Source organism: Dasypus novemcinctus, chromosome X (assembly GCF_030445035.2).
Source record: "Dasypus novemcinctus isolate mDasNov1 chromosome X, mDasNov1.1.hap2, whole genome shotgun sequence".
Lineage (NCBI taxonomy): Eukaryota > Metazoa > Chordata > Mammalia > Cingulata > Dasypodidae > Dasypus > Dasypus novemcinctus.
In genome coordinates this window covers 53,404,888-53,476,976 of record NC_080704.1, presented here as the reverse complement: position 1 = coordinate 53,476,976, position 72,089 = coordinate 53,404,888, and positions in this window count along the sequence as shown.

Here is a 72,089-nt window from a genome sequence, read left to right as displayed (position 1 = left end):
TTCCCAATAAGTAATGGCTATGCAGAGAGAATAACATTAATGACAAAGGACGCCTCAGGTGCTCTCTCGTTTGAAAGGATCGCCTGGGTTATTACATTTGTTTCAGTTGATTCTTCGAATTACCTAATTACTTCATACTTGGTGTATTAACAAAAATAAATCAGATACTGTCCCCTGCTCCCACCCTGCCTTTCGCTTCCTTACACTTTGCCCGCCTGTTCCTCGTAACCTCCCTGTATTATGGCCCTTCTCAGCAGCAGTTTGTGCTGCTGCCTCCCTCCGCCCCTCCTCCCAGCCACTGTTATCTTCCCCCTCCCAGCCGATCGCTGTTCTCCCCGCCTCATTTCAACCGCCCTCATCCCGTATCCGCCCCGGCACAACCTCGGAAACAACCCCCTCTGCCATCAATGGCTTACGTCATAAACTGCAGGTCCGCCCTTGCCTCTGCAGCCAATCCTCAGCTGCCCCGCGGACATGCCCCTCCCACAACCTCCCCGCCTCCATGACACTATAAAACCCCATGTACTTCCCGAATAAAATCAGACCTGCGCATAGACCTCGTCTCCGTGGTTTTTCCTCCATCGAACCGCGCGTCCCCACCAAGCCTTGAGCCGCCCGCTGCCGCCCCGGTCCGGCCGTGGCATAGGCCCGATCCCCGGCAGTGACTCGCCTGCAGTGACCCGCCTGCAGTGCAGCAGCGGAGGCCAACAGGTGGTGCCCGAACAGGGACCCCAGCTACGGCCCCTTGTCTGGCCAGCCCGCTGCTGACCCCTCGCACGGGACCCATCGCCGTCCTCCCGTGCCGACGCTCAAGGTAGGGACTCTCCGGCGTTGCTCCCTTCACCCCCCTCCTGAGCCCTCTGCCGCGATGGGGGCCTCCCTCTCATCCCGTCAGGTTCCTCAAGTCCACCTGCTCGCTGCCCTCTTAGAGACTCACCACGTGAAGGTCTCTCTCCGTCAGCTACAGCGGTATTGGGACCTTCTCCTACCCTTTAACCCTTGGCTCGTCACCTGTGCTCTCTGGAGCCCAGAGACCTACGAACGTTTAATTCAGCGGGTGACGTCCGCTATGGAGCACGATCGCAAGCAGTTTCCCCCCGGCCTTATCCCGACCCTCGTCGCTATCCGCGCCTGTCTCCAAGGTGTGCCCTCCCCTGCCTCTGCTCTCGCCTGTGAGCCTAGCCACCCTCTCACCTGCGATCCTGATGGAGACGACGATGCTCGTTCTATGTCCGCCCAGCTAGAGGCCGCGCTCGAACTGGATCCCCCCACAGCCTCCGATCCGGACCCCAACCAACATGGCGACCCCCCGCCTTCTCCCCCCCCCACCGCGTCCTGCAAACAATGCCAACATGGCGCACCTCCTCCTTCTTCTTCCTCGGCGCCCTCTTCCCGCCTTTACCCACCTCTTCCTGTCTCGTCGCCATCCGGTCCCGTCCCGGATGCCTGCCGATCGCCATTTTCGGCTAAACCGGCAGAGCCTCCGGTGCCATCTTGGCCTGTACCTGGAAATGACGTGGCCACTCCTCCATCTTGGCCCGAGGCCAGAAGTGATGTCAGGCGTGACGTCACCGTGCCGCCATCTTGGCCAATCAGGAACACCGTTGCCGCCACGCCCTCCTGGCCGGCACCCGGTGGCACCGCCAATGCCTCACCTCCATGGCCCGCTTCGCATCCCGCCTGCCCCAGCAATAGCGGGAGCATCGGGAATCCTCCTCCACCAGCGTACGACACCGCCTTTCTCACCTCCCCCACTCCGCCTCTGGCTCAGATGTTCCCCCTCAATCCCGCTCGCACTCCGCAGAGCCCACAAGCGTGGGTGCCCTTTTCTCCCAAAGACATCCAAATGCTCCGCAACGCGATAAAAGAGGATGGCCTTGCCAGCCCTCATGCCCAAGACCTTCTCGAGCGTATGACCATCCCTCGCTGCATCCCTTACGATTGGATCTCTCTAGCCCGAGCGGTTCTCTCCCCCGGGCAATTCATTGACTGGCGAGCCCATCTCGGTGTCCTGATCGACAATCAGATTGCCGACAATGCTGGTCAGGGTGTGCATTACCCTGCAAACGCATTTCTCGGGTTCGGCCCTTACGGCGATCCCAGCGCCTACACTGCCACCCCGCCTGGGTTTTTCATCCAGCTCTGTGACTGTGTTTTTCGAGCCTTCCGTTCGTGCGCCGCGGCCGCCCCAGAGCCCCTCGTGAAGCTTTTCCAAAAACCCGAGGAGCCGTTTAATGAGTTCGTAGCTCGTGTGCAGGCCGCTGCAGAGAGGCGAGTCGTCGGCAATGCAGCCCGCGAGTCCTTCGTTAAGGACATCCTGCAGGAGGGGGCTAACCCAGCTTGCAAAGCCATCATTCGTCCCCTTCGTGACAAGCCGCTCCAAGACTGGGTCCTCGCATGCTCCGGAGTTTCTGGGCAAGCATCTGCGCTTGCAGCGGCTATTGTCGCGGCAGTCCAAACAACCAACACCTGCTTCCGCTGCGGCGAATTGGGCCACTTCGCTCGGGAGTGCCCCAAACTTCCGGCTCTGCCGCAACCCGTAGTCCAGCCTATGGTGCCACCACCGCGCCCTGTTCCTGCCGCCCGGCCGCCCTCCACCCCCTGCCCGCGCTGTGGAAAAGGGTATCATTGGGCTCGCGATTGCCGTGTTCCGAGACAGCCTTTAAACGGGCAGCGGGGCAAGCCTCAGCCCCGCCACCAAGAGGCTCCAATCGCCCCGCGCCAGCCCCGCCCGTAGGCATCCACTGGTCCGTTCCCATGTCGCCCGCTTCGCAGCCGCGCCTCACCATCAAGGTCAATGGAAAGTGGATGGACGGCCTTCTTGACACCGGCGCCGAAATCTCCTGCATCCCACTCTCCCAAGCTCGTGACTTCCCACTCACAGCCGGACCCGTCATCGTAGGCGCCACAGGCCAGTCCTCCTCGCAACAGGCGGCTGAAGATCTTGCCTGGCATGACACCGATGGACGGTCAGGGTTCTTCCGTCCCCTGGTTCTCAGGGATATCAAGCAAGTCCTTTGGGGGCGCGACATTCTTCACCAGTCAGGCGCAGTTCTTTTTACTTCGCAGCCATCGCTGCCCCCCCAATAGTTTTGGCCGTTGCTCGCGTTCGACCTCCAGCACCCGTTCCTCTGCAATGGGACACAGAGGAACCCATTTGGGTGGAGCAATGGCCTATGACTGCCCCGAAACTAGCTATTCTTCAGGACCTCGTGGAAGAGCAGCTCCGTGCTGGCCATGTTGAGCCCTCCACCAGTCCATACAATACTCCCATTTTTTTCATCATCAAAAAATCTGGCAAGCCACGCCTCCTCCACGACCTGCGAGAGGTTAACAAGCACATCAAACCCATGGGCTCTCCTCAGCCCGGCATGCCTCACCCGTCAGCCTTCCCGCGAGATTGGTATGTGGCAGTCCTCGACATCAAGGACTGCTTCTTCTCTATCCCCCTGCATCCGGATGACCGCCCACGGTTCGCCTTTACTGTTCCCCAGCCCAACCACCACCGGCCTGCCAAACGGTATCAGTGGAAAATCCTCCCCCAGGGCATGAAGAACAGCCCTGCCATCTGCCAGCTGTTTGTGGCTACTGCTATTGAGCCCTTAACCTCCGAGGCCACTATCGTGCATTACATGGATGACATCCTTGTAGCCCATCTGAGCGAGCCAAAACTACAAGCTATAGTTGCCAGTCTTCTCTCCAATCTGAAAGATATCGGTCTTCAGATCAACATAGAGAAAGCCGTTTTCCACCCACCGTTTCAATTCTTGGGCTTTGAAATCTCGGAAACGGTCACGCCCATGGCGCCGCTTATAAACGTCCCCAAAACCATGACGCTCCATGATCTCCAACAGCTTTGTGGCCAGCTCAACTGGCTGCGCCCGTCGCTGCCAGTCACCACACATCAGCTGCAGCCTCTGTTCCAGCTCCTTCAGACCACTGGCCCACCATCACAGGCACCCACAAAGAGGGTCACCCTGTCGTATGAAGCAGAGTGCGCCCTGAGCTGTGTCAACTCTGCCCTAATGGACTGCTTGCTCCAGCGAATAGACCCAGACAAGCCATTTGCAGGACTTGTCCTTCCCACCCGTGGGACCCCCACTGGCCTCATCTGGCAGGACGGTCCACTCCTGTGGGTCCATTTAGCCAAAAGCAAGCTTCGCAAAATCACCCCCCAATCCGTCCTGTTCGCGCAGCTCGCCATCGCCCTTGTTGAGCGCTCCACCCACCATTACGGGCGTCATCCAGATGTCATCATTTGGCCCCTTACAACTCAGCAGGTCACTCACTTGCTAAAGGACTCCATAGATATGCAGGCACTGTTCCTCCTATTCTCCGGCCCATTCGATAATCACTTCCCCCAGCACCGCCTCATACAAGGCCTCAGCACGCTCCCCGTCGCAGCTCCTGACCATTTCCCGTTCCCGTCCTCCAAGCCACTCCCCAACGCCGCCATCGCCTTCACTGACGCCTCCAAGCACTGCCTTGCTATAGTCCTCTACAAGCCAAACTCCACACAACCCCTCTGCCACACCCGCCGACATAGCAGCTCTGTCCAAGTGGCCGAATTGAAAGCCGTCACTCTAGCTCTCCAATACCTCCAGGACCAGCCAGTAAATATCTTCACGGACAGTCTCTACTGCCTGCAGGTCTCTCGTATCCTTGCCTTTGCGGCCTTCCTGCCGCCTGCTAGCATCGGCAACCGGGACATCAACCTGGCCTTAGCTGACCTTCAACTCCTCTTAGAGAGGCGGCGACAACCCTGGTTCATTGCCCATGTTAGGAGCCACTCAGGCCTCCCAGGCCCCTTGGCTCACGGCAACCATCTCGCTGACCAGGCCGCCCAAGGTGCTTCCATCAATGCCCTCAGCCCCGCAGCTGCCGTAGGAGACATTATCAACCAGGCAAAGACCTTGCATGCGCGCTTCCATCTTGGTGCGCCCGCCCTCCATCGACTCCTCCCAGAACTTCCCATCGAGACATGCAAACATCTGGTGCGTGCGTGCCGCTCCTGCGCACCTTTGCTGCCCCTGGGGCCACTCCAGCCCCAGGGTGTCAACCCGCGCGGATTGTGGCCCAACTCTAGATGGCAATTAGATGTCACACATGTCGCTTCCTTTGGCCGATGGAAGTTCCTTCATGTTGCCATCGATACGTTTTCGCACCTCTGCTATGCCGTCGCCCTCCCGGGAGAGTCTGCCAAGTATGCCACTCAAGCGCTCCGGGAAGCCATCCTCTTCATGGGAGTCCCTTGGGACATAAAGACAGATAATGGCCCCGCCTACCGCAGCGCCGCCTTTGCCGAGTTTGTGAAGCTCTACAACATCACCCACCACTTCGGCATCGCATACAACCCGCAAGGCCAAGGACTTGTTGAAAGAATTCACCAAACCCTCAAGATCCTCGTCCAGAAGACTAGAGAGACTCAACCCCGCCTCACCCCATGTGAAACAGTCATGCAAGTGCTCATCCAGCACAACCTGATGACCTTTGACTCTGAGGGGCTTTCGCCCGTCCACAAGCACTGGGGGCCCTCTTACCGGCCCACTCTGGCCCCTCTCGTCCTCTGGCGCGACCCGCTCACTAGCAAGTGGACCGGACCAGCGCCCCTTCTCACCCAAGGGCGAGGATTTGCCTGCGTCTTCCCGGAATCTGCACCCCAGCCTGTCTGGATCCCTGCTCGTCTTGTTAAGCCCTTCACTCCACACGGCCCTGCCGACCTTCCACCTCCCGACCCCCTTCCCCCTGATGATTCCCCCCTGCCATAATGATGGCCCCTCTCCGCACCTCACCCCCCCCGTGAGGTTTTTCTCCTCTTGTCATTGCAGATGACGCCTCCAGTCGCCCAGTCGAGCCCGCCTGAGTCTGCCCCTCCTGCGCCATCACCCGCAGGGACCATGCCAGCTCTCTCCCGCCACGAGCGACGTCGACGTCGTCTTCTTGTCCGCCGCTTGAGCCGTCTCTCCCTCGAAGATGCCTCCATCGAGCAGCAAATTCTCCAGCTTCTCCGTCGTGCTCGCGCCTCCCCTGCCCCGCGCCCTCCTACCACCCCCCCCTCCTACACCTTCTCATCATTATGCTCTCCTTAGCCTCCTCAGCCCAGGCCACGCCCCTTTGGGCCGCCCTTCTTCAACCGCCTGGTTTCCTCTTTCTCTCCCCTCACTCCCCCACCTTCCCCACCATGTACTCCCCCAACTGCGACTTCCTCCCAGAAAGCTGCGACCCCCTCGCCCTTCCTGTCTCCTCGTCGTTGCCAAATGTCTCCATCCCTATTTCCCTCGACGCCTTGCAGTTCGTCACCAACCTTTCCCTGTGCGTAAACCCCCGCAATAACTCGTGCCTTTTTCTCACCAACGCCACTCTTCTTGACCTCTCCCCCACCTCCCCCCTCAACGTCAACTCCTCCTTCAACGCCTCCGCTCTCAATGTCACAGGTCCCTGGCTTTTCCCCACCAACTCCGCCCCCATGCCCAATTCCCACCCCTTCATGCGGCCCCTCGTCCAGCCCTGCCACACCGACACCCTGCCGGCCCGCCTTCCCACTTTCCCTTGGACCCCCTGCCTCTACCCCATGCCGCGCATTGGTGGCCTCTTCCACGGAGCCCCCTGCAACATCTCCGACCCCCACAACCTTACCCCCTGCTATGCAAACCCCTTCCAAGTTTCCCCCCTGGTCCCCCGCACGTTTAGCGTCATGTCCCTGTGCAACCCCCACACCTGCTTCGATCTCCGCGCCCTTACCTGCCACCCCAATTGCCTTGTCTCCCACGCCAACGTCTCGGTTATCACCCATACTGTCTCCTCGCCTACAACCCCTCCCCCCAACGTCACCTTCACCTCCACCCCGTTCGTTCGACACCCTTACTATTTCCTTTTATGCCCCCCTCCTTCCGAATCCACCCTCACCAACTGCAGCCTCGCAAACCACTGGAACTCTTCCTTCCCTTCCGCCTTTCTGGTGATGCAGCCCCGCGTTGTGTGGCTCCCCGTTGACTCCCCCGACTGGGTTGCCCCCCAGCTGGTAGATCTCCCCCTTTCTCGCCACCCCCGAGATTTTGGCATCACAGCCGCCATTACTGCTGCCGTCCTCGCATCCCTCGCAGCCGCCACCACCGCGGCGGCGGCCCTTGCCGTCTCTTCTGGCGCCGCCTCCGCCGTCATCAACGCATCCACAGCAGCAGCCCTTGCCCTCGGCGACCAAAGCAACATCAACTACCTTCACCACCAAGCCTTATTCAACCTACAGCAGCAAATCGACCTGCTCGCCGCTGACGTTGCCGCCCTCTGCGACATAGCCACCACCACCTGTGATGCCCGTTGGCCCCTCTCTAGCTTCTGCTTAACCCCCCACCCCGTCAACTCGTCGGTGACCGCCCGCCTTGCACTACGCCAATGGATGTTTTCCTCTTACAACACCTCCTTCCTCAACTACACCCACTCCCTCCAGCAACACATCCTCACCCTCGAATCCATCAAGCCCCCAACCCTCTCAGCTTCCCTCCTTAGAGACGTGCTCCAAAAATTCCTCTCCCTTTTCCAACCCTCCAGCCTCCTCCTCTACGCCTTCCTTTTCCTCCTTCTCCTCCTCCTCCTAGGCCTCGCCTGCTGTATCCGCAAGTCCGTTCGCCAGCACCGAGAGCAGCAAAGGCTCTTGGCCACAGCTGTCCTAGTCCTCTCCCAAAGCCATCCCCTTCCCGAGGAGGCCCGGCACGCCCAGGTGTGGCTCACGGAGGTGGCAGGAGGCGGCCATCAATAGGGCCCATCGTGGTCGCCTCGAGCTGCGGGTACGGGTTCTCTGCCCTCCGCATGGGGAATCGGGCGTTTCAGCCGCCCTCCCCTCTGCTCACGCCCCCCTCGTGCCCCCACGCCCCCTGCCGGTAGCCCCTCCTCGTTCCTTTCTCTCCTATTTCCCCTCCTCTCACCCCCCTCATCTTTCCTCCCCACAAAATGTCAATCCCACAAAACCTGTGCGTTCTTATTTTCGAAAGGGAGCAATTGTCCCCTGCTCCCACCCTGCCTTTCGCTTCCTTACACTTTGCCCGCCTGTTCCTCGTAACCTCCCTGTATTATGGCCCTTCTCAGCAGCAGTTTGTGCTGCTGCCTCCCTCCGCCCCTCCTCCCAGCCACTGTTATCTTCCCCCTCCCAGCCGATCGCTGTTCTCCCCGCCTCATTTCAACCGCCCTCATCCCGTATCCACCCCGGCACAACCTCGGAAACAACCCCCTCTGCCATCAATGGCTTACGTCATAAACCGCAGGTCCGCCCTTGCCTCTGCAGCCAATCCTCAGCTGCCCCGCGGACATGCCCCTCCCACAACCTCCCCGCCTCCATGACACTATAAAACCCCATGTACTTCCCGAATAAAATCAGACCTGCGCATAGACCTCGTCTCCGTGGTTTTTCCTCCATCGAACCGCGCGTCCCCACCAAGCCTTGAGCCGCCCGCTGCCGCCCCGGTCCGGCCGTGGCGTAGGCCCGATCCCCGGCAGCGACTCGCCTGCAGTGACCCGCCTGCAGTGCAGCAGCGGAGGCCAACAAGATACGATAGTTGGCAATACTCACTTTTGATTGATCTAAATTCAGCAAATGTTTTAGTGCATGTAAAAGTTTTATTTTAAGGGTCCTTTTTTCAAACTTGAATTCACTTAGAGCAATATCAGACTTATCACATAAGTAAAAATATTTCCCAGGTACTGGTATATGCCAAAAGGTCTTTATAAAACCTATTGAGTGAGAATGACAATATTCATGTGTTATATCATTAATGGACTTATTTTTAATGTTATTCTGGAAGAGAATACAATAGAAAAAAGTGAGATTTTTTAACTTGTGAAGCTACACTTAAATTTTTAACATCTACTTAAAATGGTTTATATTTTATTGTGTGTTTTTTGTTATTGGTAGTGGATATAAGAGAGCAGAAAAAGAACTGGATTAAATTATTATATACAAAATAGAGCAGAATTTGTTTGTCTCATCAGTTTTCCTTCATAAAGATCACTCTTGAGTGAGGCATAGATTAAATTAGATGTGCTCTAAGTGATTTTTAGCAATAATAATGTAGTTCTTTATCTGCATTGATGATGTTATTGAGTATAGTTGAAAAAATAATCTGTACCTTGTTGCCCATGTCTCCTTGTCTCCAATGGCTTCTGATTATACCAGAATGCTGAAATGGGTTTTAGTAAGGATTCAGTCCCTGTGCAAGCACATTGAAATCTGACATGTGGTCAGACTATTAATTACAAAACTAGATCATAATAAAAGAAATGCAAGGTAAAACTAAAACCATGTTCCAATTTGTCAAAGCTCAACATTGTTGGAAATAAGAGCAAGCAAACTTTCCCTCATACACTGTTAGTGGAAGGATAACTAGTATAGCCTCCATGAGTGGAAATTTGAGGATATCTATCAAAACAACCCAACGCATAAGCAACAATTACATTCTAAGAATTTATCCCACACACATACACATGGGCATAAGGACATACGTTCAAAGATCTTCATCCACAGTTTTATTTGTATTAGTAAAAGTTTAGAAAAAAAACCTTTATGTCTATCTATAAGGAACTGGTCAAAGTGCGATAAATTCAAACAATAGAATGTTATACTGCCATTAAAAAGAATGAGGCAGATCTAAATATGGATATGGAAGGATCTCTAAGATATACTTTTATGTGAAAAAACAAGGGTTACATTCAGTAAATTATCCTGCCATTTCTTTAAAAATATATGCATATATCTATATACCTGTGTATGCATGAGAGCACTGGAAGAGTACATAAGAAACTCTGGATTGCGTGGCTGGTAGAAAATAGCTTTTTTCATGCCAAAGTTTTTTAATGTTTGTATCACTTTCTTGTATTGCCTAGAAAAATACAAAATGTATTTTTAAAAAGAACTGGCAATTGTTAGGTTTTTATTTTATAGACTATGAATCAGCAAAAAGATCGTACCACATAACAAATATACAGCTGTCAAAAACAATGTATATAATATGCATACAATAGATAGTAGATTGTATACCTGTATGTTTCTGTTGGCTACACTATTTTGTGTTTAATAATAAAGTGTAATGCTTTATTCTCTATCATTAAACTAAGAAATAGAAAAAAAAAGAACCAGCATTATTTGGTGAGTCTTATTTTATTCTTCCTAGAAGTACCAGGGTCTGTGTCCATATTCTTTCTACCAATTGGTTGGACAGGCCATCAAGCCCTTCATTAAGATGGAGTATTTTTACATCAAGGGGATATTATGAAGAATAATGAAGAAATGAAAACCCTGAGAAGAAACATTATGGTGATTCAAACAAGTTTTAGGCTATGAATCTTTTGTGAATCTGTTGAAATCTATGGACCTCATTCCAGAAAAATGCACAAAATCCTGTACACAGCTACAGATTTGTTTAGGGACCTTCTGGATGCTCATTTGTTAGCACTGGTTAAGAACCTCTATTCTAAAACTAAAGTCACAGCTTTTTCAGGAGCTCACTCCATTTTATTTCTTGTTAAAGAAATATTAGGCATAAAGAAATTTATCTTTTAAAGAAAAATTTTGGACTATTATTAGCACACAGTGATTATATCTATTTAGTCACTATATCGTATATTTAACAGGTAGATATAGTGACTGCCTTCCAGTTGTAAGAAACCTAATCTTTGTATAAGTCCTTTACTCTTAAAGTTGCTTAAAAGCAGTGATATCCAATATATTTTAATATCTCGATGTCTTTGACTCTACTGAGAAGGTAAAGAAACAAAAAAGGTCAATGCATCCTAGTGGGATATTTTGGCCAAGACAATCCTCTCCTCCACCAACCTCCAACTAAGTTAACTTCTTCCCCATAGAGTTTGGTGTTTCTTCTGACACCAAACCATTCTGAAGGTAAAATTTTGGAGATTCCATACCCAGTTACAAAGAAGGTGGTGAAGAATTTCACATCTTTAGTGTACACAGAAACTATGAAAGCCAAACAAACCATTTCATATCCAGAATCTTCTTTTCTCTTCCATGTTCATCTAAGGTTTCTGATTCTTCTTTCTATTTACTTTCAAGAATAAAAAATAAACAGAATTAGGAACAATCATTGTAGCAAGTTGAGATTGATTTCACCAGTTGAATTAAATATCTGTAACACAGACTTATCTTTAAAGAAAGGTCTCGGGTGGCAGACTTGCCCAGTGGTTGGGGCATCAGTCTACCACACGGGAGGTCCGCGTTTCAAGCCCTGGGCCTCCTTGACCCGTGTGCAGCTGGCCCATGCACGGTGCTGATGCGCGCAGGGCAGGGGGTGTCTTACTGCGTGGGGGTGTCCCCCGCGTGGGGGAGCCCCACGTGTGGGAGTACGCCCCGTGGGGAGAGCCGCCCAGCGCGAAGGAGTGTTCAGCCTGCCCAGGAGTGGCGCCACACACACACAGAGCTGACACAACAAGATGACGCAACAAAAAAAGAAACACAGATTCTGGTGCCGCTGACAACAGAGGCGGACAAAGAACATTCAGCAAATAGACACAGAACAGACAACCGGGGTGGGGTGGTGGGGGGAGAGAAATAAATAAATAAATAAATAAACCTGAAAAAAAAAAAGGACTCAAAGCTCAAAAGAAGATTATCATTGATATTGACTACAAAATATGTACTTTTCAAAGTATTTTAATACTTTTTACTTTGATAAAATTTTACTTTAGAAAATGTAGGTGAGTTCCCATAAAATAACAGCTGAGAATCCAACTATAGATACAAAAACCTAGCTGCTTCAATGAAAGAACATGTTTTCCCTAGATTCTCCATAGATATCTAAATTTAATGTGATATTTTCCAGATCCACATTACTTTTGCATCTCCAGATCATGAGGAGAGAAATTCCAAAAGCCACAGTTATCACTTGCTTCATAAGTGTTTCCATTAATTTCTATGAAGGTGCTGATCTAGGTCTACGATTTCCCTGGGCCCTATCCTTTCACACGAGATTGCATTTACAGATGGGGAAACTCTGCACTGTGAAGGACAGTCGCTTGCCCAAAGTGATCCTGCTTTAGGGGTTGGGTCAGAATTTGAATCCAGGCTCCTACAATTCCACTACTTCTCAGATGCTGTGTAAATTTTTCTGGTGAATCTACAAACTACTGATGTAGAAAGCCATGTAACTGAAACACCAGCATTTAAATTTAAAGGTTCCCCGAAACCAGTGGTTCTCAGATTTTAGTGTGCATCAGGATCACCTGGAAAGCTTATTAAAACAGATTCCTGAGTGTATGTCTGGTGAGGAATTCAGTGATTTGCATTTCTAACAAGTTCCCAGATGCTGCTGCTGCTGCTGCTCTAGATGCCACACTCTGAGAACTACTGGACTGGGTGATGGGGAAAGGAAGCCTCCAGAATGGAGGAAACTATTCTCTAACTCTAACCAAATGGTGCAGCAGGTCCTCAGAAAAGCTATTTTCCAAATGAACTATTAGATTTTTTTTAAAGAATGTTAACTTATTCCTCATGAGGTAAATGGCATATATTTTCCTCTCTCATCTTCTCTTTAGTGCTTGGAAGAAATGCTTCTTTTATAAGTCACACATCTTATTACCATAGAATGTACTAGGCACAATCCTACTAAGTCTATATGTTTGTAATAAATGTAAGTTAAATAGTTCTCTTATCCTTTATTCTGCTTTGAATGTGAAAGTAACTTCAAATTCATTATGGATTTTCAAATATTCATCAATTTGGCTCTAACATATATGTATATATGTATTCAATTTACTAAGTGTGCATGTAACACAAAACAAATTATACTACCAATTTTTTGCTCATAACTTAAACTTTGGGAGCAAAGAGGTACAGTTAAACTTTGAAACTTGAGCAATTTGGCAGCTGGTGTGCAGAAGGGGATGTAGGTGGGACTAACATGTTTTTGCCAAGACTGAATTTTTTTCCTAGTGTTTTTGGAATTTCAAGAATCTAATTAAGGCATTTGGTAAATTTGCTGTAAATTACCATAGAACTAATAAACTAAAGGCATTACAGTGACTGTCGGCATTGATTTAATTCAGATGCTCAGTCCCTTCGAACTAGATCAAGGCGACATAGAAGCATCAAATAAGTGGCAATTTCCAAATAGCTTGCAGGTATCTGCTGACATCCATGTCCCCACTACACTTGGCTGGCCCAAGCAGTGATGGCAGGGTCACTGCGGCCCTCACCAACATTGCTGACGGGCCCATGGAACTCCCTCTCACTACTAGCAGCAAATCTGAGGACATTTCAAGCCCAAGTTATCTTTCTTCCCATCTCCCAGCTATAGGAGTCTTTAACCCATTGCTGCCCTGTAGCTGCATTTCCCACCTTCTCTCCTTTCAGAGTTTACCAGTCTCTGGGTTCAGAACTATATGAAGTACAAACGCCGATGCTGAGCTTAGATAAATTTAAGCTCAAGGTCTGGGATATGGACACCTTGAGGAACCTGGAAATGAAGGCAAGACATGGTACTTGGTAAAGTAAACTTTGGTGTGTTACTCCTGGGCACTGTACTACTTTGTCTAACTTTTTTTTAACCTCTGGGAAAAATGACACTCCAATTTCACATACCTGATTTTAAAATGAGTTTTTTTTTTTAAACATGATTGATGTTCTCATTCCCATTTTTTTCTTAAATTTTTTAGTTTGAAATAATTTCAAACTTATAGGACAGTTGCAATAATAATACAAATTTTTGTATTTTTAATAATACAGAGAATTCCAACATACCCCCACTCAGATATCCAGATCCATCAATTTCAAAATTTTACCACATTTGCTGTATCATTCTATCTATCATTCAATCCATTTATCTACCTATCTGTCTGTCTATTTTATCTTTCTCTTTTGTATGAATTTCTTCTTTTATTCTCACCTTGTTCAAAACATTTAGTTCTTTGCAAAGGATCATTGGAAAGTTAGGAACTCCCAACATTTAATCATAATTACTGAAATATTATCAGTATAATACATTTCCATCTTATTTCCTTAATTAGACTGATACATAAAATGCCATTTCTAGAATTGCCATATCTAAAGTGTTCTTTTAAGATACTTGCTGGTGCTATTATTTAAATAATACAAAGATAATCTGAAAAACAGCAAAACAGAAATATGTGTACAGGGATGTCTTGGCTGGCCTGGAGCTGATGCTCAAATATGTTAGCTTGTGTAAATAGGCAGCACAGCCAAAATTCTCATTGATCTGGAGTGGATAAAATTTTCTAACTTCAAAGTCATGCTCAAGGACACTGAAACACATGTGCCATTTCATCCTGTATTTGGGTTACAGCCCAGGACCTCAATGGGAAAGAATTCTGGAGCTCTATGCAGAAATGGACATATAGACACTTATGATATGTTTAATTCAATAGCATTTAAAAAGCAAAGCAGCAATGTCCTCAGAAGGAAAATCAGCATGTGTTAGGGTGAAGTTGAGCAAGGTAGACTTGATTTAGCACAAACCTCCTAGTAGTAGTTGTGACTTTGGGAATAATGCAAGACTGAGTTTCAATACCACCTAACCCTCACTCCACTCTTTCTTGAACAATCATTTCTCTAGAAAGGAGAAGTAAATGTAACAAAATGGTATCTAAAACTTCTTAAGCAGGACACAAAAAGCACAATCCAATGATAATTGAAATGGTATGAAAAAAATAACTTTTGTACATCAAAAGCTACCATATAGAGGGTAAAAGGTGAGCCACAGCCTGAGAAATGATATTTACAATACTTACATCCAAAGAAAGACTCTTATTCAGATTTTATAAAGAATTCCTATACATTTCTAAGAAAAAGACAGATAACCCAATGGGAAAAATGGAAAAAAGTCTTGATCAGACACTTTGAAAAGAAGACAACAAAAGGCCAGTAATCACTGAAAGGAGCTCTACTTCCTCAGTTTTCAAGGAAATGCAAATTAATACTAGAATGCAGTATCTCTACACGGGCATCAGAATGACTAAAATGCTAAACAAAACAAAAAATGCCAAATATTGGTGAGGATGTGGAGCAACTAGAACCCTTATACATCACTGATGAGAGTGTAATTTCCACAGCTACTTTGGAACACTCTTTGACCACATCTACTAAAGGTAAGAATATGCCTATACCTTTACATAGTGATTTCATGCCTAGATATACCAAACAGAAATTCATGTATATATTCACATGAATACATGTTCAAGAAAGTTCTTAGCAGCATACTCAGCCCGAAATTAGAAAATACCCAAATGCTCATCATGAGTAGGATGCATAAATTATAGTTTATACATAATAAATTACTATAGAGCAATGAAAATGAATAAATAAAAGTTACCCATAACAGAATAGATGTAGCTCATGAACATACTATTGAACAATATAATCCAGACACATAAGAGGGTAGGTCAAACTAATCACTGGAAGCAGGTAAGATTAGAGGACTTTGAAGGTGCTGGTCAGATTCTATTTCTTGATCTGGGTGCTAATTACACTGATGTATTCAGTTTGTGAAAATTCACTGAGTTGTACACTTACTTATGATTTGTGTACTTTTTTTGTATGTGTGTTATACTTCAATAAAAGTATTTAAATCTCTTTGGTGGGAAACACCCTCTAAAAGAGCTTTAAAAGGCAAGTAAGCTAAAAGGCAATCTATTAATATGACATTTTCAGGACACATAAATTGGTACTGACCAGGAAACTTTTGAGATCCAAATTCCAGTATATTGACAACCAAATACCCTAGACTTAACACAACAGGCAATCATAGAGAACTTCCAGTCAACCAAAATGACAGTATAAGATGCTCCTCCAAAGACTGTTTGAACAACTAGAAAAAAACTGGCAGATCCGTCTTCCTAAGAACTCTGTAAAACAGTTAAAATGTTGCAGTAACTGGGTGAGGGTCAAATTAAGAAAGCATAGCTTTAAAAATGGCAGGAGAAGCTCATGGCACCCCTGCCAGCTTCTCTCCAAACCCCTCTCCAACACAATGTGAAACTAGCCTGCATTGCTTTTATGGGTCCCTGACCCTGTTGTGGAGGAAGAAAATTAACCTCTATGTGAACACTGTGAAGCCTGTATGTCAGAGTCAATCTGTTGGGTGGTACTTTGAAATACTGAATCAGGAAATCCAACTCTCCCTTGCCCTACCAGAACCTCCCCTAGAAGCAGAAGCAGCTAAAGCAGTGTGTACAGGTAAAGCACTCTAAGAAACAATTTAGTCAAAATAACCTGGGGCAAAGTATTATCTGCTTTAAGTCATACAATAAAACACTCAGGAGGGAGAGAAAGTCTATATCACAGGGAGTAGAGGGGGCATTTAAATTGTGTAAACAGGAAAATTTCAAACACCAGGAGCAAGCATAAATCCAGAAAATGACTCAGGAACAGAAAAGACTGAAAGAATTTAACATTTAACATTTGTCTTAGGTTGATATTGATATGAAGTCTAAATTCTGAGGGAGAGCACCAGCCACCATAGAACCAATTTGCAAAGACTATGGAAGGCATTTTTTTAAAAAATTTGTTTGTTAGCTTCTCACACTGAAGGAAATCTGTCGTATCACTAACTGAATACAAACTTAAGCTATACTTTAAAATATTAAAATATATTGCATGCAACAAAATATAAGACAAAGAAAAAGGAAATTATGGCCCATCCAATGGAATAAGATAAAAATTCAGAAAACATCAATGAAGAAGACAAGACTTTGGAATACCAGGTAAAGACTGAAAAATAATCCTCAATATGCTCAAGAACATAAAGGAAAACACAGAGAAAGAACTAAAGTTTATCAGGAAAACAATGAATGAACAATATGAGAACCTCAGTGAAGAGAAAGATATTTTGAAAAATTAGCCAAACAGAAATACTGGAGTTGAGGAGTACAATAACTGAAATGAAAAATTACGTATAGGGTTTCAACAACAAATTGAAGCTAATGGAAGAAAGAATCAGTGAACTCAAACATAAGACAATTGAAATGATTCAGACTGAGGAGACAAAAAAAGAATGAAAAAATTGAATGGAGCCTAAGAGACTTGTAGGATACCAACAAATGTACCAATATATGCATTATGGGAGCCCCAGAAGGAGAAGAAAAATAGAGAGTGGCAGAAGGAATATTCAAAGAAAAAATGGCAGAAAATTTCCAAAATTTAATGAAAGCCATAAATGTGCACATGCAAAAATTGCAATGAACCCCAAACAGGATAAACTTGAAGAGAACTATACCCAGACAGTAGTCACACTGTCAAATATCAAGGACAAGGAGTGAGTTCTGAAAACTCCATGCGGAAAGCCATGTGTTATGTTTAAGTCCCAATAAGATAGTGTCAATTTCTCATCAGAAACCTTGGAGGCAAGAAGTAAATGGGATGAAATATTTAAAGTGCTGAGAGAAAACAATTTCCAATGAAGAATTTCTTTTTAAAAGTTTTATTTCATTTATTTCTCTCCCCTTCTCTCCCCCCCCCCCCATTGTCTGCTCTCTGTGTCCATTTGCTGTGTGTTCTTCTGCGTCTGCTTGCATTATCCAATGGCACTGGAAAACTGCATCTCTTTTTTGTTGCATCATCTTGCTGCATCAGCTCTCTGTGTGTGCGGTGCCACTCCTAGGCAGGCTGCACTCTTTTCATGCAGGGCATCTCCCCTTGTGAGGCACACTCCTTGTGCTTGGGGCACCCCTACATGGGAGTGCCCCTGTGTGGCTCGGCACTTCTTTTGCATGGCTGCACTGCACATGGGCCAGCTTACCATATGAGTCAGGAGGCCCTGGGGATCAAACCCTGGACCCTCCATATGGTAAACATTCTATCAATTGAGTCACATCCACTTCCCATCATGAAGAATTTTATATCTCATTAGATCTTAGGTCTAATGAGGGAAAGGTTAAGACAATCCCAGATACACAAAAGCTGAGGGAATTCACTACTACTAGATCTGCCCTATAAGCAATGTTAAAAGAAGGTCTTCAGGCTAAAAGATAAGGGCACAAGAGAGTGGATCAAAGGGGCATAAAGAAATAAAGACCTCCTGTAAATATAATCATATGAGCAATTTAAAATGCTAATACTATTGTGTTGTATGATAAATAACTGTACTTTTTACTTCTTACAGGTTTTAAAAGGCAAATGCATAAAAAGTAATGATATATCTATGGTTTGGGACATACAGTGTATAAAGATATAATTTGTAGCAAGTACAATAAAAAGGTGGTGGGGATAGAAGTTTATAGGAAGTTTATAGGAAGAAAGTCTTTCATTATCAGTAGGTACTTTAAATGTAAGTGGATTAACTCTCCAGTCAAAAGGCAGAGATTTCACAGACTGGATCAAAAGCAGCACCCAACTATATGCTGGTTATAAGAGACTCACTATAAATTCAAAGCCACAAGAAGGTTGAGAGTAAAATGATAGAAAGTAACTATCCAACATTATCTAAAAGTGATCTGGGGTAGCTATTTTCATATCAGATAAAATAGTCTTTAAGTAAAAAATTGTTAAGAGGGGAATGAAGGATGCTATATAATATTAAAGGGGTCAATTCAAGAAAACATAAAATCATAAATATATGTGCACTAACAGCAGATCCCCAAAATATGTGAAGGAAATATCAGCACATTTGAAGAGAGAAATAGATGATTTCACATTAGTAGTAGGAGACTTCAATACGACACTTTGAATAATGGATAGAACATCTAGACAGAAGGTCAATAAGGAAATAGAAAACTTGAATATAGTACTAAGCCAACTAGAACTAACAGACATGTATAGAACACTTCACTCAACAGTAGTAGAATACATGTTCTTCTCTAGTGCATGGATCACTTTTCATGATAGACCATATGTTAGGTCACAAAACTATTCTTGATAAATATAAAAATATTGAAATTATGCAATGTACCTCTGACCAAAACAGAATGAAACTAGAAATCAATAACAGAGAGAGAATTGGAGAATTCATAAATATTTGGAAATTAAACAACCAATGTATCAAAGAAGAAATCACAGAGGAAATTAGGAAATATTTTGAGACAAATGAAAATGAAAACACAACATACCAAAGCTAATGGGATGCACAAAAAGCAGAGGGAAACTTATAGCTCTAAATGTTTATTTTTTTAAAAAAAGAAGAATCATCTCAAATCAGAGATGTAGCCTCACAATTAGATGATCTAGAAATAGAAGGGCAAACTAAAACCAAAGGGAGCAGAAGGAAGGAAATAATTAAGATTAGAGTGAAGATAAATGAAATAGAGAATTTAAAAATAGAAATCAACAATGTAAACCAATATTTGGTTCTTTGAAAAGATCAATAAAATTGACAAACTTTAACTAGATTGACAAAGAAAGAAAGAGGAGACAAATAACTAAACCAGAAATGAAAGAACATGACTACTGACCTCACAGAAGCAAAAACAGATCATAAGAGAATACTATGAATAACTGTATGCCAACAAATTAGATAACCAAATGAAATGGACAAATCCTAGAAATAAACAAGCTACCTACACAGTCTCAAGAAGAAATATGAGATCTCTACATTCCAACAACAAATAAAGAGATTGAATTAGTAATCAGAAACCTTCCAAGAAAGAAAAGCCCATGACCAGAGGGCATTACTGGTGAATTTTACCAAACTTTACAAGAACAAAATTGAAGGGGAGGGAATACTACTTAACTCATTCTATAAAGCCAACATCACTCTAATACTAAGTCAGATAAAGATATCACAAGAAAAGAAAATTACACACTAATATACTTAATGAATATAGATGCAAAACTCCTCAGCATAATACTAGCAAAATGAATCCAAAAGCAGCTTAAAATATTGATACAGAGTTGGGACAGGAAAGTAGTAAGGCCAAGAGCATGACTTACTTATTGCATGCTGCTCTTGCCTCCCCATAGCTGTCCACCCCACCCCCAGCTGTGTCCAAGGAGAAGCCCAAAGAGGCAGTAAAGACAGAGAACAGCCACATCAATCTGAAAGTGGCCAGGCAGGAAAGGTTAGTTATCCATTTCAAAATCTAGAGACACACTCTACTGTGCAAGCTGATGAAGACATACTGGGAGAGAAAGGGCTTAACACTGATACATATTAGATTCAGGTTTGATGGGCAGTCAATTAATGAAACAGATACTCCAGCACAGCTGGAAATGGAGGAGAGGACACCATCAACATGTTCCAGCAGATGTGAACAATGTGTGAGGTCACTGGCCTCTGGGGGGGCATGGCACCAAGAGGAACCATCACTACACCATGTCATCTGTCCTTGCATTTGCTCTTAAATAGTAAACACATGAATGAGACAATCACAAAGGAATTTGTGGAAACTCAAGGACACTCAACAAAATTATGTTCCTCACTCTCTGATGCCCTGTAAGTGCAACTCAAAACTGTATCAGCAGGGGACCTGATATGGCTCAGTGGTTGAGTGCCAGCTTCCCACATTTGAGGCCTAGGGCTCAATCCTTGGTCCCAGTAACTAGAAACAACAACAACAACAAAAACTATATCTGCAGGGATTATTAATCTACAACTTAAATTGCCCAAAAAGAATGATCTTTTTTTTGGTAAAATTAGTTGCTAGGTTTTTTGGGTTTGTTTTTGTTTTTATTTATTTATTTTATCCTCTTATATTTTCCCCTCAAATTTGTGACCTGAATGTCCACTTTTAGTTTGCACATGGAGATCTCACTCCCAGGTGCTGTGATTCCTCCCCTCCCCCCCAATTCCCCACTGTTGTTCCTAATCGTATGGCTAACTCATATTCATTGTCATGGGACTGCTTCTACTGGACAAATTTTAGGGGGATGATGGGGATGGGAGGCAAAATTTGATGTACTATTTGTTGTTATTAAAATGCTAAATATTGTAAGTTTAAGTTTCACCAGAATATGGTAAAGTCGAAGGGAAAATACTGAATTACTTCTAAAAGGTAAAAGAAGGAAAATAACTCAGTCCTTAAGTAATATGGCCCTGAGCATCCCCTTCTCCTTGAAGTCCAGGATCCCCACCACCACTGCTTGGTAAATTGAGCAAAACCTGGCAAGAGTAAATTGGCTTGCCCCCCTTTTAAATATGGATGAAAAGAATTACAACAGTTCTCATTTGGTAATAGTATTGTGGCTTCAGATCTACTCTAGTATTTACTTCTGAGGAATAATTATGGTCTGTAACAGTTTGATATTATTTATGAATTCCCAAAAAAATGATATTAATTATGTTTGTAAACTGGTCTGTTCCTCTAGGCATACCTTTTGATTGTATTAGATTCACCTGAGATATCTTTTTTTTTCAATTATTTTAAGATTAGGGCTTTTATTTGACCATGTCAGTAAGAGGTGACTCAGGTTAGGTTCCCACCTCCTTAGTGGACTATATAAATGGACACTCACTCAAGTAGACAGAAGAAGATACAGAAGAAAAAAAGAGAACTTTGTCAGTTTTGATCCTAGAACCCTGGGGAGAGATGAGCCATTTGCCTGATGGTTTACAGCTGACCTTGTGAAGAGACCAGAGCAGCTGAGAAGCCCTGAGACATGAGCCCTATTCCAACCTACTGCTGAGATTAGAAGAAGCTGGGCCCATGAAGCCTTAAGAGGAAAAATGTAGGAGAGACTAGGCAAAGACTGCTTGCCATCTTGCCTCAACATGTGACAACTGATCTGGGTGAGAAAATATCTCTTATGGTACCTTGAGTTGGACTCTTTAGGGCCTTGTAACTGTAAGCTTTTACCAAAAATAAAAACCCTTTATAAAAAACAATAGGGAAGTGGACTTGGCCCAGTGGTTAGGGCATCCATCTACCACGTGGGAGGTCCATGGTTCAAACCCCTGTCCTCCTTGACCCATGTGCAGCTGGCCCATGCACAGTGCTTATGCACGCAAGGAGTGCCCTGCCACGCAGGGGTGTCCCCCACATAGGGGAGCCCCATGCACAAGTAGTGCACCCCGTAAGGAGAGCCGCCCAGCGCGAAAGAAATGCAGCCTGCCCAGGAATGGTGCTGCACACACGGAGAGATGACACAACAAGATGATGCAACAAAAAGAGACACAGATTCCCGTGCTGCTGACAACAACAGAAGCAGACAGAGAACACGCAGCAAGTGGACACAGAGAACAGACAACTGGGGCGGGGGGAATGGGAAGAGAAATAAATAAATAAATAAATCTTAAAAAAAAAAGACCAACAGATTTCTGGTACTTTCCATGAGCGCCTCTTTGGCTGACTAATACATGATCTATATAAAGTAAGATTATTGCTGAATTCACAGTTAAGTCATCATGTAAAAGAGCTACTTCAAATTGTGGTTAAAAATGAGAATGTGGGAAGATGAGTTGGTGTTACTCTACTGAATCTCATGGGCCTTTGCTCTACTGCTTTCCACATATGTATCAAATTTATTCTTTAGGGGGAAGCGGATGTGGCTCAACTGATAGAGTTTCCACCTACCATATAGGAGTTCCAGGGTTAAGTACCCAGGGCCTCCTGGCCCATGTGGTGAGCACCCATGTGCAGTGCTGCCGTGTGCAAGGAGTGCTGTGCCTTGCATGGGGACCCCCACGTAGGTGTGCCCCATGCACAAGGAGTGTAGCCTGTAAGAAGAGCTACCCCATGTGAAAAAAGTGCAGCCACCCAGGAGTGGCACTGTGCACATGGAGCGCTGATGCAGCAAGATGATGCAACAAAAAGAGACACAGATTCCTAGTGCCACCTGACAAGAGTGCAAGTGGACACAGAAGAAAACACAGCAAATGGACACAGAGAGCAGACAATGGGGGTGGGGAGGGGAAAGAAATAAATAAAAATTAAATATTTTTTAAAAAAACAAAACCAAAAAACCAATCCCAGTGTGGTACAGGCCCAAGAACAGGCATAGGGACCTATAGAATCAAATTGAGAGTTCACATCTATGGCCAAATATTTTTTGACAAGGATGCTGTATCCATTCCATGAGGAATTAATAATCTCTGCAAGAAATGGTGCTTGGAAAACTGGATAAGTACATGCAAAATCATGAAAGTAGACTTCCTCCTCATAACGTACATGATAATTGATTCAAAATGGATCAAAGACCTACATATAAGAGCCAAAGCTATAAAACTCCTAGAAGCAAGAAGGCAGTGGTATGATATAGTCAAGGTACTAAAGGAAAAAAATTTCCAACCAAGAATACTCTATCCAGCTAAACTAGCATTCAAAAATGATGGAGAGTTCAAAATATTCACAGATAAACAGAAACTGAAAGAGTATATCAACAAGAAACCTCCCCTTCAAGAAATTCTTAAGGGAGTTCTGCAGGAAGAAAGGAAAAAACAGGACAGTCAGACATGGAGGAGAGTGTAAGAGCAACAAAAAAGACAAAAATAGAAGGGGAAAATATAATAATACAAACAAAATATAACAAACACAAATCAAACCAAAATATGGCTACCACAAATAATTCTCTGAACGTAATAACACTGAATGTCAATGGATTAAACTCACCTATCAAAAGATTCAGACTGGGACACTGGATAAGGAAATATGACCCATCTATATGCTGTCTACAAGAGACACATCTTAGACCCAGAGACGCATGGAGATTGAAAGTGAATGGCTGGAAAACAATCATACAAGCAAACAACAACCAAAAAAAGGCAGGAGTAGCTATATTAATATCAGACAAAATAGACTTTAAATGTGAAACAATTGTGAGAGACAAAGAAGGATACTACATTTTAGTGAAAGGGACAATCTGTCAAGAAGATCGAACGATCATAAATATTTATGCTCCTAACAAGGGTGCCTCTAAATACGTGAGACAAACGCTGGAAAAACTAAGTGAAAAAATAGATGCATCTACAATTATAGTGGGGGACTTTAATACACCACTATCAACTCTGTACAGAACATCTCAAAAGAGAATCACTAAGGAAACAAAACATTTGAACAGTATATTAGAAGAGCTGGATCTAATAGACATATATAGATCATTACACCCAAACACAGCAGGATATACATTTTTCTCAAGCGCACATGGAACATTCTCCAAGATAGACCATATGCTAGGCCACAAAGAAAGGCTTAATGAATTCAGAAAGATCGAAATCATACAAAACAATATCTCTGACCACAGTGGAGTGAAGCTGGAAATTCGCAAGGGACGGAGGCCCAGACTTCACACCACAATTTGGAAATTAAACAGCACACTCTTAGAAAAACAGTGGGTCAAAGAGGAAATCTCAAAAGAAATCAATGACTACCTTGAAACAAACGATAATGATAACACAACATACCAAAATTTATGGGACGCAGCAAAAGCAGTACTGAGAGGGAAATTTATAGCCATAAATTCACATATCAAAAAAGAAGAAAGAGCAAAAATTGAAGAACTAACTGCTCTTTTGACGGAATTAGAAAAACAACAACAAAGTAACCCAACAGGAAGAAGAAGGAAGGAAATAACAAAGATAAGAGCAGAACTAAATGAAATAGAAAATAAGAAAGCACTTGAAAAAATAAACAAGACCAAGAGCTGGTTTTTTGAGAAGATCAACAAAATTGACAAACCTTTAGAGAGACTAACAAAGAAAAAAGAGAAAAGATGCAAATACACAAAATAAGAAATGAGAAAGGCGATATCACCACTGACCCCACAGAAATAAAGACTATCATAAGAGGATACTTTGAAAAACTATATTCCAACAAAAATGACAATTTAGAGGAAATGGACAAATTCCTAGAAACACATAAGCAGCCCATATTGACGAAAGAAGAAATTGATGATCTTAACAAACCAATCACAAGCAAAGAGATAGAATCAGTCATTAAAAATCTCCCAACTAAGAAGAGCCCAGGGCCAGACGGCTTCACAGGTGAATTCTACAAAACATTCCGGAAAGAACTAACACCAACCCTGTTGAAACTATTCCAAAAAATCGAAACAGAAGGAACATTGCTGAACTCCTTCTATGAGGCCAACATTATCCTAGTACCAAAGCCAAACAAAGACACCACAAGAAAGGAAAATTACAGACCAATTTCTCTAATGAACCTAGATGCAAAAATACTTAACAAAATACTTGCTAATCGAATTCAACAACACATTAAACGAATTATACACCTTGACCAAGTGGGATTTTTTCCAGGTATGCAAGGATGGTTCAACATAAGAAAATCAATCAATGTGATACACCATATAAACAGATTGAAGGAAAAAAATCACATGATTATATCTATTGATGCAGAAAAGGCATTTGACAAAATACAGCACCCCTTCTTGATAAAAACACTCCAAAAGATCGGAATACAAGGAAACTTTTTGAACATGATAAAGAGTATATATGAAAAACCTACAGCCAACATTGTTTACAATGGAGAAATCTTGAAATCCTTCCCTCTAAACTCAGGAACAAGACAAGGATGCCCATTGTCTCCGCTCCTATTTAACATTGTCTTGGAAGTACTTGCTCGAGCACTGAGGCAAGAACCAGATATAAAAGGCATTCAAATTGGAAGGGAAGAAGTCAAAATTTCATTATTTGCAGATGACATGATCCTATACATAGAAAACCCTGAGAGATCTACAACAAAGCTTCTAGAACTCATAAATGAGTTCAGCAAAGTCACAGGTTATAAGATCAATGCGCAAAAATCAGTAGCATTTCTCTACACCAATAATGAGCAAGATCAGGAGGAAATCAAGAAACAAATACCATTCACAATAGTAAATAAAAAAATCAAATACTTAGGAATAAATTTAACTAAAGAGGTAAAAAACCTATACACCGAGAACTATACAAGACTGTTCAAGGAAATCAAAGAAGACCTAAATAAATGGAAGAATATTCCTTGTTCATGGATAGGAAGACTGAATATTATTAAGATGTCTATCCTACCAAAACTGATCTACACATTCAATGCAATCCCAATAAAAATCAACACAGCCTTCTTTAAGGAACTAGAAAAACTAACTATGAAATTTATTTGGAAAGGAAAGAAGTCCCGAATAGCCAAAGACATACTGAAAAAGAAAAACGAAATAGGAGGAATCACACTTCCTGACTTCAAAACATACTACAAAGCTACAGTAGTGAAAACAGCATGGTATTGGCATAAAGAGAGACACACAGACCAATGGAATCGAATTGAAAGTTCAGATATAGAACCTCATGTATATAGCCATATAATATTCGATAAAGCCATCAAACCCTCACAACTGAGAGAGAATGGCCTATTCAACAAATGGTGCCTGGAGAACTGGATAGCCATATGTAGAAGAATGAAAGAGGATTACCATCTCACACCTTATACAAAGATCAACTCAAGATGGATTAAAGACCTAAATATAAGAGCCAAGACCATAAAGATCTTGGAAAGCAGTGTAGGGAAACATCTACAGGACCTTGTAATAGGAAATGGCTTCATGAATATCACACCAAAAGCACGAGCAGCAAAAGAACAAATAGATAAATGGGATTACCTCAAAATTAAAGCCTTCTGCACCTCAAAGGAGTTTGTCAAGAAAGTAAAAAGGGAGCCCACACAGTGGGAGAAAATATTTGGCAACCATATATCTGATAAGAGACTTATATCTTGCATATATAAAGAACTCATATATCTTGAAAACAAAAAGATAAACAACCCATTTAAAAAATGGGAAAAAGATTTAAACAGACACTTCTCCAAAGAAGAAATACAAATGGCTAAAAAGCACATGAAAAAATGCTCCAAATCTCTAGCTATCAGGGAAATGCAAATCAAAACGACAATGAGATACCATCTTACTCCCATAAGATTGGCAGCTATGAAAAAAACAGAAGAATACAAATGCTGGAGAGGATGTGAAGAAAGGGGAACACTCGTCCACTGCTGGTGGGAATGCAGAAGGATCCAACCATTCTGGAGAACAGTTTGGCGGTTTCTCAAAAACCTAACCATAGATCTGCCATATGACCCAGCAATACCACTGCTGGGTATATACCCATCAGAACTGAAAACAAGGACACAAACCGATATATGTACACCAATGTTCATAGCAGCACTGTTCACAATCGCCAAAAGTTGGAATCAATCCAAATGCCCATCAACAGATGAGTGGATCAATAAAATGTGGTATATACACACAATGGAATACTACTCGGCTGTAAGAACAAATACACTACAATCACACGTGATAACATGGATGAATCTAGAGAATCTTATGTTGAGTGAAGCAACCCAGGCATTGAAGGACAAATACTACATGATCTCAATGATATGAAATAAGCAAACTGCCTCAAAGAGCTAGAGTCTGGAAGAGAGGCTTACAGGAAAGCGGGGGGTGGAGGAAGGATGTGAGTTAACGTCTGCAGGGGTGGAATCTGTGATGAGCTGGCGGTAAGTATGAGCAAAAAGAAGGGACAAAATGGGGGCAAGGGGTTGCCTTCGGGTGGGGCTATGTGGGTTTGAGGGGGGCTGGGGATGGGAAGAGGTGTAATATTGTCCAAAAATTCGGGGGAGGGAGGGGCAACATACAAACATGGGAGAGTGTCAGGTGTCCGTTGAGAACAAAAAGTTGAGAAAATCGTATCAAAGTATAAGTAGGAGGGACACCTGGTTAGGATGCTCAGGGGGTATGGTCTGATGCGGGACGGACTCCGGGGGAATAGCTGAAGGCTCATTTTGCCAAGGTGGGTTGTACCATTGGGAAGAGACCCAAGAAGTGAGAGTTGGGGTGGACCCAAACCCTGGGGAGGACTAATGCCATCAAATAGAGAGAACTGTATCTCTCGAGAGAAAGGATGGCTCCCAGGGCATTAGGGCAGTTGAGAAAGTCAGGCCCTGAATACTGCTGCAAGGATCTCTGAACAGGGCTTCTTGGGAAATAGAGATTGGCTGGCGTTGTGGGCCTCAAGGGGAGGGGGAAAATGGATGTGGAATGGAAGGAACCAAGGTGAATATGGGGGCAAGAGAGGAGTTCTGTGAGAGTACATGAGGATGAATATAAAACATGTAATATTACACCAGAAACATATAGGGGACGACAGACTAATAATGTAAACCATAAGGTAAAACATAGGATAACTAAAAAATTTAGAAAACTGTACAATCTAAAGTATGGACCACATAGTAAGCACAGATGTCACCTTGTTTGAAAGCTATTGTCCTGGAATCTGTACATCAGTATCAGGAAATATGATATGAATAAGCTAAAAGATTATCGCTATGGAAGGGAAAAGGTTTTATGGTGGATCTGGGGAAGTACTGTATAGTGTATATATGAATTTCGGTGATCTAAGACTCTTGTGAAGCTGACATTATGTTGGGATTCACTTTACAGGAAGTTTTGAATCATAGAGTGGTTCAACAATGGCAGCAGAGGAATACTGATATAGGATGTTATTGACAGGATATATATGGCTGACAGGGAGTTATACAGGGCATATGCCCAGGGTATATAGTAATGTCTAGATATACTCATAGTAGAAACAATTAAAAACAACAGCTGGGGCGGGTACTGGGCGCCTGGCCGGGGGGTCACGGTCATGGACCCTGGGGAGCAGCGGCAGTCCGCCAGGGGCAACGGCAAGAACCAGGAAGGAAGGAGGGCCCAACAGTGGGTTCCTGATACTAATGGCTATGCTTTTGAGCCTATACATCTGCAATAAGAACAAGGCCTAGAGTAGCACTGTGCCTGGGAGTTTCCTCCTGACAGCCTTCACGTTACTCAAATGTGGCCACTCTCACAGCCAAACTCAGCATGTAGATGCAGTGCATTCCCCCCAGCATGGGACATGACACCCGGGGATGAGCCTCCCTGGCACCGAGGGATCACTACCACATACCAGCTGAAGATGCAACTAGAAAATGACCTTGAATTAAAGGTTCAATACGGATCAGCAGAATATCCCTGTCTACATATAATAACATGACTTCAAAATGCTGTTTGACCTAATATAAGGGGGAAATGGAAAGGAGAAATGAGATTATAATGCTATGAGTCTCTAAAAAAGAGTCTGGAGGTTGTCAGAAGGAATGCCCTTATGCACAACTGAGCAGAGTCTAAGAGACAGATAAAGTAGATACAACCCCAGGTATTGGTTCTTCTGAGGGATAAAGAGACCCACGGGTTCTATGGTCATGGCAGATGGGGTTCACTGCCATATCAGATGGCCCTTCTTTGGAGCTGGTGTTTCTACATGATGGAATTGAACTCTGAGGGGATCTCTTCCCACAAGACTTGCATGCTACTTTATTGGAATTGTAGTTGGTGCTGGGGTTTAAGATATATTTAGGGGATTTGAATCTCTGGACTGATAATAAGACACCCAGGCCCAGAGCCTCAACAGACTTCAGCTCCTACACTTTGATTTATTGGACTGACCCCACTCAGCTAACATGGAGTTGAAGAAGGTCAACCACCACACCATGGAGCCTAGAGTGTCTACAACTGAAAGCAGGAGGAGTGCATCCAGTATCCATGTGGAATCTAAGCCCCCACTTGACATAGATGTGCAATGGACACAACCAATCCAATGTCCACAGAGAAAATGTGGAATGGGTGTGGGAAGGGTAGCCATGGTGGCTGCTGGGTTTGGGGAATGGGAGGGAGAGATGAGATGTGGAGGCGTTTTCAGGACGTGGAGTTGTCCTGGGTGGTGCTTCATGGACAATTACAGGACATTGTAGACCCCCCCAGGGCCCACTGGATGGAACGGGGGAGAGTGTGGGCTATGATGTGGACCATTGACTACGGGGTGCAGTGATGTTCAGAGATGTACTTACTGGGTGCAATGGATGTCTCACGATGATGGGGGAGAGTGTTGCTGTGGTTGTGGGGGGAGTGGGGGGTGGGGGCGGTGGGGTTGATTGGGACCTCATGTTTTTTGAATGTAATTCATAAAAATAAATAATTTTAATTAAAAAAATAAAATAAAACTCCTAGAAGAAAACAGGGAAGTATCTTCAGGATCTTGTTAGGCAACTTTTTCTTGGGCTTTACATCAAAAGCATGAGCAAGAAAAGACAAAATAGATTAATGGCACTTAATCAAAATAAAAGCTTTCTATGCATCAAAAAATTCATCCCAAAAGTAAGAAGGCAACCTACAGAATGGCAGTAAATATTTGGAGAACATATATCCAATAAAGGTTTAATATCCAGTATATAAAGAAATCTTTCAACTTAACAATCAAAAGACAAAAAAAAATCACAACAATTAAAAATGGGTAAAGACTCAAATATACATTTTTCCAAAGAAAGTATACTAATGGCCAATAAGCACATTAAAAGATGCTGAACATCTTTAGTCATTAGATAATGCAAATCAAAACCACGGTGAGATACCATTTCATAGCCATTAAAATGATTACTACTACTATCAAATGGAAAATAAGGTTTGGAGAGGAGATAAAGAAATAGGAACATTTGTTCATTGTTGGTGAGAATGTAAAGTGGTGCAGCTGGTATGGAAAACAGTTTGGTGGTTCTCCAGAAAGCATAGAATTAATATGGCCCTGAAATCCCACTTATAGGTATATAAACCAAAGAATTGAAAACAGGAACTTGAACCAATATTTGCACACTGATGTTCATAGTACTGTTAGTCACAAGTGCTGAAAGATGGAAGCAACCCAAGTGTCTATCAACAGATGAATGGAAAAACAAAATGTGGTATATACATATAATGGAATATTATTCAGCTATAAAAAGGAATGAAGTTCCAACACTTACGACAACATGAATGGACCTTAAAAGCATCATGTTGAGTGAGATAAGCCAGATACAAAAGGACAAATATTATATGACCTCTCTGATATGAAATAATTAAAATAAGCAAATTGATAGAGGCAGAAACTCAAATATGGGCTCCAGATGACTGGGTGAAGGTAGGGAATAGGAAGGAAATACTAAATTGGTACATACTTTCTGTTTGGGTTGATGGAAAAGTTTTCTTAATGGATAGTGATCATTGTAGTGCAACATTGTGAACATAATTAACAGCACTGAATTTCATATTTGAATGTGTTTAAAAGGATAAATTTTAGGATGTAGATATATTATTAGGATAAAAATTTAAAAACAACAGACCTCTGTACACCACACACTGTGAACCTTAATGTAAACTATGTTTTATATTTAATAACATAAGTATAATAATATTGTTTCATTTGAAGCAAAGAGACCAGCCCAATGCAAAGTGTTAATAATAGGAAAATTGTTTGTGTGAAGGGGGTATATGTAATCTCTGTATTCTTTGCTATAAGTTTGCAGTAGGCCTACAACTTCTCTAAAAAAGTAAAAATATAAAATAAAAAACAAGCATAGAAAGACTCTGAAAGATGGAAAGAAGAAGGCAGGCTGCTTAGGGATCCCAGTATATAAAAAACGACATAGTGGTGAGTTTCCTGTCATTTCTTTGTTGCCTCCCAAATATCCTGAAAAGTGTATTTCAAATGCCTCTAATCTGGAACTGCCAGCATATGCAGAAAAAAAATCTCCAAGAAAAGCTTCTTTACCCTAGCAAAAAGACTGGGAATAGGGTGACTTGACAACAGAAGAGTTTTCAGGCAATACCAGCTGCAGTGTGTTGAATAGTGTTTCCCACAAAATACATGTCCAAATCCTAAACCCTAGTACCTGTGAATGTGACCTCATTTGGAAATAGGATATTTGCAGATGTAATTAAGTTAAGGATCTTGAGATGAGATCATCCTGGATTAAGGGTGACTGGTAGCCTTATATAAGAAAGAGAGATTTGAGACAGACACACAAAGAAGTCCATGTGAAGGTGAAGGCAGTGGTTGGATGATGCAGCTACAAGCCAGAGAATGCCATGGTTGCCAGGAGCCACCAGAAGATAGGAGAGAGGCATGGAAGGGGTTTTCCCTCCATGCCACAAAAAGGAACCAACACTGCTGACATTGATTTAGGACTTTTGGGCTCCTGTTAGAAAGAAAGCTGTACCTGTAAGAGAATAAATGCTCATGCAATTTTGGAGGAGAAGAGAATTTTATTAATGATCTTGGAAGAACAGGCATGCAACCAGAATATGGAAGTTAGCGTGCCATGTGGCAGGATTTGACAGAATTTATTCCCTAAGCCTGGCACACAGATTCCTCCCCTGTTTCTCCATTGGCTGGGTACTCCAGAGGGAACAGCCTATACAAGAGATCTAATTAACCCATGTAAGCCTCTTCCCGCCCCCATATTTTTACCCACATAAGGAGTTGGCGCCACTTTCAAACTTGGTGCCACCTTCATGTGAAAGCTAAACTTAACCCTTTTCTTACAAATCCTCTTTTTCCTTTAGACTCTTTTAGTTTTCACAGTTTTTGTTTTTCAAATTTGCTAAGAGTTCCTCACATTCTTCCTCAGAGAGATCTTCCTCTTTAAGGGGGTATAAGTTGTTTTGATTTTACTGTATGGGCATTTGTTTCATTAGGGTTGTTTCAGTGGGTCTTTTAGTTAACCCTTGGGCACATGGGATGATGCGACATCCAACTACTGTGATTACCCAAGTTACAATGATAAGGGAAGTCAGGACAGACAGTGCAACCACTTTCCATCTTCCAAACCAACTTTCCAACCATCCCATGAAGGGATTGTCAATGCCAGAAATTTCTGCCAATTCCTCAGATAAGGCTGTTAAACCCTGCAAAGCTTTGGTTATAGCCCCATCTGGTGCCATATTATTGGGGATTAATGTATAACAACTACCCCCAACGATAACACAGATGACCCCTTTTTCAGCTAGCATCATGTCCAGGGCCATCCTATTTTCCCATGTCATTTGGCTAGTAGCATCTAATTGGCCTGTTATTCCCTTGACTGCATGTCTGGTGTAATTAATAAATCTTTGCTGATTGTAATATAAATAATTAATCCAATCCACATTTTTGTTAATGGTGACCCACCAGAATAGAAATGACTCAAATCCTGCAGCTACTTGATTTCTAGCCTTAAATTCATCTGGGATTTCCCAGGGAATCCCTATAATATCTAGATAAATTCAATCATCAAAGGAACCAGGTAAACTTCTTTTCTTTTTTTTTCTCTGGTTTTGTGTTTCTTCCTCTTTTTCAAATGCCAGGGTAAATGGAATGGTCAGTTGAACCTGAGCACAGGTCCCTCCCACTTCTCAGGTAACACTGGTAGGAGGACACCCTTTCTACAGTACCACCAAAGGTCTGCTTGGGGTATGGTCAAACTGGAGAAATTGCCAGTACTATCCTTACTCATGTTCCATACTCATGTACAAAGGCTATGGTCCCAAGATCCTGGAGCCCTTCTCCCCATCTAGAGAGACAGGCAGAATGACATCCTGGACCAAGGCAGGAAGCCAGAACAGCTTTGATGTTTCCTTTCTTGACTGTAGGGAAGAGAGAGGACAACATACTACAATTTTCATCAGGAATAGCATTCTGGAAGAGGAGCACCATGCACTTAAACTCCCTTTCATGCTTTCCCATACCTAATGGAAAGGGTATGATATGAGCAGTGGACCAGCCTATTGCACAAGGTTAACAGTTGCTTTTGTTCAGACTCTGGACTATATTTGACCCATTCTACCCATGCATTTGTGTCCCCACATCCTGTCTCTGTTGCTATGGTTTGCTTTAAATCTTCTGCCTTGAGTATCCTGATTACTTGGGGATCATTTTGGATTGGGAACTCACCTCCAGCCGAGTACCCTCTGACATCACTGAAGAGCTAACCAGAGAGGGTGTTGTTGGTGTCATGCTTGGTGAGGGAGGGAGGACCAGTACATGGAACCTCCCTAAAGGATCTTTACCACTAACATCCACCCCCATCCCATAGACTCTGTCAGGGGAAGAATATTGGTTGTTGTTGCCTAATTTGTCTACCTTTCTAATGGTTATTACTACTGGGTTGCACTGAAGATTTTTGCAATCTGGTGGGGTATTACCTGTATTAAAGCCTATTTTGTCTTCCAGTGGTTTCCAGTGAGTATGGCCTCCACCGTTCCCAGCAGTCCACCCCTTGTATTGAGTAGTCCACCACACACAGTACCAAGTGAAACGGGATGAGGTCGAGATAACCTCTTGGTGACTCTGGGCATAGATATTTGTTTTGTCCACTCTGCCACTGCTGATGTTCTAAAGCCCCACAATCTATCACTTGGCAGACATTAAACTGCACAGCCTGGGACCCTAGGTCTTCAGTTACATCTACTACCAATTGAACAGGACTTGTCACATCCAGAATCTGGAACATCATATCCAGTATAATTATTCTCATTTTCAGACTGAGCTTTAAACCACTCATCTGTCAGTCTCCCAAGGAACTAGACAAAGTGGGTATGGGTAATAGTTTGCTCTCTATGAATTACATAAGCTACAGTGTCTGACCATCCCCTCCCCCTTTCCCAATATGTCCTCCTAACTGTTGTCTTTTCAGAGTGATCCTTAAGGGATCTGAGATTGGAGTTATTTTCCAAGATTCAGACAGTGTTGTTGGGTACTTATCATCCAGTTCAGGTACTGGTCCTTTTACTTGGGGGTAGTGGGTCCATCCTTTATCTGTTGTCTGGACTGCAGTTTCAGTTGTCAACAAAACTTGATAAGGTCCTTCCCTGATTGGCTGAAGTTTGGACTCCTTCACCAACTTAATCAAGACCCAAATGCTGGGTTGGTATTGATGGACAGTGAATTCAAGAGGTAGGGTCTGGGCCAGCAAACCATGATGCCTGAGGAATAACAAAGTAGAGAACAAAGCCAGTATATAATTATTTTTTTGTCTTTTTTTGTCTTTATTTTTTAATATTACATTCAAATAATATGAGGCTCCCACATACCCCCTCCCCCCACTCCTCCCCCCATTACAACAATCTCCTCCATCATCATGAGACATTCATTGCACTTGGTGAATACATCTCTGAGCACCACTGCACCTCATGGTCAATGGTCCACACCATAGCCCACACTCTCCTACAGTCCACCCAGTGGGCCATGGGAAGACACACAATGTCTGGTAACTGTTTTCGCAGCACCACCCAGGACAACTCTAAGTCCTGAAAACTCTCCCACATCTCATCTCTTCCTCCCACTCCCTACCCCCAGCAGCCACCATGGCCACTTTCTCCACACCAATGCCACATTTTCTTCAATTACTAATCACAATAGTTCATGAATAGAATATCAGTAAGTCCACTCTAATCCATACTCTATTCCTCCATCCTGTGGCTCCTAGAATGGCTGTGTCCACTCCACATCTATATCAAGAGGGGGCTTAGATTCCACATGGATGCTGGATGCAATCCTCCTGCTTAAATGAGGCTTCCCAATATTCCTCCCCATCAAGTTTCAGCTGAGGATTGTGTTGCCCCTATGTTAAACTAGATGGAAAATGAATACCTTACACTGCAATTTCCTACACGTCTGCTTCAGAGTAATCTATATGTCAAGCCTGAACAGCCTCCAGCAGCTACATGCAAAAAAACCTCCAGACCCCAAAGAAAGCAGACCAACTGAATCCTGTGTAGCTGGCCAAGACTTTTCACTTCCAGATCATTAACTCTGAGTTGCCCTCCTGTGCTTCACAGTGTATGAGGAAAACATGTTTAGTGACCAGAACTTCCTGGCTCAGGTCACCCTTCTGGCCAAGGCCTGATGAGAGGGTACAGAGCTGTGCCTTTGAAGAATAACTACAGCAAGGACCTGGAGTTGGCTTCCTTGCTCATCAAAATCCTGGTCTTGCAACCTGGAGTCTGTATTCCAGCAGTAAATGCTAGAGAAAAATCCAAACCCTTTTTCCTGCTATTCTAGCTACCCTGGTAAAGTATACCACAGATGAATCTGATCAATGAATTTCCCACAAATACCTAGTATTTGTGATGTCCTCCCCAAAGTCCTTCCACTGTGCACAATGTGCTGGATGAGGATTCCCTCAAGGTCCTTCCAGTAGTCATCTTGTAGGGTATCCAAGGCCACATGTTTAATGGCAGTGGTTTTTCTTCCAGGTTGCTGATTCATCTCTTTATTCCCTAATCTAGCCTGCCTCAACTCCCCCTGAGAGTTTACACCTCCATTATTAAAGGGGTGCTGAAGGACAGTGGTAACTCTTCTATAGCTGCTTCCTGCTGGCTAGGGGTAGTAGGTCCTACCTAACAAGGTGTCAAACCCTCCTGCTGTTCTATCATAGTTGGAGGAAAATAATCCGGATGAAGCTGGAAGAAATCCCTGTATGACAAACAAGACATTAATTCTGAAAGAAATAAACTTAATTAGAATTAAGATGTAGGATTTCACTAAAAGGATACTGGACCACACAACTAGAAAAAGCCAGGTATCTATCTGTAAAGGCTGCATCTTCCCAAAGTTGGTGGACTTTGTTTTGCAGGTTTTAAATGCTAAACTACAGGAAATGAAAACAGACAAGTTTTCTTAAGGGGTGTCTCTTTTGCCCTCCCTCTAGAGTAATAGGCATTTGCGTTAGAGTTAGAGGAAACAGCTAGCTTTGACAGAGATACTACTTACCTTTGTTTCTTGAAGAGGTATTTCAGGCCTTACAATGACTGGCACTTTTATGGCCTGCCAGGTGCTTCTGGTGAACTGGAACTTCCTTGCTGGCTTCACTTGAGATAAGTACACCCACACAGTTATCAAAGTTAAAGAGATTGCAGTCCATGCCAGGATATGAGTGGGAAAAGTTTTGGGAAAAGGGCAAGGAGGGAGACTTGGATTAAGCATGTTAAACACTTCTAATGCAAGTTGTAACATATCAAATGAACTGAACATTTTAGTACTTTGCTTTTTACTTCTATACCTTTACCATGAAGACATTATTTAACAGGTATTTTACTTTAGCAATACAGATGCCTAATGGAATCAAGATTATCTTCCTTTACTGCCACTTGATGCAGATTGAGGTGGCCTCTGACAGTTTTTCCTGTTATAAATTTACTTTTGTTATTAGCATCAATTCAGTTTCAGTTTAATAATGACTTCCTGGAACTAGCCATTTATATTTCAGTTTTAGACAATGCTTCTACAAATTTCTTATAGCTATCCATAACCACATAGACCATAGTTACTTCATCTCAAGACAAATTCCGCCTTCACAGAATACATTCCCTTACTTGATGATGACATATGCAATACCTTCTACAACTTGCCATATGCATTCAAGTTTTGTCCTACATATTTCCATTCTGATTTTATGAAAACCAGTTATTTTATCTCAGGAACAAACACATTCCTTTAAAAAAAAAACTTATCAAATTTTAGTCAGGAATCCCACAAACAACCTTTTACTTCCTTCCATATCTATTTATATCTCATATCCCTCATTCTGTTCTGTGAAAAAAGAATGAACTATTCGTCTCAATTTAGGCATTTCAAAGATTTCTATACTTTATTTATCAACATAAGTGTTTTTTAATTTTAGCTATTTGAAGAGAGCTCTTTTAAGAATTTTCATTTGTCAATTTAACATTACCACCCAGAGGTATTAACACATACAGTGAACGAACAGACAAACACAAAAAGAAATATGAAAACAAGGTCAGCACAGAGCCAATCCTTATCTTCCCTGTATTTTGGCCAAAATACATCACGAGGTTATTTCCTTTTTGCCCTTTCCCTTGGTCTGATCATTATCAGTCCAATGTTTTAACATCCTCCCTAATGAACTATCTGGAAGAATGTCCCCAGGGAACCCTACAGATACCTCCTTTACTTTTTCCCCAGCTGGCCAACTGGCCCTATTCCCCATTCTGAGTCTTGCCTGAGTTTCTTTCTCTAAGATCCTTTCACTTCATCCTTCTCTGGCCCTTTCCCTGGAGGGAGAAGGGAAACCTGAATTGGGACTCTGCATTTGCTTTGCATAGTATGTCGCATGTCTCATACACACACAACCAACCTCAGACTCATCAGAACTTCCCCACCACCAAGGCAATACTTAATAGTCCTTGTCTTGCCTTGGTCCATGCACAGAGTTGCCTGGTCAATGAGAGCAGATTTTTCCCTTCGCCTTTTCTCATCCACAATCAGCAGATATAACATCTGATCTCAGGTCCTTCAAGCTGTCAGAAGCAGAGCCCCAATGGCAGAGACCTAGACCGCTCAATCAGTGGGGTGCGCCTTCCCCTTGTCCACCCCAGGGGTCCACCTCTGAAGCTTCAGCTCCTGCACAAGCCCCCAAAGTTGTTAGAAAGAAAGCTATACCTGTAAGAGAATAAATGCTCACCCAATTGTAAAGAAGAAAAGAATTTTATTAATGATCTTGCAAGAATGGGCATGCAGCCCAAATATGGAGGTTGGCACACTGTATGATAAGATGCAGCAGAATTTATTCCTTAAGGCTGGCATGCAGATCCTTCCCATTTCTCCATTTGTTGGATTCTTTAGAGGTTACAGCCTATCTGAGAGATCTAACTAACCCACATGAGCCTTCCCACCCTGTATTTTTACCCACAAAAGGAGGTGGCATCAATTTCAGACTTGGCACCACCTTCAAACTTGGTGCCACTTTCAAGCTTAGTGCTGCCTTCATGTGAAAGCTAAACTTAACCATTTTTTTTACAACTCCAGAACTGTGAAAGAATAAATTTCTGTTGTTTTAAGTCACCGAGTTTGTGGTATTTTTTTATGGCAGCCCAAGTTCCCTATTCTCTGATTTCCCTGCCAGGAGGTATCAACTAATGAAACAGGCAACTGATCGTCCATCCCTTGCCTGGCAGAAGCAAGTGGCAGTTATCTAATTCCCTTGTTGGGGGAGTATTTGAAGTCTGGAAAATGTTACCAAACAATAAAAGAAGAATTAACACCAATTTTACACAATTTCTTCCAGAAAATTTTGGAGGGGTGACCACTTCCAACTCATGTTATGAGGCTAGTATTACCATTAAACAAAATCCAGAGACAATAAGAAAAAAGAAAACTACAGATGAAACCTCTCATTAGCTTGGATGCAAAAATCAACAAAATATTAACAAATCAAATCCAGCATTATACAGAAAGAATTACATAACGTGAGCAAGTGGGATTTATTACAAGTACACAAAATTTCCTTAACATTCCACCACCAGTCAGTATAATCCACCGTTTCAACAGGCTAAACATATGTTTATATCAATTGATGCAGAAAAGGCAGATAACAAAATTCAGCACCTATTCATGACAAAAGCTCTCCGCAATCTAGGAAGTGAGGGAATTTCTTCAACTTGATAATGATTACCTACAAAAACATTATAGCCAACATAATATTTAATTGTAAAGGATCAAACAATATTCTAAAATTTAGGACAAGGTAAAGATGTCTCACCACACTTACTCAACAAAGGACTGGAAGTTCTAGCCATTGCTTAAGACAAAAAGGAGAAATAAAAAGAATGCAAATTGTAAATGAAGAAAAATATGTCCTTATTTACAGATTACATAACTGTCTACATAGAAATTCCCAAGGAATTTTTAAAAATACTCCTAGAAATAATAAGTAAGTTCAGAAAGGCCACAGTTCAGCAAGATCAAAATACAATAATGAATCTCAATTTTGTATACTAATAATGAACAAGTGGAAGTTGAAATTAAAAACACAATATCATCTACAATCACTCCAAATAAAATGAAATACTTAGGTATAAATTTAAAACATGTGCAAGATCTCTATGTTGATAATTACAAAGTTCTGATGAAAGAAATTAAAGAATAAATAAATAAATGGAGAGCTATATACACTCATGGATTAGAAGACAAAATGTAGTAAAGATGTCATTCTCCCTACATCGGTCTACAGGTTTTATTGCAATTTCTATCAAAATCTTAGCAACATTCGTTTTTGTAGGCATAGACAAGCCTATTCTCAAATTTAAATATGAAGGCACAGGCCCTAGAATAGCTAAAATAATCTTTAAAGACAAGAATAAAATGGGAGGATACCCTCTACTTGATATTAAAGGCTGCTATATTGTCACAATCATCACAATAATACAGTATTGGTGGAAGGACTGATACATAGTTCAGAGGAAAATAAAGGACTCAGAAATAAAACCACACAAAAATGTCAAACTGATTTTTATTCTTTAATGTACCTTTCCCAATAATCTTCATTTCTAAACTCTTCTCTAAATCTCTGACCCTTGTTTTCCCTTTCAGGCTGAAGCACCCGCATTAATATCTTTTGCAAATCTGGCATTTTGTTAACAAGTTCTATCAGTTTTTGTTTGTCTGTGAAGACTTTGAACTCACTCTCATTTTTGAAGGACAGCTTTGCCAGATACAGAATTCTTAGCTGGCAATTTTTCTCTTTCAGTACCTTAAATACATAAAACCACTTTCTTCTCTCCTCGATGGCTTCTGATGAGAGGTCTGCACTTAATCTTACTGAGTTCCCCTTGTATGTGATGCTTTGCTTTTCTCTTGCTGCTTTCAGAATCCTCTCTATCTCTGATAGTTGTCATTTGGAGTAGAAGTTTTCTCAGGGTAGATCTGTTCTGATTTATTCTGTTTGGGGTGTGTTGTCCTTCTTGGATATCGATATTTATGTCCTTCATAAGGGTTGGGAAATTTTCAGTCATTATTTCCTCAAATGTTCTTTCTGTCCCTTTTCCATTCTTTTCTCCTTCTGGGACACAAATAATGCAAATGATTGTGTGTTTTCCATTGTCATTAAATTCCCTGAGACTCTGCTCCATTTTTTCCATTCTCTTCTCTTTCTCTTCTCCTGTCATTTCTAATTCAGATGTTCTGTTTTTGAAATCACTAATTCTGTCTTCAAGCAATTCAAATATGCTCTTAAATTCCTCTAAAGTATTTTTAATCCCATCCATCATGTCTTTCATTCCCATAAGGCCTGTTACTTTTCTTTGCAGGTTTTAAAATTGTTCTTTTTGCTCTTCCAGTATCTATTCAATATCTTTTATTTCTTTATTCATGTTTTCTTTAAATTCTTTGAAGTGATTTAGGAAAGTTTTGTGATTATCACTGATCAATTGTATTAAATCCTATATCTCTTCAGGATATTTGGTTTGTTCTTTTGCCTGGGCCATCTCTTCCTGTTTCCTAGTATGGCTTATAATTTTTTGCTGATGCCTAGGCATCTGAATATCTTGATGAATTTACTGTGATGGCTAATTTCTCTCTCACCTATTTTTTAAATAACTCTTTGATATTTTATTCAACTTATTATCAGTTTTTAAAATTGTCCAGCTTAAGTTTTCAAAATCGGGCCAGGGACTTACTGGTGGGGCACAGATTTTCTCCCACGAGTTGTATACAGAAAGCACAAAGTGTTTTTGTCCATGCAATTTTTTAGACAAGCCAGCAGATGGTGCTAATCAGCACATCTTTCCATGGAGGTGTTTCAGTTTAGGCTTCCCTGTGTTCCTGTGTTGAATCTCCAAATCAGAGATTCAAAGCAAGCTTTGCTGGCCAAATTCACTGAAGAAAAGCACCTCATCCTCCCCTCTCTTTTCCCTTGAAAATGCTGAGAAGGAGGAAGATGTCTACTACCCTATCAGTTAGCTACAGTGAGCCAGATATTTTACTCCAGCTTAATATCTTGGGGGTAGGGTAGGAGACCTTCCAGGCCACATGAGGACTTGGAAACTCACATTTGTCATTTTGGTGTCTTCATCTCTCTGTCCCTCACCCTTCTGGGAGTTGTGTAGCACTGTTCTGGTTTGCTGACCCCCTAAGCAAATCCCTTGGAAAGCTTTTGGCTCTTTCTCCATTACTTTTGTGAGAGCATTGAGCTCTGCCTGTTAGTTGGTTGCCATCTTCCCACAATCCTCCTGCCAAACTGATTTTTGACAAATGTACAAAAGCAATTCAAGGAAGGAAGGCTCACCTAATCAACAAATGGTGCTGGAGCAATTGGACATCCGTAGGCAATAAAATGAACCTCGGCCTAAGTCTAATGCCTTATACAAAACACAACTCAAAATAGATCATGGGGGAAACAGATTTTGGCCCAGTGGTTAGGGCGTCCGTCTACCACATGGGAGGTCCGCGGTTCAAGCCCCGGGCCTCCTTGACCCGTGTGGAGCTGGCCCATGCGCAGTGCTGATGCGTGCAAGGAGTGCCGTGCCACACAGGGGTGTCCCCCGCGTAGGGGAGCCCCACGCACAAGGAGTGCACCCATAAGGAGAGCCGCCCAGTGCGAAGGAGGGAGCAGCCTGCCGAGGAATGGTGCTGCCCACACTTCCCGTGCCGCTGACGACAACAGAAGTGGACAAAGAAACAAGACGCAGCAAAAAGACACAGAAAACAGACAACAGGGGGAGGGGAGGGGAGGGAATTAAATAAATAAAAAATAAATCTTTAAAAAAAAATAGATCATGGACTTAAATACAAAATATAAAACTATAAAAGTTTTAGAAAAGAATATAGTAGAAAATCTTTGGAATGTAGAGCTAGGCAAGGAGTTCTTAGACTTGACACCAAAAACATGAACCATAAAAGGAAAATTTGACAAACTGGATTTCATCAAAATCACAAACTCTTGCTTTGTAAAAAATATTGTTTAAAAAGTGAAAAGACAAGTTATAAAGGGGGAAAATCTTTGCAAATAACATATACAACCAAGGACAAGTGTCTAGAAGATAAGCATCTTTCAAACCTCAACATTAAAGAATCAAACTATTTAATTAGAAAATAGCCCAAAGACAAATAGACATTTACTGATGAGGCTATACAGGTGGCAAATAAGCACATGAAAAAACATTCAACAACAGGGAAGCAGACTTGGCCCAGTGGTTAGGGCATCCGTCTACCACATGGGAGGTCTACGGTTCAAACCCCGGGCCTCCTTGACCCGTGTGGAGCTGGCCCATGCACAGTGCTGATGCACACAAGGAGTCCTGTGCCATGCAGGGGTGTACCCCGCATAGGGGAGCCCCACATGCAAGGAGTCTGCCCCATAAGGAGAGCCGCCCAGCATGAAAGAAAGTACGGCCTGCCCAGGAATGGTGCCGCACACACGGAGAGCTGACACAACAAGATGATGCAACAACAACAAAAAGAAACAGATTCCCGTGCCGCTGACAACAACAGAAGCAGACAAAGAAGAAGATGCAGCAAATAGACACAGAGAACAGACAACCGGCATTGGGGGGGCTTGGGGGATGGGAAGAGAAATAAATAAATCTTTTTTTAAAAAAAGAACAGATGAAGAAAAGAATGGGAAAAATTGAACAAGGTCACAGGGAACTAAATGACAGCAAAAGGCATGCAAACATATGTGTCATGGATGTCCCAGAAGGAGAAAAGAAGAGAAAATGGGCAGAAGGAATATTTGAAGAAATAATGGTAGAAACTTTCCCAACCCTACTGAAGGACATAGATATCCATGTCCAAGAAGCACAATGTACTCCCATCCAAAAAAATGTGAATAGACCAACTCTGAGACACATACTCATCAGAATGTCAAATGCCAAAGACAAAGAGAGAATTCTCAAGAGCATGGATTGGAAGACTAAATATCATTAAGATGTCAATTCTACTCAAATTGATATCAGATTCAATGCAATCCCAATAAAATTTCCACCAGCATTAAAAAAAATTGAAAACACAATCATCAAATTTATTTGGAAGGGTAAGGGGTTGTGAAGAACCAGAAACATCATAAAAAGGAAGAGCAAACTCTCATCTCCAGACTTTAAATCATATTACCTAGCTATAGTGGTAAAAACAGCATGGTACTGGCATAAAGACAGACACATAGACCAATGGAGCCAAACTGATGGTTCAGAAACAGACCGTCACATGTATAGTCAAGTGATTTTTGACTAGCCTGTCAAACCCAAACATCTCGGGCAGAACAATCCATTTAAGAAATGGAGCTGAAAGAATTGGATATCCATAGTGGGAAGAAGGAAAGTGGACCCCTATCTCATACCTTATTCAAAAATTAACTCAAAATGGATAAAAAATCTAGAAATGAAAGCAAGAACCATAATATTTCTAGAAGAAATTGTAGGAAAATATCTTCAATACCTGGTGTTAGGTGGTGGATTCTTTTTTTTTTAATTATTTATTTATTTTTTAAAATTACATTAAAAAAATATGAGGTCCTATTCAACCCCACCGCCCCCACCCCCCACTCCTCCCACAACACTCTCTCCCATCATCGTGACACATCCATTGCACCTGGTAAGTACATCTCTGAGCATCACTGCACCCCATAGTCAATGGTCCACATCATAGCCCACACTCTCCCACGTTCCATCCAGTGGGCCCTGGGGGGATCTACAATGTCCCGTAATTGTCTGTGAAGCAAGGTGGTGGATTCTTAAAGGAGATAAGAGGAGGATTGAGATGGACAACTGATATATAATGTATATGGAATTTTAATTAGCTTTACTGTAAAAGTGTGGAAATTATAGAGTGAGTGTTAACACATAGTGAGTAACAGCTAGTTTATAAATGGGGATGTGACTGAAAATGGTAGTCTAGTTATGTAAATGCCAACTGACAGAATGTTAGAGAATAATCTAGAAACTGATTAGCACAGTAAACCAAGAGGTGGTTGAGAATTGTGGATTGATGGTACAGATACAAGAATGTCCTTTGTGAGCTAGAGCAAATGTACATCACTACTTCAGGGTATTGGAAATATGGAGAAACATGGGAAAAATACAGCTGGAGTGACCTATGGACTGTGGTTAGTAGTAATAATATAATATTCTTGCATCTATGCAAAAGATGTACTGTACTGATAATGAGGCAATGCAGAAAATGTGAGCCAAATGTATACTATGGACATGGTAACAATCAGATGATATTATCTTATCTGTAGCAAATGTTCCACCACATTGTTGTATGTTGACGGAGGGGTGTTGTTTGGGAATTCTGCACATGTGCATGATTAATTTATAACTTTACAACTTCTGTCATAAAAAATATGTTAAAAAATAATAATAGGGTGGGTTGGGGGAAAAACACATCAAATGTAAGATAAGGACTATAAGTAGTAGTAAGATTTTGACAATATTCTTTCATAATTTGTAACAAATGTCTCACGACAATGCAAGATTTTGGTGGAGGGTTGATGTATGGGACCCCTGCATGATTTTATGCATGTTTGCTTTGTAAGTTTCCAACTTTACTATACACTGAATTGTTTACGTATGTTCATATATTAATGATATAAAGATAATAATAATAGTGTGGGTTGGGGGAAAATACTTTGGTTAGTAGCAACATTTTGACAATGCTCTTTATTAGTTAAAAATGTTTAACAATAATGCAAGTTATTGGTGGTAGGGTGAGTTATTAGAATCCTGTATGATATTATATAAGTTTGTTTTGTAAGTTTGCAACTATTTTATACACTTATTTTTTATGTATGCTTATGTATGAGTGACATACTTCAATAAATTAATTTAAAAACATTTTTTTAAAAATCAAACATCCAAGGAATATACAACCAAGGAATTATACTCTTGGGCATTCATCCCAGATAAATGACAACTTAGGGGCACACAAAAACCAATATATGGATGTTCAGAGCAGGTTTGTTTGAAATTCCTAAAGAAACTGGAGACCATCTAAATGCCTTTTAGTAGGTGAATGATAAAACAAACTGGTACTTTCATACTGTGGCATACTACCCACCAATAAAAAGGAACAGACTGGGAGGCAGATGTAGCTCAAGCAATTGGGCTCCTGCCTACCATAGGGGAGGTCCTGGGTTCAGTTCCCAGTGCCTCCTAAAGAAAACAAACAAGACAGCGAGCTGACACGACAGGCAGGCTGGTGAGCTGATGCAACAAAGATACACAAGGAAAACATAATGAGAGATGCAACCTAGAAGGGAGTGGAGGTGGCTCAAGCTATTGGTTGACTCCATCCCACAATGGAGGTCCTGGGTTTGGTTCCTGGTGCCTACTAAAAAAGAACACCAGCACACAGCAAATGCAAACAATGAGGAGAAGGTGAGAAATAAATAAGTAAAATAAATCTTTTTTAAAAAGAAAGGAACAGACTATTTATACAACAATTTGGATGAATCTCCAAGGAATTATGTTGAGCGAAAAGCCAATTCCAATGGCTACATACTGTATATTTTCATTTATATAACCTTCTTGAAATGACAAGATATAGACATGAATAACAGATTACTAGTTACAAATGGTCAGAGATGGGAGGCAGAGTTGAAGGGGAGGAGGAAAGTGGATGTGACTATAAAGGGGCAACACAAGGGATCTCTGTGGTGATGAAATTGTTTTGTACCTTGACCGTATCAATATCAATACACTGTCTGTTATATTGTACTATAGATTTGAAAGATGTTATTGTAAAGGGAAACTGGGTAAAGGGTACAAGGTACCTTCCTGTGATTTCTTACAATTGTATGTGAATCTACAATCATCTCAAAATAATAACTTAATAAAATTATAATATTATTGTATTATCTGTATCTTATAAAAATTTCTTTGAAAATATATACAATTTCTTTGCAAATATATGCATCATGGATATGCAGCCCATCCTTTGCTCTAGATCAGCAGTTCTCAAAGAGTGCTTGCTCTACAGAATCCTTTTCAGGGGAAATCACAAGGTCAATACTATTTGCATACTAACACTAAGACATCATTAGCCTTTTCACTGTGTTGGCATTTGCACTAATGGTGCAAAAACAATGGTCGGTAAATTGCTGGCACGTTAGCACAAATCAAGGCAGCAGCAGCATCAACTGTACTAGTAGCTATGCTATTCTTCACTGCCACTTCCTCACAGTAGAAAAGAAAACAAAAAGAAACAAAAAATACAAACATAAAAGCAAGTTTTAAGAATTTTATTAAATCTTGACCCTCAAATACACAGAATAATATTCTGAGTAATGAAACAGAAAGCATGAATAAAGCTTTCTACTACATGCAGAGGCATGATGGTTGGCTTACGGAAAATCACTTGTACAATTGAGTTGTGAGTTGAAATAGCCTCCTTTTTTCTCTGAACACTATTTACTTGTAAAAACAACTGACAATCTATGGTTTTTCAGATTTGAGTATCTGGCAAACATTTTTCTCAAAATGAACAAAAGAAGCCTGCAGCTTCAAGGAAAACAATGGATAAAATTTTTTGCCCATGGTAAATTTTGAGCTTTCATCTGGATATTAGAATTTTGGAAAATTTGTATCTGCTCCTATGAGCTTGACAGCTTCCCAATACTTGACCAGTAATGATATAGAACGTGGGGGTTTTTATATTATAGAATGGAAATCTGTTACCGTTTTGAAGATTTTCATATCTCGGTAAACCAGTATTTTCCAAATGATCAATGCATGAAGTTACAAACCCATTCATGGATAAAAGAGCCATACCAAAAAAAAAAAAAAAAAAGAGCAATGGATTATAATGTGATAGCATATGAAAAGTTCATTGATATAGTTTCAGATTGCACACTTGCAACTAACCTTTAAGAAATGACCACTTGTCAGATTTTGTTATAATATCAAAGAAGAATATTCACAACTATAAAAAAAGGTATTAAAATACTCCACCCTTTTCCAACTACAGATCTGTGTTAGAGTGGATGTACTTCACATGTCTTAATAGCTAGAACGCAAAATCAAATTTGAGAATCCAGCTGTCTTCAATTAAGCCAGAGATTTGCAGAAATATAAAATAATTACACTCTTCTCACTAAATTTGTTACTTTGGAAAATATGTTTTTATATTAACATGTAATGGATTTATTATTCTTTAATGAATTAATAAATATTTTTTCAAAGTTATTTTAATTTCTAATATGATCAATATAAATAGATATAACCCACATAAACAAAAGTTCTTTAGAGTCTTCAATAATTTTTAACAGTGTGAAGGGGTCCTGAGACCAAAAAGTTTGAGAATCACACCAGCTAGATTATCTAAAAGCCTTTAACCTCAATCCATCTGCAATGTCTCTTCATGGAATCGCTGTTATTGAACTGAACTTATCTAAGGTCTTACACCATTAGACGTGATTTTCTTTTTCTTTTTTCCTTTTCTTTCAAAGAATAGTCTTAGAAAACACTGCTGTAGTCACTGTGAGGACATTTGGAGGACTCCATTCACACTATTTCTAATGTCCTCCGTTAATGGCTTACGGGACAGATTTCTTTTACATTTCTAAGTAACTGGTTTGTTTCAGTATCGTGAACACCACAGACGTTTTACAGGTAATGTTTTCTCCTTTGCTTTGGCTGCTGGGAAGCTCTGAGTCAAGTGCGCAGGTCACCTCTAGAAGATGTGTAAGCCTTTATGGACTTTGTCTAATCATTCTTCAGAATCATTTGATCCTTGTTCTTTTTATTTTTCCTTCATCCTTTTTGTTTCAAACATTTCTTTGCTGCGTTTGATTGTATGAATTCTGCCATCCCCCTTATGTGCACTTGGAAAATAGAGAAAGGGAAGGAGAGGAAAAGAAAGGTAAAATCTACAATATAGCCTATAAATAAACATGTCAAAGCTTTTCTGCTTATCTAAACTGTCTAGAAAATCAACCCCTTTAAATCTCTTGGGTACAGACCAAGAGCAGTAAGCCAGGAAATCAGAAAGAACCATGGCAACAGGTTTGTTTTCTTTCCTGGGGAGAAGAGAAATAGTCTTCCTTGTGCATCCTGACAGGAAGCCAGTTCTCTCTCCAAAATTAATCACTTTATTAAGAGAAGATTGCAAGCCTTTCCTATTATGCTGAGAATGATGAAGAGAACAGGGGAAATCAGTGAATTGAGAGACCAAGTAGTCAGGGAAATGCTCCTTTGTGATCTGTGTTTAAATCTCCACTGGGTCAGGGAGAAGGTCATATTTGGTAATAAGTCTGAAATCTCAGTTATTACGAAGAGCTCTGGAGTGTCAGACAGAAACCAGGTTCTAGTCCTAACTCTGGCACCATGTGATTTTCTTGGGGGTAAATCCTTTAGAATCTTGGGCCTCTGCTTTTTAATCTGTAAAATGGAATTATAATGTCTACCTAACCTAGAGTTTAAGGATCAAGGGAGACCATAGAAACTAATATAATCTTGCAGAGGCCAGATGATATTTAAATTTGTATTTTCATGCCTGAGGATGACTCCAAGGAGCATGAATCCAATATGAACCCTGTCATTGTGGTGACCATTTAAACACTTTTAATTCTTGTACTAGTTCAACTGAAAAATATGGTTAGCCCCTAAAGAAGACAATAGATAGAATTTTCATGAATCTAGCTAATGAAGTTTTATATAATAGAGCTTATATTTATGCAGATTTTAAAAAAATAATTTTTATTTTTTATTTTTAAAGGAGTTTTAGATTACTTAAATGTTATATCAAAAATGTAGCAGATTCCCATATACCCCCTCCCCCTCCCACAATTTTCCCCCATTAACAACATCCTTCATAAGTGTGGTACATTTGTTACAATTGATGAACACACATTGGGAATGTAGATTTCATGAGGAGAGGTAATTAGTCTATTTTATTCCTTGATATGTCCTCAGTGCTCCAAGCAAATTTTTAATGTTTGATAATATTTGGGGAATGAATGAATAAATAAATATACGAAGTATTAAAGAAATGCTCGGTACCCCTCCACACCCTTACATACATTATATCAATATTCTAATTTTGCTTTCCAGCAACCTGTGAGGTACTCAAAGCAAGTATCATTTCTCTTAATTTTGTATTCATTTTCGTCTGATAGTATTAATTTTGGGGAGTGGCTGTTGTCCCAGTCCCTGTGATGGGCCTAAGGATACATAGACAACCCATACACAGGTCATACCCTCATGGGCAAGGGTTACAGATGCTTTTAAATCTAATATGAAATGGGATGGAAATATCCGGGAGAGGCCTTCAGCCCAACTGGAGGGTCCGTGGAAGGCTTTTGGGAGGAGATGATAGCTGAGCTGAGTCTTGAAGGATAAGTGTGAATTAGTTTGGCAAAGAAAGAAGGGAACAGTGTTTCCCCTGGACCAACATAATTCATGAGGAAATCTCAAGCAGTTCAATACCACTAGTAGAGAGAGAAGATGCTGGTGAAAGAAGGGGGATCCAGTTACAGAAGGTCTTGTGTGTCATACTGAGAAGTGTAAGTCTTATTTGTGTCATGATTTCTAGTACCTGAAGGAGTCTAGAAAGGGCAGTGACTTGAGTACACTTGCATTGCTAGATACTGGAGCTGAAGTTAAGAGTTTGAAAATAGGCTCCAAATTAAGAGAGTGCATTTAAAACTTGAGATGTGATTTAATGGACTTACCCCACTCAGCTAACATGGAGTTGAAGATGTCAACCACCACACCATGGAGCCTAGAGTGCCTACAACTGAAAGCAGGAGGATTGCATCCAGTATCCATGTGGAATCTAACCCCCCTCTTGACATAGATGTGGAATGGACACAACCAAGCCAAGGTCCACAGGAAGGAGGAATACAGTAAGGATTAGAGTGGACTTAATGATATCCTATTCATGAACTATTGTGGTTAATAATCGAGAAAATGTGGCATTGGTGTGGATAAAGTGGCCATGGTGGCTGCTGGGTGCGGGGAATGGGAGGAAGAGATGAGATATGGAGGCATTTTTGGGACTTGGAGTTGTCCTGGGTGGTGCTGCAGGGACAATTTTCGGACATTGTATGTCCTCCCATGGCCCACTGGATGGAACGTGGGAGAGTGTGGGCTATGGTGTGGACCACAGGACATGGGGTGCAGCGATGCCCAGAGGTGTACTCACCAGATGCAATGGATGTGTCATGATGATGGGGGAGAGTGTTACTGTGGGGGGAGTAGTGGGGTGGGGGTGGTGGGGGTGAATGGGGAACTCATATTTTTTGAATGTAATATTTTTTAAAAAATGAATAAATTGAGTAGAATTTGAAAATAAAATAAAATAAAATAAAACTTGAGATGTGTTCCAAATATTCTGACCCTGAATGCAGTTCTCTTCCCCAGTGTATTCTGTCTCTGTACTATTCCCAAATGTATGCATCCATCCCAGCTTGGAAATATCTAGAAAGAGTTGTCCCCAGAGTAACAGGAATGCTCACAAAACTGGGAAAGAGCTAACTCTTTTTTTTTTTTTACAATATGCACAAAGGTGCAATGTGAAATGTTTCCACTGGCTTTCCCTTCTTCAGAATAACAGTGAAGCACATTTTAAAAACATTCTTTCACTTTTAGCCTGTCTTTCTAACATTCCTATATCCTGAATCTGTAATATGGGGTGTCACATCTGAGATACTGCTCTGGTTATGATGGCAGTTGTTAGATTTATTTTAGTTCTCTAAATTTTATTTATGGCCCTTTTTTTGCCAGTATTAATATTGGTGGTAGGAAATTCATTGCTATTTTAATTTAAAATGACTCTTTTCATCTCAATCCCAATAGGAGTAGCAACACTATTTTTCGTCCATAACTCTATTAAATGAGCAATTAAATTGTTTTCTGCTTGCATTCTAATTTTTTTTTCTTAGGGTTAAACACAAATTATAAACAACAACCAGATTGGAATGGTGTTCAATGAATAGCTAATTCCAATCAGGAGTAGACTAGAAATAATGAAAAGCTTTAGACTTTATTAGTAAAATTGATAGTTAGAAATGCATAACCAGTGTATTGAATTGAATGTGTTAGTGTGCCACCAGGGAGCAAATCTATTGTTCTCTTACCACTGTTGTTCAGAACCATGATATTTGATCTCTTCTAACTAGATGAAATGTCTAGAAGATATGAAAATTTTTCCAGTCATCATCTAACATTAGAAAAGTCTCATTTTCAGATATAGAAGTCCAGTTCAATCTATTCTAATTAAGTTCAAAATAGTTTCCCATTTCCATATCTTAGGTCTACCTCAGGCTCAGAAACATGCAATGGAAAGGGCATATGTTGTGCCTTTTTTTTCTCCTTATTCTTCATCTTTTCCCACTAATCAGCTACTGCTTTTAGCGTCTCTAGGAATTATGTGGGATGTTACATATCTAGTCATTAATTCTGTTAACCAAATGTTTTCAACTCTCTCCCCTTTCAGGCACATGGTAAAATTGCTCACCATGTGATAACCAGGCCCTGAGCCTCAACAGACTTGCAACTCCTACACTCTGGTTTATTGGACTTACCCTACGCAGCTAACATGGAGGTGAAGAAGGTCAACCACCACACCAGGGAGCCAAGAGTGCCTACAACTGAAAGCAGGAGATTGCATCCAGCATCCATGTGGAATCTAAGCCTCCTCTTGATATAGATGTGGAGTGGACACAACCATTCTAAGGTCCACAGGATGGAGGAATAGAGTACGGATTAAAGTGGACTTATTGATATTCTATTCATGAACTATTGTGATTAGTAATCGAAGAAAATGTGGCATTGGTGTGGAAAAAGTGGCCATGGTGGCTGCTGGGGGTAGGGAGTGGGAGGAAGAGATGGGAAGTGGGGGCATTTTCGGGACTTGGAGTTGTCCTGGGTGGTGCTGCAGGGACAGTTACCAGACATTGTATGTTCTCCCATGGCCCACTGGGTGGACTGTGGGAGAGTGTGGGCTATGGTGTGGACCAATGACCATGAGGTGCAGCGGTGCTTAGAGATGTATTCACCAAGTGCAATGAATGTCTCATGATGATGGAGGAGGTTGTTGTTATGGGGGGAGGAATAGGGTGAGGGCAGTGGGGGGTATATGGGGACCTCATATTTTTTTAATGTAACATTAAAAAAATAAATAAAGACAAAAATATTTCACTTCCTTACCCCTTTAAAATAGATGTGGCCATGTGATTTGCCTTGACTAATGAAATGTGAGCAGAAGGGATGTGTGCCACTTTTGGGTGAAAGTTTTAAGAGCTAGTGAACAAATCATCATATTTCCTTTCCACTGCTGTGGTCATCATGGAAGCAGGTGTTGAAATAAGATTTCAGTAAGGTCAACCCATGTTGAATTTGTGGCATGAAGGAGAATTAAATCTTTATTGTTTTAAAGTATTGATTTTGGTTTATTTTTTGCTACAGAATTGCATAACCTATTTTGACCAACATACAACATATCACAACAGCATACATTAAAAGAAACAAAGCTATAACAATTGTGAACATATAGCCACCTGATATTATCTTGAAAACAAAACAATTTCAGAAGACGGGAATATAAAGAGAAATTGAGAAATCTGTAATCACGAAGGAAGAAAGAATATTAGTAAGGATTTTAAAACTTTGAATAGAAAAATTAATAATCAATATCTAATGGGTATATAGAAAACAAAGAATATACATTTTTTCAAGTTCACATGAAATGTCTATGAAGATTTACCTCATATTAAGTTGCAAAGTCGTCTCAGCTATTTTCAATGAACCAATATGATAGAGTTCTCTTGCCACAATGAAATTTAAATTAGAAATCAAAGATAAAAAGAAAATAAATGCAAACAGACATACAGTTTTGAAAAGTTAAAATGCATTCTTAAATAATTTATGGATCATTTTGAGAAATAATTATTTAGCTCTGAACGCCAGTGAAAGCACTACCTATTAAAAATCATGACATGTAATTAAAACAGTACCTAAAGGAAAATATAAACTCTTGAATATATTTGCTATAAACAAGAAGTACTGAAAGTAAATAAGCTAAATGTATACCTCAAGAAATCAAAACAAAAGAAGTAAAATCTCCCACAGGAGCACATATGACATCATTTATTTGGTAAATAACATCAGTTATTATTTGGTAAAGCTGGATGGTGGCATATGGGTGTCATTATATTATATTATATTCATATTTTCTATTTGGAATAATTTACAATATTAAATAACCTTTTAATTTTTAAAAGTTTAATTTTTAAAAGTTAGAGCTGGTTAATTCTTTTTTTCTCTCACTCTCTTTATTTTTTTTAAATGTTACATTGTACTTTGGAGTTTGCCCTACTTTGGAGTTTGTGTTCCTGAGTATGATGGAGTTGGACTCAGGTATGACCTTTCTACACATGCCTCTTCTGTTACTGTTACCAGGCCTGTGGTTGGCATTTGGGTTGGTGTATACTCAGGAGACCTGAATCTCTGGACTGTCCATGTGACAGCCAGGCACTGGACCTCAGCAGACCTGTGGCTCCTACACTCTGGTTTGTTGGACTTATCCTGGCCAGCTGACAGGGAGCTGAAAAGGGTCAACCACCACACCAGGGAGCCAAGAGTGCCTACATCTGCAAGCAGGAGAATTGCATCCATCATCTATGTGGAATCTAAGCCCCCTCTTGATGTAGGGGGTGGGGTACTGGATTTAACCATCCCAGTGTCCAGAGGGTGGAGGAATAGAGTATGGATTAGAGTGGACTTACTGGTGTTCTGCTGGGCAACTGTTGTAATTAGTAAGGGAAGAAATTGTAATAATGATGTGGAGAGGGTGGCCACAGTGACTTCTGATGGTAGGAAGATGGAAGAAGAGATGTGGTGTGGGGGCATTTTTAGCATTTGGAGTTGTCCTGGGTGGTGCTGCAGGGTTGGGTGCTGGACATTGTGTGTCTTGCCATGGCCCACTGGATGGACTGGGGAAGAGTGTGGACTACAATGTGGACCACTGCCCATGAGGAGCAGTGGTGCTCCAGAATGTATTTGCCAGATGCAGTGGATGTGCCGTGATGAAGGAAGAGGTTGTTGATGTAGGAGGGGTGGGTGGGTGGTATATGGGGACCTCATATTTTTTTATGTAATATTTAAAAGAAAATAAAGAAGAAAAAAATCTTTAATTAAAAAAAAAGAAAGTAAAGGAATGGAAAAACATATTTCATGCAAAGAGTAACCAAAAGAGAGCTGAAGTTGTTAATATCATATACAATAAATTTTAATATAAAATAGTTCCTAAAGTAAAAGAAGAATATAAAAACAATAATAAACATATATGCACCTACCAAAAGAGTCCCAAAATATAAGAAGCAAAAACTGAAAGAATTTAAGGGAGAAATAAACAAAGCAATAATAATATTTGGAGAATTCAATATCCCACTGTCAATAATGGATAGGATACATAAGCAGAACACCAGCAAGAAAATACAATACTTAAAAAATGTATACCAACTTGACCTAACAGACATAGTTAGAACACTTCAACCAACAACAGAAAAGTCCACTCTCCTTTCAAGTGCACATGGAATATTCTCCAGGACAAAACACATATTAGACCACAAAACAAGACTTAATAAATTTAAAAAGATGGACATGCTACAATGTAATAAAATTAGAAATAAATAACATAAAGAAAACAGAAAAAGTTGTAAATATATGGAGGCAAACAACACATTCTTAAACAATGGGTCAAAGAAAAAATTGCATGAAAAACTAGAAAACATTTTGAGATGAATGATAACAAAAACACAACACACAACAACTTATGGGATGCAGCAAAAGCAGTGCTCAGGAGAATTTTATAGGTATAAATCTCTCAAATAAGAAAGAAAGATATCAAGATAAAAACCTAACCTTCCATCTTAGGGAACTAGAAAAGAAGAGCAAAATAAGCCTAAAGCTATCTGAAGGACAGGAACATTAAAGATCAAGTGGAGATAAATAAAACAGATATTTTAAAAATCAATAGAGAGAACCAATGAAACCAAAAGTTGGTTCTTTTAAAAGAGCAACAAAACTGACAAGTCTTTAGATAGACTGAAAAGAAACTAGAGAAAAACTCAAATCACTAAATTCAAAAATCAAAGTGGGACATAATTACCAACCTAACAGAAATAAAAAGGATTACAAGAGGATACTATGAACAACTGTATGTCAACAAATGAGTAAATGTAGATGAAATGGACAAATTCCTAGAAATGCACAGAATACCTAAACTGACTCAAGAAGAAATAGAAAATATCAACTGACTTTAGCAAGAAAAGAGATTGAATCAGTAATAAAAAATTTCCAACTAAGAAAAGTCCATGACAAGATACCTTCACTGGAGAATTCTACCCAATATTTAAAGAAAAATTAACACCAAACCTTCTCAGGTTTTCTGAAAATTAGCAGCAGACGGAACGTTTTCTAACTCATCTGATGAGGCTGTTGTTACCTTGAGAGCATGCCAGTAAAAGATCATAGGAAAGCAAACTAGAGACCAATATCTCTTATGTATATAGATGCACACATTCTTAACAGAATACCAGCAAAGTGAATCCAGCAGTGTATTAAAAAGGTTATACACTATGACCAAGGAGGATTTATTCCAAGAGTGCAAATTTGGTTCAACATATAAAAAGTATTCATGATTCATGATATTACACCACATTAAAAGAATAAAGTGGAAAACACATGATCATACCAATACTCTCAGAAAAAGCATTATACAAAATTGAAAACCTTCTCATGATTAAAACACTCAACAAAATAAGAATAGAAGAGATCTTCCTCAACATAAGAAAGGGCAACTATGAAAAACTCAAAGCAACATCATACTTAATGTCGAAAGACTAAAAGTTTTCCCCTATGATAAAGGACAAGACAAAGATATCTACTGTCACCACTTATATCTAAAATTGTACTGGAAGTTTAGGAAGAGTGATTACAAAAGAAAATGAACTAAAATATATCCAGATTGAAAAGAATAAGTAAAACTGAGTCTATTTGCAGATGACTAGATCTTATATATAGAAACCCTAACAAATCCAGGAAAAAACTTAGAGCTAATAAACAAGTTCACTAAAGTTGCAAGATCCATGATTAATATACAAAAATCAGTTATATTTCTGTACACTAACTGCAGCAATTTGAGATAATTGATGAATTCCAAAAAGAAATATTGGATTATGCTTGTAATCTGATTTGTACCTGGGCATGATTGAGTTATGATTAGGGCATTGCATCCCCACCCCTTGGTGGGTGGGGACTCACAGATAAAAGGCATGGTGAAGAACAAATTTGGGGATTTCTGCATGTTAGAGTTTGATGCTGAAGACCCAGGAAGTCAGTACCCAGAGGAAAGAGAAGCCAGCACCAGGAAGGAAGGAACCTTGAACCTAGAGGAAAGCAAGTCCCAGGAACCTAGGAACCCAGGAAGCCTGAACCCTCACAGACGTCGTCAGCCATCTTGTTCCAAATAGACTTTGGTGAGGGAAGTAACTTATGCTTTATGGCCTGGTGTTTGTAAGCTCCTACCCCAAATAAATGCCCTTTATAAAAACCAACCAATTTCTGGTATTTTGCATCAGCACTCCTTTGGCTGAGTAATACACTAACAATGAACAATCTGAAAAAAAAATTAAGAAAACAGTTCCATTTACAGTAGCAGCAAAGAGAATAAAAACAATTAGTAATAAATTTAACCATGGAAGTAAAAGACTTGTACACTGGAAACTACAAACATTGTCGAGAAATTTTTAAAAACCTAAATAAATGAAAACATATATTGTGTTCATGGATTGGAAGACTAATTGTTGAGATGGCAATACTCCCCAAACTGATCTACAGAATCAACGCAGTTCCCATAAAAATTTTAACTGCTGAAGTAGAGCACTCCCTGCCCTGGGGGCTGGTGCCCATCCTCCACTGGAGGCACAAGCTGCCTCTGGAGCTCTTGTGCGGCTGGAATTGAAAGCTCCACTTCCCAAAAACAGGGAAGAAAGAGATGGTTGAGCACCAGCTTCATCTAATGATGAGTAAAATTCAGCAGGCTAAAGTATAATTCTGAGAACAGCTGAAGTTTAAGCCTGTCCAAGTCAAAAAGAGGCCAGAAGCTGCCATCTTAAGTCTGCACCTGGCACAAGGTAAGTGGGGTGGACTGAAAATCCCAGTGCTTGTGGGGACTGACTTCTTTCCATCCAGGTCAGATTGGAGGTCTAGCCTAAGACCCAATGCTACCTCCCACAGGGAGGAAGTTGCAGGGACCTGTGCCAGACTCTCCAGGAAATTGCCGGAAAACCTGTGGAGGTCAGTGATTGTCCTACTCTGTTGGTGCAAGCCACCCCAGGAGCTGTTCTGTGACCAGAATTGGAAGCTCCATTTCCCAAAAACAGGGGACGAGGAGAAGGTTGGCTGCTGATTTTGGCTACTGGTTGGTAGACTCAGATGGTTAAGGAATAACCCTGGGAACAACTGGGGTGTGAATTTGTCCAGGTTGGAAAGGGGTCGGTGGCTGCCATTTTGACTCCACCCCCAGCTTGAGGGGAAGCCGGCCTGACCAAATATCACAGTGACAGTAGGAACCAGTTTCTTTCACCTGGGTCAGCTTGCAGCCCTAGCCTAGGCTTCAGTCCCACCTCTGGCAGGGAGGAGGCTGGCTAGCTCTGCACCAGTCTGTCCAGGTAACTGAGCATACCTTTGGCTGGCACAAACGAATAATTGGAAGTCTACTGGAGCAACTGTGGTCATCTTGGACCTGTACTGCATAGATTGCTGCCCACATCTGCAGCTCCACTCACACCCTAGGCAGGGGAGAAAAGGGTGTGAAGTCTCATCAGTCTCTCTGGGCAACTACAGTCTAAGCCTGCATGACTTGGATTATTCCATACAACTGTAACTCTGTCCCTACCTCTGGGAAAGGAGAAAGTTGGGAGAAGCTTCATCAGTCCCTGGGGTAATGAGGGAGGCTTGAGCCTCCACAGTTTATAGCACCAACTACATCCTTGGCTCCTACTGCACAACCAGCAAGGAAGAAAGGGCAGTATACCCTAAATTAAAGAGAAAAACTGCACCCAGAAAAAGTACTCTAGCAAGTCAGATGCCAAGACACCAACAAAAAATTACAATCCACACCAAGAAACAAGAAGATATGGCCCAGTTAAAGGAACAAGATAAGCCTCTAGATGACATAAAGGAGTTGAGAAAACTAATCATAGATGTTCAAGCAAATCTCCTTAATAAATTCAGTGAGATGGATAAAGAGATTAAGGATATTAAGACAACACTGGATGAACTCAAAGAAGAATTTGAAAGCATGCATAGAAGAATAGCAGATCTTATGGGAATGAAAGATGCAATAAGTGAAATTAAAAAAACAATGGAATCATATAATAGCAGACTTGAGGGGGCAGAAGAAAGGATTAGTAAACTTGGGAAAATGGTCTCTGAAAGTGAACACACAAAAGAACAGATGAAGAATGGAAAAAATTGAACAACGTCTCAGGGAATTAAATGACAACCAGAGATGTACAAAAATACATGTCATGAGTGTCCCAGAAGAAGAAGAGAAGGGAAAAGGGGCAGAAGGGATATTTAAAGAAATAATGGTAGAAAATTTCCCAAACCTATTGAAGGACATAGATATACATGTCCAAGAAAAACAATGTACTCCCATCTAAAAAAATCCGAATAGACCAACTCTGAGACACATACTAATCAGAATGTCAAATGCCAAAGACAAAGAGAGAATTCTGAGAGTAGCAAGAGAAAAGCAAGGCATAACATATAAGAGATACCCAATAAGATTAAGTGCTGATTTCTCACCAGAAACCATGGAAGCAAGAAGACAGTGGTCTGATATATTTAAAATACTACGAGAAAAAAACTTTCAGCCAAGAATTTTAAATCCAGCAAGACTGTCTTTCAAAATTTAGGGCAAACTCTCTAAGCCAAACTCAGCATGTAAATGCATCACCTTCCCCCCAGCATAGGACATGACTTCCAGGGATAAGCCTCTCTGGCACCAAGGGATTACTACCAAGTACCAGCTGATGATGTAACCAAAAAAAGACCTTGAATAAAAGGGTCAACTCAGACCAGCAGAATATCTCAACCTACATGTAACATCAGGTGTTAAAAACTGCTTTTTGACCTTGAAAAAAAGGGGGAAATGGAAAGGACAAATGAGTTTATATAGCTATGAGTCTCCAAAAAAGAATCAGGAGGTCATAAGAGAGGTAATGCTTATGCACACCTCAGCAGCATACCAGAGACAGCCAAAGTAGCTACAAACCAGGTATTGGTTCTCCTGAGGGCTACGGAGACCCACCCACAGGTTCTATGATCATGGCAGATGGTTCTGGAGTTCAGTGCCTTGTCAGTTGGCCTTACTTTGGAATTTGTGTTCCTGAGTGTGATGGAGTTGGACTCAGATGTAACCTTTATACACATGCCTCTTCTGTCACTTTTACTGAAACTGTGGTTGGCACTGGGGTTGGTGTACACTCAGGAGACCTGAATCTCTGGACTGTCCATGTGACAGCCAGGCCCTGAGCTTCAGCAGACTTGCAACTCCTACCCTCTGGTTTATAGGACTTACCCCAGCCACCTAAGAGTGAGGTGAAGAAGATCAACCACCACACCAGGGAGCCATGAGTACTTACCGCTGTAAGCAGGAGAATTAGGTCCATCATCCATGTGGAATCTAAACCCCCTCTTGATGTAGAGGGGGACTGGACATAACCATCTCTGAGACCACAGGCTGGAGGAATAGATAATGGATTAGAGGAACTTACTGGTGTTCTGCTGTGGAACTATTGTGATTAGTAATGGAAGAAATTGTAGCATTGATGTGGAGAAAGTGGCCACCGTAGCTGCTGATATAGGGAGAGGGAAGAAGAGATATGATACGGAGGCATTTTCAGGATTTGGAATTGTCCTGGGTGCTGCTGGACATTTCTTATCCTGCCATGGCCCACTGGGTGGACTGGGGGAGAGTGCAGACTACAATGTAGACCACTGTCCATGTGCTGCAGCAGTGCTCCAAAATGTTTTCACCAGGTGCAGTGAATGTGCCACGATGATGGAAGAGGTTGTTGATGTGGGAGAAGTGGGTGAGGGGGGTGGAGGAATATATGGAGACCTCGAATTTTTTAATGTGACATTTAAAAGAAAAAAAATGAGGGCAAGATTAGAATATTCACAGATCAACAGAAATTGAGAGAATTTCTAAGCAAGAGCCCAGATTTTCAGGAAATTCTAAAGGGTGTGCTAGAGCCTGAAAAGAAAAGACAGGAGAGAGAGGCCTGGAAGAGAGTCTAGAAATGAAGATTATATCAATAGAAGTAACTCAAAGTGTCAAAGAGTGCTGAAAATAAAATATGACAGATAAAATTCTAGTAGTCATGAATAAACTTAATCAATGATGTAAAGCACTTGTATTCATAAAACTGCAACCCAATGTTAAAAGAAATTTTTAAAAAGTCCTAAATAACTGGAAGAATGTCCCATGCTCTTGGATTGGAAGACTAAATATCATTAAGATGTCATTTCTACTCAAATTGATATACAGATTCATTGCAACCCTGATAAAAATTCCACCAGCATCTTAAAAAAAAATTGAAAACACAATTAGCAAATTTATTTGGAAGGGTAAGGGGTCCTGAATAGCCAGAAACATCATAAAAGGAAAAGCAAACCCTCATCTCTGGAATTCAAATTATACTACCAAACTACAGTGGTTAAAACAGCATGGTACTAGCATAAAGGCAGACACATAGACCAATGGAACCAAATTGATGGCTCAGAAACAGACCCTCACATGTATGGGCAAGTGATTTTCTTAAAAAGATTTATTTATTTATTTATCTCCCCTTCCCCTCCACTCCCCCATCCCAGTTGTCTGTTCTCTGTGTCTATTTGCTGCATTTTCTTTGTCCGCTTCTGTTGTCAGCGGCACAGGAATCTGTGTTTCTTTTTGTTGCATCATCTTGTTGTGTCAGCTCTCTGTTTGGGCAGCACCATTCTTAGGCAGGCTGCACTTTCTTTCACGCTGGGCAGCTCTCCTTACCGGGCACACTCCTTGTGCATGGGACTCCCCTATGCCGGGGACACACCTGCGTGGCAGGACGCTCCTTGTGGGCATCAGCACTGCGCATGGGCTAGCTCCACACGGGTCAAGGAGGCCGGGGTTTGAACCATGGACCTCCCATGTGGTAGACAGACGCCCTAAACACTTGGCCAAGTCCGCTTCCCTGGTCAAGTGAATTTTGACTAGCCTGTTAAACCCACACAGCTTGGGTTGAACAGTCCATTCAGCAAAATAGTGTTGAAAGAACTGGATATCTATAGTCAAAAGAAGGAAAGAGAACCTCTATCTCACACCTTATCCAAATATTAACTCAAAATGGATCAAAAACCTAAAAATAGAAGCAAGAACCATAAAACTTCTAGAAGAAATTGCAGGAAAATATCTTCAAGCCCTGGTGGAAGGTGGTGTTTTCTTAATGGAGATAAGAGGTCTGAGATGGACTACAGATGTTCACTGCATGTAGAAGTTGTAATTAACTTTACTGTAAAAGTGTGGAAATGTGTAGAATGGATGGTAAAAATAGTAATAGCTAGTTTATAAATAAGGATGTGGCTGAAAATGGCAGTCTAGGTATGTAAATGCCAATTGACAGAATGCTAGAAAATAATCTAGGAACCGAATACACAGTAAACCAAGAGGTGGATGAGCATTGTGGTTGATGATCTAGATGCAAGAATGTCCTTCGTGAGCTAGAGCAAATGTATATAACTACTGCATGGTGTTGGGAACACATGGGAAAAATACAACTGGAATGACCTATGGAATGTGGTTAGCAGAAATAATATAATATTCTTGCATATATGCCAAATTATATTGTGTTGATAATGGGGCAGTATGGAAAATGTGAGCCAAATGTATACTATGGACATGGTAACAATCAGATGATATTATCTTATCTATAACAAATGTTCCAGCACAGTGTGGCGTGTTAATAGGGGAGTGTTTCTTGGGAATTCTGCATATGTACATGATTGTTCTATACATTTACAACTTCTGTCATAAAAAACATTTAAAAATTAATAATAGGTTAGGTTGGGGGAAAAACACACCAAATGTAAGATAAGGACTATAATTAGTAGTAAGATTTTGACAATATCCTTTCATAATTTGTAACAAACATCTCATGAACAGTGGAAGGTGTTGGTGGAGGGTTGATGTATGGGACCCCTGTATGATGTTATGCATGTTTGCTTTGCAAGTTCACAACTTTTACTATACACTTAATTATTTGTATATGTTCATGTATAAATGACATAAAGATAATAATAATAGGGAAAGATGGGGGAATAAACTTTGGTTAGTAGTAATGCGCTGACAATGCTCTTTAATCATTAGTTAAAAAGGTTTAACAACAATGTAAGGTGTTGGGGTGTAAGGGGAGTTATGAGAGTTCTGTATGATATTATATATGTTTGTTTTGTAAGTTCACAACTATAACTATACACTTATTGTTTATGTTTGTGTGTGGGTGATGTATTTCAATAAATAAATTAATTTAAAAATGTTAACTGTTCTTTCTTTTTTGTGGAACTTGATAATTGGATACTGAGTTTCATATGTAAATGCAAGGGACTCAGACTGGTCAAAAATCTTGAAAAGGAAGAACACAGTCAGAGGATTCATACTCCCAGATTTCAACGGTTACAAGACTACATGCTACTGGCATAAGGGTAGACATCTAGACCAATGGAAGAGAATAAGCCCACATATCTATGGCCAATTCATTTTTGACAAGGTTGCCAAGACCATTTGATGGGGAAAACATAATTTTTAAGCAAGTGGGACAAATGGATATCCAGAAGCAAAAGAATGAAATAGGACCCATGCCTCACACCCTATGTAAAAATTTACTCAAAATGGATCAAAAATCTAAATATAAGAGCAAAAACTATAAAATATTTATAAGGAAACATAGGTGTAAATCTTCTTGACCTTGGATTAGACTATAGATTCTTAGATTTGACACAAAAAGCCCAAGCAACTAAAGAAAAAATAGATAAGTAGGACATCATAAAAATTTTAAAACTTTTATGCATCAAAGGACACTATCAAAAAAGTGAAGAGACAACCATAGCATGGGTTGTCAATCATATATCTAATAAGGATCTAGTATCCAGAACATATTAAGAATTCTTACAGCTCAACAACAAAAAGACAAAACCCAACTTAAAAATGAGCAAAGGTTTTGAATAGACAACTCTCCAAAGAATATATACAAATGACGAATAAGTGTATGAAAAAAAAATGCTTAATCATTAGGGAAATGCATATCAAAACCACAAGGAGACACCACTGCACACCACCTGAATGCCTTTGATAATAATTTAAAAGAAAAACAGAAAATAAGAATTGGAGATAATAGGGAGAAATTTGAACACTAAATATTGCTGATGGGATATAAAATTGTACATCTCCTATGAAAGCAGTTTGGAGGTTCTTCAAAAAGTTAAACATAGAATTACTATATGACCCAGTAATTCTTCTAAATATTTGAATTTTAAGAGAAATGAAAACAGTTGTTCACACAAAACCTTCTTCCTGAATGTTCATAGCAGCATTCCTAATATTAGCAAACAGGTGGAAACCACCTAAATTTCTATCAGCTGAATTTGTTATATCCATACAATGGAAAATTATTCAGTGCGTTAGTTTGCCAGGCTGCTATGACAAATACCATAGAATGGGTTGACTCAAACAATAAGCATTTACTAGCACCCTGTTTTGAGAAGTCCAGAATCAAGACCTCAGCAAGGTCTGCTTTCTCCCAGCATCTGTAGCATTTCGGTGCTGGCCACTGGCAATCCTTAAAGTTCCTTGACTTGTATCTTTCCTCCTGTCACATGAAAGTATCTTCTTTTATATGCTTTTCTGTTTTTCTACTGACTTTCTGCTTCTGGCTCCTCTTATGTTTCTCTGACTTCTGGCTTCCTATTTTTTCTTTTTATAAGGCTTCCAGTAATATGGATTAAGTTCCACCCTGATTCAATTGGTCACACCTTAACTAAAAATAACAAGAACTTCAAGAGGTCCTGTTTACAATGGGTTCACACCCACAGGGATAGGAATTAAGATTAAGATGAAGAGTGGATTTACTGGTATTCTACTATAGAACTATTGTGACTCTAGCAATGGAAGAAATTGTCTCATAGATGTGGAGACTGTGACCATGGGAGTCGCTGAGGGCAGGGAGAGGGAAGAAGAGGTGTGATATGGGGGTAATTTCAGGACTTGGAGTTGCCCTAAATGATATTGTAGGGTCAGATCCTGGACATTATATATCCTGCCGTAACCCACTGAATGTACTGGGGGAGAGTGTAAACTATAATGCAAACTATAATCCATGCAGTGCAGCCGTGCTCCAAAATGTATTCACCAAATGCAATGAATGTGCCACAATGATGAAAGAGGTTGTTGATGTGCGAGGAGTGTGTGTGTGTGTGGGGGGGGTGGGATGTATGGGAACCTCTTATATTTTTTAATGTAACATTTTCTGTGATCTATGTATCTTTAAAAAAGACAATTAAAAATAAATATATTTTTTAAAAAGATTAAGATTAAGAAGATGTCTTTGCTGGGATACATAGTTCAATCTACCACTTTCAGCAATGAAAGTTAATTAAGTTCTGATAGATGCTACAGTATGGATGAACCTTTAAAAAACATTATGCTAAATGAGAGACACCAGACACAAAAGGCCACATATTGTATTACTCTATTTATATGCAATGTCCAGAAAAAGGAAATCCAGAAAAAGCAGATAAGTGGTTGCAAGGGGCTGGGAGGAAGATGTTATGAAGAGGTACTGCTTAATGGATATGGGCTTCCTTTTTGCAATGATGAAAATGATCTGTAATTAGATGGTAATGGTTGCAAAACATTGGGAATGTGCTAAAAGCCACTGAATTGTATAATTTACAAATGTTAAAATGGTGAATTTTATGTTTTGGGAATTTTACCTTGAAAAATTCTGCATTGACTCTTCTGTTGTTTCAGCATGTTAAAAATATTGTGGGGGAAACGGACTTTGGCCCAGTGGTTAGGGCGTCCGTCTACCATATGGGAGGTCCGCGGTTCAAACCCCGGGCCTCCTTGACCCGTGTGGAGCTGGCCATGCGCAGCGCTGATGTGCGCAAGGAGTGCCGTGCCACGCAAGGGTGTCCCCCGCGTTGGGGAGCCCCACGCGCAAGGAGTGCGCCCGTGAGGAAAAGCCGCCCAGCGTGAAAAGAAAGAGCAGCCTGCCCAGGAATGGCGCCGCCCACACTTCCCGTGCCGCTGACGACAACAGAAGCGGACAAAGAAACAAGACGCAGCAAATAGACACCAAGAACAGACAACTAGGGGAGGGGGGGGAATTAAATAAATAAATAAATCTTTAAAAAAAAAATATTGTGTCAGTTTTTTCTGGCCTCCATGGTTCCTGAAGTGAAATCCACTATCCGTCAACAGTGCATCAGGTTGGCATTGTTGCTCTTTAGCTGCTTTCAAGATTTCTTTCTGTTTTTCTTAGTTTTCAGAAGTTTACTTATGATGTATATGGCCATGGATTTCTCTGGGGTTACCCTGTTTTTGATTCATTCAGTTCTTGAATCTGTAAGCTTTATGTCTTTTACCAAATTTGGGAAATTGTCAGCCACTATTTTTTTTAATTTATTTAAGTATGTCACTCATGCATAAACATACATAAACAATACGTACATAGTAATAGTTGTGAACTTACAAAACAAACATACATAATATCACACAGGACTCTCATAACTCACCCTACTACAAATACCATGCACTATTGTTAAACCTTTTTAACTAATGGTTAAAGAGCTTTGTCAAAATATTACTACCAACCAAAGTGTTTTCCCCCAACCAACCATATTATTATTATCTTTATATCATTTATATATATGAACATACATAAACAATAAGTGTATAGTAAAAGTTATGAACTTACAAAGCAAACATGCATAACATTATACAGGGTTCCCATACATCAACCCTCCACCAACACCTTGCATTGTCATGAGATATTTGTTACAAATTATGAAAGGATATTGTCAAAATCTTACTAATTATAGTCCTTATTTTACATTTGGTGTTTTTTTTCCCCAACCCACCCTATCATTATTTTTTTATATATTTTTATGACAGAAGTTGGAAACCCACAAAACAATCATGTACATGTGCAGAATTCCCAAAAAAACATGCCTCCATCAACACACCACACTGTGGCAGATCATTTGTTATAGATAAGAAAGTATCATCTGATTGTTACCACATCCATAGTGTACATTTTCAGTCACTATTTTAAAAGAAACATTTTTTCAGCATCACCGTCTTTCTCCTCTCCTTCTGGCAATCTATTGAAATAGATGTTAGATGTTTTATTTTTTTCTCTACAGGTTCCTGAGTGTCTGTTTTTCTTTCCCATCTATTTCCTCTGTTTTTCACATTGTTTAATTTTTATTGTCCTATTTTCAAGTTCATTGATTATTTCCTCTGTCATCTCCATTATGCTATTGAGCCCTCCCAGTAAAATTTTCTTAAAATTTCTATAAATGTATTTTTAGTTCTAAATTTTCATTTTATCATATTTTGCTTTTCTCTGCTGAGTGTTTTGATTTTCTTAACTTACTTCATTAGTGTTTTAATTGCTTGTTGAACCATTATGAAGTTATTTTTAAGAGCCTCATAAGATAATTTCAATATCTCTGTCACCTTGGCATTGGATTCTCTTGATTGGATTTTCTCGCTTGAGATTTGCTGAGTTTTGGTATGATGAATTATTTTACCATTATGAGTATTATGTTACGAGACTTTGGTTCATATTTATATCTCATTTATTACTGCCAGGTTGGGATAGTAGTCTGAGCTCTTTTCATAGAAACAGCCTCTGTGGATTTCTGCCAACCAAGAGGCAGAGTCTCTTCATCCACTGTATGGTAGACATGTGTGGGAAAGAGCTGCCTTATTGTTGAAGTGGTTTGTTAGCCAAGTTTTGCTCTCATATACTTGTCTGTAGACCATTGTCAGCCAAGAAGTGGAGAAGTATTATTACTAGAGTTGAAAAGCAGACAGGTTGAATTCTCAGGCAAAGCCTCTGCAGTTATCTGCTATCCAGAAAGCAAAGGCAACTCGTTCCTACGTGGGATAGTAGACAGTCTCCATTCTCACACTAAGCCTCCCTGGATACCCACAGGCCAGGATTGGGAACCACATCATTTCCAGAACTGGTAGGTAGTCCCTTTCCTTAAATATAATACTCATAGACCCGTGCCAATGGAGAGAGAGAATTGTCTCATTCCTGGAGCAGAATGCTAGACAGGCTCAACTCTCAGGCACAGTCTCCATAGAATCTCATCAGTTGAGAAACAGAGTGATTTTCTTTTTGTGTAGAATGATAAAAAAAGTTTCAGCTCTCAAGCAGAGTATCTGCAGACACCTGCCAAACAGGAAACGGAAGCACATTGTTGGAGCAGGATGGTCAGACTCAACTCATTCACACAGTATCTGTAGATTACTGCCAGCTGGAAAGCAGAGTCAACTTTTTTTTGCCAGGGCTTTATGGAGATTGGATTTCCATTAATGCAATCTTAGTGCTGGTATCTGTATACAGTGAAGAATTGTCAAAAAGTTCTGTCATACAGACCTAACTCTTCTTAGTCTCCTGCTCAGAGAGAGAAGTCCAGGTCTACAAGTTTTTCTTGGGTGGAGTGTGCTCAGAACCTCAGTACCCAGTCTGGAATATGTGGGAGGCAAAAACAAAAAGCCAGGAAAGTCAAGAATAGTTTATTGCTTGAATTCATGGTCTCTAGGATAGTCAGTGTTCTTTTTTTTTTACTAAGAATCTTCTATTGTCCATTTCACTTATTTTATCCAGGGTGTTTAGGAGTAATAAGGGGGGAAGACTAAAGTGCAATATGCCTACACCATCTTTCACAGATCCTCCATAAATTTTGATATGTTTTGTTTTCATTCCATCAGAAATATTTCCTAATTTTCCTTTGATTCTATCAGTTTTTTGCTTCATGTATTTTGGTGCATTACTGTTAGGTGTATATATGTGAGGTTTGTATAACTGTTATATATATATATATTTTTTGCAGATGGGCCGTATGTGTGTTTGTGTATGTTGAGGTATGCCTTCAATTCTCAGCCAGGCAATTTATTAATCAGCCATAACCTTCAATTCTTGCTTTCCCAGAAACTCAAGGTTAACCAGAGGTGAGAACCTAGGTCTCTCTCAGGTCTTTTCTGAGAATATGCCCAGCCCTGGGGATGCATGAGGCTTTCCAGATTCCCAGGAATATATGAAAACTTTTCAAGATCCTCATTTCCCAAAGTGTCTCATTCCCCAGTCTTTCCTCCCAAGTGTTTCAGTTTGTCTATTATTTGCCCCAACTGTTATCCCTTGCCCCTGGTGGCAGTGGCTAAAGCATTTGCCTTTAAATATATTTGACAAATGCCCCCAGGTAGCTGTCTCAGCCCTGGGATTGCTCCAAGTTAGGTGAAATAAAGGCAAGTACTTTGAGCTGTCTTTCAGGGAAACAGCAAATAGATTTTGAAAATATAACTACAATTCTTTGAGACTAAGATCCATTTTGCTCCCTTTAGTAATAGAAATCTATTCTGGAAAGGCAGGATGTTGCACCCAAAATTCTTTATCTTGCATTAATATCCTTCTAGAATAAAGGTAGAAAAAAAAAGACGTTTGCAGATAAAGGAAGACTGAAAGAATTTGTCCCACCTGTCCTATTGTGGAATGACCAAAGGAAGTTGCCAACTAGAAAGGGAATGACAACAGAAGGAATTTTGAAACAACAGGAATGAAGAAAGAACAAAGGAATAGATAAATATAAGGATAAATATAATAAATTATCCTTTCCCTCTTGAGTTTTAAAAACAAATTTACAATAATGACTTGCATGTTTTTCAATGTATGTAAAGGAAATATTTAATAAAATTATAAAGTAGGGAGAGTAAAGGGACCTAAGTGTTGGTAAGATTCCTACATTTCCCTGGAAATTGTAAATGTTGGTTCTTATAGAATATCATAAATTACATATGTATATTATAATCCCTAAATCACCTAGTTTTTTTAAAAAAGCAAAACAATGTTGAGTATATACTAGGATCTCTACCCAAAAACCCAAAAGATAAAGCAAAACAGAACAGCAAGAAATTTTTGAGTAATTCACAGTAAGGTGGGAAAGGGAAAAGAAGAACAAAAATCAAAGAGATCAAACAGAAAACAAGTAATAAAATGGCAGACTTAGGTCGTAACCTCTTAATAAATATGCTAAATGTAAATGGTCCAAATTCTCCAATTTAAAAAAAAGGTTGACCCAGTTATATACTGTCTGTAAGACAGTATTTAAACTATAATGATATATGTGTGATAAAAGTGAATGGGCTTTCCATTTCAAGATATACTATGAAAGCACTAATCATAAGAAACTTGGAGTGGCTATACTTTTATCATATAATGTATACTTTAGAGCAAAGAAAATTAATAGACACAGAGAGGGACATATATAATGATAAAAATGTCAATTTATCAAGAAAGTGTAAAAATCCTAAATGTATATGTATCCAATAACAGAGCTCAAAAATACACAAAGTAAAAACAAATATAACTCAAATGAGAAATAAACAAATCTGCAATTACAGTTGAGGACTTTACTAACCATGTCCCAATAACCAACAGAATGATTAGGTGGAAAAACAGCAAGGATATAAAAAACTGGACACCACCACCAACAAAAGGATCTAATTGACATTTCCCCCTATTTAAAATGTATAATACAATGATATTCAATATATTCAGAGTTGTGCAAGCATCACCATAACCAACTTTAGAAATTAGACTCACTCTAATCCATTTTAATATTGGGTGTTCGTTTTTCTTTAATTAAGATAAAATTCATACAATACAGTATTCACCTTTTTAACCATTTAAAGCATACAATTTAGTGGGTTTTAATATAGTCACAATGTTGTGCAACCATAACCACTATTTAATTCCAGAACACTTGCATCACACTAAAAGGAAATCCCATACCCATTGGCAGTCACTTCCATTTTCTCCCCAACATCTCACCTCCCCACCCCCATCCCAACTTTACACAGTCACTAATCTATTTTGTGTCTCTGTATATTTGCCTATTCTGGACTTTTCATATAAAGGAATCTTACTGTATGTGGCCATATGTGACTGGCTTCTTTTGCTTAGCATAATGTTTTCAAGGTTCAAAGATGCTATGGCATGTATCAGTGCTATAATTTATTTGAATTTCTGAAATAATATCCCATTGTACGGGTATATCACATGTGTTTATCTATTCATTAGTTGACAGAAATTTGGGTTGTTTCCACTTTGGGTATATTATGGATAGTGTTGCTATCAATATTCATGTGCAAGTTTTTGCATGGACAAATGTTTTCATTTCTCTACGAGTAGAATTGTTAAGTCATATGATAACTCTGTTCAACATTTTGAGAAATTGCCATATGATTAGCCAAAGTGGTTGTATTATTGTACATTCTCACCAGCAGTGTACAAGGGTTCCGATTTCTCCATATCCTTACCAACAGTTGCTTTATCTGTCTTTTTTTATAACCATCATAGTGGGCATGAAGTAGGATCCTTTGCCCATTTTATAATTGTTTTGTCTTTTTATTATTGCATTGTAAGATTTCTTTATATTTTCAAACAAGAATTTTATCAGCTATTTTCTCCCATTCAGCAGGTTGTATTTTCTCCATCTTGTTAGTATCCTTTGACGCAAAAAATGTTTTCATTTTGATGAAGTGCAGATTACCTATTTTCTTTTAGTTTCTTGTGCTTTTGGTATCATATTCTTTTTTTAGAGAAGTTTTGGGTTTTCAGTACTGGTATCATATCATATTTAAGTAGATTATGTCTAACCCAAGGTCATGATAGTTTACATCTGTTTCCTTCTAAGAGATTTATCATGTTAATTTTTACATCTATGTGTTTGATCCATTAAAAAAAAGATTTATAATTTATTTCTTTCTCTCCCCTCCCCCCATTTGTTTGAGCTTGCTGTCTTCTCTCTGTCTGTTATGAGCTCTCCCTGTCTGCTCATCTTCTTTTTAGGAGGTACCAGGAACTGAATCCGGGACCTCGCACAGGGGAGGGGGCTCCTAACTGCTTGAGCCACCTCTGCTCTCTGCCTGTTGTGTCTCTCATTGTATTTCCTCATTGTGTCACCTCATGGCATCATCTTGTTGCATAAGCTTGCCATGCCAACATGTCATGTCAGCTTGCTGTCTTGCTCCTCTTCTTTAGAAGGCATGGGAACTGAACTCAGGACCTCACATGTGGTAGGTGGGTACCCAACTTCTTGAGTCACACACGCTTCTCATTTGATCTATTTTGAATGATTCTTTTCTTTTTTTTTTTGGTATGTGGTGTGATGTACAGGTCCAACTTCATTCTTTTGCATCTCCATATCTAATTATCTCAGGACAATTAGTTGAAAAGACTATTCTTTCTCCACTGAAATGTTT